This window comes from Camelus bactrianus, chromosome 10 (genome assembly GCF_048773025.1).
Source record: "Camelus bactrianus isolate YW-2024 breed Bactrian camel chromosome 10, ASM4877302v1, whole genome shotgun sequence".
Lineage (NCBI taxonomy): Eukaryota > Metazoa > Chordata > Mammalia > Artiodactyla > Camelidae > Camelus > Camelus bactrianus.
The window spans coordinates 45088665-45159193 of record NC_133548.1 but is presented as its reverse complement, the minus strand read 5'-3'; the positions used below and the strand labels follow the sequence as shown (position 1 = coordinate 45159193).

General features: G+C 41.3%; 5 protein-coding genes across 20 annotated transcripts in view; all 5 read left to right on the top strand.

The window, feature by feature from the left end:
* LOC105061858 (olfactory receptor 52B4-like) overlaps positions 1-393 on the top strand; it is a 936-nt gene extending 543 nt beyond the window's left edge. Inside the window, 3 exon segments of the mRNA XM_010945993.1 lie at positions 1-11; positions 13-46; positions 49-393. The exon segment at positions 1-11 is cut by the window's left edge and continues 543 nt beyond it. Coding sequence (XP_010944295.1) covers positions 1-11; positions 13-46; positions 49-393 — 390 coding nt within the window.
* A 5667-nt stretch (positions 394-6060) lies between these two features.
* Positions 6061-13696, top strand: TRIM34 (tripartite motif containing 34). 8 transcript variants are annotated; one of them, XM_010945975.3, is made up of 9 exons: positions 6062-6256; positions 6604-6790; positions 7067-7549; positions 8137-8232; positions 8894-9124; positions 10522-10544; positions 11720-11820; positions 12118-12144; positions 12415-13696. In XM_010945975.3, the coding sequence occupies exons 3-9, from the start codon at positions 7130-7132 to the stop codon at positions 12978-12980; spliced, it is 1464 nt and encodes a 487-aa protein (XP_010944277.3). In that variant the 5' UTR covers positions 6062-6256; positions 6604-6790; positions 7067-7129; the 3' UTR covers positions 12981-13696. The 8 variants fall into 8 exon arrangements, 5 of the variants coding, with proteins under 5 accessions (XP_010944277.3, XP_045365821.2, XP_045365819.2 ...); XM_045509865.2 differs by having other exon boundaries at positions 6062-6337; XR_006721673.2 differs by lacking the exon at positions 6604-6790 and having other exon boundaries at positions 6061-6256; positions 10522-10567; positions 12415-12526.
* A 4296-nt stretch (positions 13697-17992) lies between these two features.
* LOC105064149 (tripartite motif-containing protein 5-like) lies at positions 17993-38365 on the top strand. Of its 5 annotated transcripts, none has more exons than XM_074372501.1 (8): positions 17993-18044; positions 29707-30190; positions 30772-30867; positions 31475-31705; positions 35187-35209; positions 36426-36526; positions 36808-36834; positions 37058-38365. In XM_074372501.1, the coding sequence occupies exons 2-8, from the start codon at positions 29768-29770 to the stop codon at positions 37642-37644; spliced, it is 1488 nt and encodes a 495-aa protein (XP_074228602.1). In that variant the 5' UTR covers positions 17993-18044; positions 29707-29767; the 3' UTR covers positions 37645-38365. The 5 variants fall into 5 exon arrangements, with proteins under 5 accessions (XP_074228602.1, XP_074228605.1, XP_074228603.1 ...); XM_074372504.1 differs by lacking the exon at positions 17993-18044 and adding an exon at positions 21823-22132 and having other exon boundaries at positions 30017-30190; XM_074372502.1 differs by lacking the exon at positions 17993-18044 and adding an exon at positions 22423-23116.
* Positions 38366-43947: 5582 nt separating this feature from the next.
* LOC105063554 (tripartite motif-containing protein 5) lies at positions 43948-57303 on the top strand. 5 transcript variants are annotated; one of them, XM_074372497.1, is made up of 9 exons: positions 43949-44195; positions 48207-48690; positions 49272-49367; positions 49972-50202; positions 53667-53689; positions 54904-55004; positions 55286-55312; positions 55536-55747; positions 56921-57303. In XM_074372497.1, the coding sequence occupies exons 2-9, from the start codon at positions 48268-48270 to the stop codon at positions 56990-56992; spliced, it is 1185 nt and encodes a 394-aa protein (XP_074228598.1). In that variant the 5' UTR covers positions 43949-44195; positions 48207-48267; the 3' UTR covers positions 56993-57303. The 5 variants fall into 5 exon arrangements, with proteins under 5 accessions (XP_074228600.1, XP_074228598.1, XP_074228596.1 ...); XM_074372499.1 differs by lacking the exon at positions 56921-57303 and having other exon boundaries at positions 43948-44195; positions 55286-55380; positions 55536-55674; XM_074372495.1 differs by having other exon boundaries at positions 43950-44195; positions 55536-57303.
* Positions 57304-67689: 10386 nt separating this feature from the next.
* On the top strand, positions 67690-69292 carry LOC105076716 (olfactory receptor 52H1-like). Its single transcript, XM_010964978.3, has one exon. The coding sequence runs from the start codon at positions 67886-67888 to the stop codon at positions 68825-68827; it is 942 nt and encodes a 313-aa protein (XP_010963280.2). The 5' UTR covers positions 67690-67885; the 3' UTR covers positions 68828-69292.
* The last annotated feature ends 1237 nt before the right edge of the window (positions 69293-70529 follow it).

Genomic DNA, 70529 nt, shown 5'->3' with positions numbered 1-70529 from the left:
GAGCATATTGGCCAAATGTAATGACATTCGAGTGAACATCTGGTATTTGTGTTTTCTATCCTAATGTTCACAGTGGTTTTAGATGTTACGCTAATTTTTGTTTCCTACGTGCTGATTCTCCATGCTGTCTTTCACATCCCATCCCAAGATGCGCGTCAGAAGGCTCTCAACACTTGTGGCTCCCACGTCTGCATCATTATCCTGTTTTATGGGCCTGCAATCTTCACAACCTTTACTCAGAGGTTTGGACGCCATGTTCCACCTCATATCCACATCTTGTTGGCTAATGTCTGCATTCTGGCTCCACCTATGCTGAATCCCATCATTTACGGGATCAAGACCAAAGAAATCCGAGAGCAGGTGGCTCACATGCTGTTTATAAAGCAGAAATAACTGTAGTATGAAATGTGAGTATTCAAAATCTCTAGCTATCTGTGAAGAGATCTTGCAGAAGTGGTGGGTGGGAAGGGTCACAGCTGAAACACTGGGAAATAGCTCAGTGTGTTCTTTCTCTGGAGCAAGTTCACTAGAGAAGTCACAGGACTTACTTTTCCATTGTCAAAGCCACCTGAGAGAGCAGTGCCATATTCAAGTGAGCAAGCTACCTCCTGCAAAGACGCTGGAACACTGTGGGTTGATTTTTAGAAGTTGTAAATGACACTAGCATGACCTTTAGAATTAGATGAAGTAAGAGCAGTGCTCTGGCCTGGAATTTTGTTTTAGTCCTATAATTGATTCATTGGTGGTGAAAATCCAGCTTGGTACCCACTGGAATTTTAATTTTGAATTCTGATTGCTTTTCTGGTCTTTTCCTGAAAACAGAAAAAAATTAGAAGCAACTCACAGGCTTCATAATCTTGTCAGCAGAGGGCGCCATTTCTAGCCTCAAGAAGCTCTTTTTAAGACCACGAAACTTTTTTGGTTTTTTTATGTTATGTAATTTTCAAAGGTTATTATCCATTTACAGTTATGGAAAATACTGGCTATATTCCCCATTTGTACCATACATACTTGAGGCTATTTTACACCCGATAGTTTGTGCCTCCCACTCCTCCTTCCCTATACTGCTCACCTCCCAGGCTGTGCCATCCATGCTCTGCGTGCACTTCTGCCCTGTCTTGAGATAACCTCCATCAACTTGTGGAAAACTCTTATTTCCCTTTTCATAACAATTCTCATCTCGTCTCCTTTGTGATAATTTCTCTAACCACAACTCTTTCTTTTTTAATACTTATTTGATTAAAAATCTGTATTTCTTTGAGGAAACATTAGAAAAAAAGACAACATGAAATGGAACTCATGAACCCATAAACTTACAGACCTCAGCAGTTTTATCATTAAAAATGTATTTTCTAGAGCTGTACATTTATATCTATGTGCTTGCATATCTACGTCCACTTACATCTGTATTGCTGTATCTACCTGGAAACTATTATCATATGATACATATATAAGCATGAACCATACCACATGTATAACACTACATATATGGCGTGTAACTAACTTTTTCTCACAGTACATTCTTGACGTTGTTTGTTTCCAATATATAAATTTATATAATCAATTACCATGTCTATACAGTATTTCATTGCAAGGTTCCTTTCCATCATCTCTAAAAGGCAATGATGCCATCTTGTATTCCTGGGGGCTTAGGACTGTGCTGGGTCATAATTAGGGATGTGATATCCATAGTGGAAAGTTTGGGTGGGCTCAGGGGAATCTCAAGGCATCCTGTGGTGCTCAGAAGTCTCTCAACTCTGGGAAGCTGAGACTTTCATTGAAATAGACATAGGATTTGCACTCATTTGTAAAAGATTTTTGTGATCTGTTCGGCCTAAGGACAATGTTTGGCAGTCACTTGACCCTGACTCCGATCCCAGATCCGGTTTTCGTTGTTCGTTTGTTTTTCGCATTTCAGCACCCCCCACTGTCCCACCTCCACAGTGCCTCTCCCAAGCTATGCACCTTTCCAGTTTAGGTGATTCTCATCTTTTCTCCCTCAAGTGAGAAGAGAGGAACAGTTTTTTTTGAATGGATTGCTTTTCAACTGAGATCCTACAGGTAAGATACTATATCCTAAATAGTTTGTTACTCTTGAAAATATTGGAGACCTAATAACAGAGCTCATATTGTCCTCAAATTGGGAGGGGGGGCACCTCATAGTACATTAATGAACATTAATTATCTTTCTACCAGATATTCTTTCATGCCACTTAGTAATCTTTAACAAACTCATACAAGTTTAGAGTATTTACATTTATTGTGGGATATGACTGTATCTTTGCTGTTGAATGTTTTATAAACAATCTAAAAATACAGTTGGCATCCGTGGCCCTCACTCATTTCGGAGATCTCAGATTTTCCTCTTTAGGTAAGTGTGCCATTTGGACCTCCAGAGTACAAAGTGTTCAAAGGGTCTCCTTCACTGACTGGTGGGCTGGAGTTCTGAAAGTCTACACCGTGCTGCGCTGGCTATATAAGCGAGCAGGACCCTATTACTACTGGTGACCATATGGCATTTGTAACTGCTTAATTGTACAATAGTTTGAATGGCTTTTCTCATGATCTTGCTGACCAGGGTTAGACTGAAGAGGAGAAGGGCTTGGGTAGTCTGCCCAACCCACTGGTGGTGTTGCATGTGGAGATCATGGGCAGTGCCTGCGTTTTGCTCCCTACACCTCAGAAAAGGCAGGTGGGTGTTTTGTGCATCTTGTTGTTCATAAACTTGCCCTAACATGTCTGCAGCTATTTTTAGCCCCTTGTGCTTTCTCTGTATTCTGTTGCTGGAAGTGTAGGTTCCAGCCTGCAGCAAGAAGTCTCAGGCCTAAAATGCTGGAAGTGTTTATCAACCTGACTTTCAACTGCACAAGTTTTTCTCTAGAGCACTTTTCCACAGACCTTCTTCCTATGTATCCTTTGCCCTAAGTACAAGAATATTAAGAGAGTCCCTGGAGGTGAATTTCACACCCAGCAGAGGGAAGGGGACCACTACATCTACAAAAATGAGAACAACCTTTGCAACAATTTATTACCCTGTATACAATCCTTACGGAAACTAGCTCTGCCCCTTGAACTCTTGAACTTTTACTATAAAACCCCCTGCTTTATCTTCCCGGCAGGCTCACAGTCTTGGAGGCATTAGCTCACTGTGACCTCCTTTGTCTGCCTTTTCTACTTCATCCAAAACTCTGTCCTCGAATCTCAATTCAGTAAGAGGGCTAAGGAGGTCGAGTTCTGGCAAAAGTTGGCCCTACCAACAGTATCCTCCGGCCCCTTCCCGTCTGAGTTATTCGCTCCCAAACTACCACTCCATGGTGTCACAGGTGGAGGCCACTGCAGCCCCATGTGGTCCTCCTTTAAGCTGGGGCCACAATCTCAGTTTGGGGAGCTATCCCAGCCTCTTACTGTCTCCAAACTGCGGTCCTCTCTCCTATGGGTGGATTGGCTCTTAGAAAGAATACGATAGCATATAGAAACATAAAAATAAACTTCAGTAGAAGGTGTGATGATTTTACACACACCAAAAAACAAGGCAAATGTTGCACAAACAGTGAGTGAAACTGTGAAGGAAAAGTAGTTCATTAAAGATAATTAAAATATTTTTAAAATATTACACATTATATAATTAGTTATACACATATAATTACACAATATACATTAGTTCTATGCTAATAAGTTTTAGAATCTCTGTGAAGTAATTCTGTGAAAAATAAAAAAGTCTAACATTCAAAAAACAACCAGAGAGCTTCCTAATAAGATAAACATTTAAAAATGTACACAGTTATCTTCCATGTGCATAGAGCCTCATGCATGGTGATACTTGTGGAGGTCCAGGCTTCTGAGTCATTTGTGAAGTAGAGGCTCATAGACAACACAGCCTTGCTGGACCCTGCTCTCGGAGAGTGTGGACACTGTCGGGAAATGACGGGAGTAAAGCCAGAGGAATCTGGGAAAGCTGACATTGAACTCCTGCACTGGTGTCTCCTGGTGCTTGTCATCATCCTCCAGGTAATTCCTCTCTGCCTGAGTCTGGACATCGTGATATTTGCCCACCTCTTGTGACCTCTCATCTGTTTACCTAGAGCTCCAAGTAAAATCCCATGGAATTATATGCAGCTTCTGGATGCAAGATAAACATTTAAAAATGTACACAGTTATCTTCCATGTGCATAGAGCCTCATGCATGGTGATACTTGTGGAGGTCCAGGCTTCTGAGTCATTTGTGAAGTAGAGGCTCATAGACAACACAGCCTTGCTGGACCCTGCTCTCGGAGAGTGTGGACACTGTCGGGAAATGACGGGAGTAAAGCCAGAGGAATCTGGGAAAGCTGACATTGAACTCCTGCACTGGTGTCTCCTGGTGCTTGTCATCATCCTCCAGGTAATTCCTCTCTGCCTGAGTCTGGACATCGTGATATTTGCCCACCTCTTGTGACCTCTCATCTGTTTACCTAGAGCTCCAAGTAAAATCCCATGGAATTATATGCAGCTTCTGGATGCACCAAACTCATTTAATCTTCCATCCAGGCCATTTCTATCTCCCCAAAGCACAGCTCAGCTTAGAGTGGTGCACCAGAGGAAATCCTGATACCTGAAGATTAGTTTCCAAAAGTGGCATTTTTTTCTCCTTTTAACATCTTATATGTTAGTAGATGGTTGCTAAGAAAATAACAGAAATGTGGCAAAGTCATAGCAGAGTTGCAACCCCATAAAGAAATGAGATAAAAGAAAATAGAAGGGGGAATAAAACATGGAAACAAAATTAGTGATAAAAAAATTGGATGTCACACATACAGAACTGACAGACAAGACTAAGATAATATGCACACACAAAGTAATGATTAACAAATCTATCTAATGGTTTACTATCTGGAAGGCAGCTATGCTCACCACTAAACCACCAACGCCTTTAATGGTTTACTATCTGAGTGACATAAATTACCAATATTGAACTAAAGAGGAAAAACCTAAATAGAAAAGTGACAACTGACTCCTTAGAAGTGGCCACAGGAAATGTCCAAATATAATTGGTACAGATATTTTTATGAGAAAGTTGTTAAAACTTTAATCATTTTTAAAATTGTTTTTCTGCTTGAGACTTGTCCTTGGTCCCCAAGCATGAGTCAGATGATGGAAGAGGGCAGATGGGATAACTGAACCTTGAAAAATGGTTTCCAAAAGTGGCACCCTTTCTTATGTAACTAACATGTTCTACAGGAGCATAGGAGACCAGGACTTCCCTGATGAATATAGCACAGAAAATTAATCCATCAATTTATTTTCCTCATGAAAACAGAGCATACTCTCCATGGAGACACACAGTGCTGGAATTATCCTGGGCCCAAAAACGGTGGTGACATCTGACAGGTTCACGGTTATTCCCCATCCGGTGTGGTTTCAAGGTTACCCCAGTTTCAAAGCAGCCCTTCCTCTCCAGAGCCCAAAGGGTCCAATTCACCCCTTAAAGTCAGTGGTCCTCAACCTCAGCTTCACATAAGAATCATCTGGAGAACCTCTAATTTTCTTTGATAATTAATTTTATTGAGGTACATGTTACAGGCAATAACATGCACCCTTTTAGAGTGTAAAGTATGATGAGTTTTGACCAAGTTTTACACCCGTGTAACTACTCCATAATCAAGATTTAGAAAACTTCAGACACTCCAAAAAGTCCCCCAGGTCCTTTGTAGTCAGCTCTTCTCAGTACCGTCCATCCCTCCTCCACTCAACTCCCATCTCATGGTGGTGGCGGCGCAGGGTTTGGTGGGGGCAAGTGGGAAATTGGACAGGAAGGGATGATTCCAGCTGGTAGACTGACTGAGGGCCTGTGCACCACCGTGAAAGTGGTAGGAGATGCTCGATGCCTACCTGGCTGGCCTAGGAAACAGAGAGGGTCAAAACAGAGCCTCTCAGCCTCAGCACTACGGGCATCTTGGACAGGATACTTTGTTGTGGGAGCGGCCCTGCACCTTGTAGAAGCGTTAGCAGTAGCTCTGATCTCTGCCCACTAGATGGCAGTAGCATCCCCCGCAACTAAATTTTTCTCAGCCCACCTCCCCCACTCCCGCCCCGCCCTTGAGAACCACGGGGTTAAAGTATTACTTTCTTCTCTCCAGTGGCCCTAGGGGACTGCAGCCCATGTGGCCCAGTTCTCCTTCCCCTGTCCTCTTCCCGCCAGCCCCAAGAATTTTACTTTCACTTCTTATCCAGCTCCTCCCCGGGGAGGAACTGCTTCGTGTAGACTGAGCCCCGTTTGGTGAGTACATTCTGAGCTTGCCGGGCACTGGCCTTTCTTCACCACTTGAACCAGGAGTCAAGACTTCTCTGTGGCCTGAAGGTGTGTGAGGAGGCTCATGGGGGCGCACAGGGTGGGACACTCTGGAACGACAGGACTAGGTGGAGTTAGGTGGGTGTCTTTTGTGGCCCAGACTTGCTCTGAAGGGCAGACAAGTCAGCTTTGCAGACTTCCGGCTCCGAGTGCAGACAGATGACAGCCCCGAGTTTGGATGAGGGCGCCCTGAGTTTTTCACTCCTTGAAAGAAGGGAGTGTGGAAGAGGCAGAGGGCCTTGTTTCCCTTCCTGAAGAAGCCTTTATTTCTCCAGGCTGACTCTCAAGTCCGCCCCCATCTCCTCCCTGCTCTGTGGCCTTGATTGTCGACGTTGCTGAGAGAAACTGGAACCAGTGGCACCCACCCTCCGCCTCTCTTTCTCTCTCCTTTCTCTCTCTCAAAGAGATGAACAGAACGTTCCTTCTCTTCTTCCCACCTCCACGTCATCAGAAGAAAAGCAGGTGAAAGAAGCCCCTGTTTTCCAAATGTGTTAAAGCCCCAGGTCCTAGTCCGGAGAGCAGGACCGAATGGCGACTTGGGGGCGTGATCAGGGGCGTGTTGAAGCGGGTTCGTCCCATCCATTTCTGTTTTTTTTCTGTCTTCTTTTTTTGTTCTTCAATATTTCAGTCTTAACCAGTCTTTAATGTCTACACAGTTAAAACTTTTTTTTTTTTTTTTTTTTTTTTTTTATCTGTGCCATTCTTATACATCTCTTTTCAATCTGCCCATCCATCCAGGAATCTTTAAGCAAGAAGAATCTCAGGAATTCTGACGGGAAGAAGCCAGAGAGAGCAGCTGCTATGGCTTTAAAAATGCTGGTGAATTTACAGGAGGAGGTGACCTGTCCCATCTGCCTGGAGCTTTTTACAGAACCCCTAAGTCTAGGCTGTGGCCACACCTTCTGCCAAACCTGCATCACTGACAACAAGGAGGCAGACACCAGCCCTGGAGGGGAAAGCAGCTGTCCTGTGTGTGGTATCAGGTACTCCCCTGGAAACCTCTGGCTTAATCAGCATGTGGCCAAGATTGTGGGGAGACTCAGAGAGGTCAAGTTGAGCCCAGAGGAGGGGCAGAAGAAAGATCTCTGTGTGCAACATGAGGAGGAACTCCTACTCTTCTGTAAGGAGGATAAGAAGGTCATTTGTCGGCTTTGTGAACAGTCTCAGAAGCACCATGGTCACCACATATTCCTCACAGAGGAGGCAGTCAAGGAATGTCAGGTAGGGCGCAGGATGGAAGCTAGTACTTGTTGGAAAATCTCATCTTTCCATTTACTCACCTTGGCACCATAGTACTGAGCCCTGTAATCTTCTGCATATTTCTTACCTTATGCTCATCTTCCAGTTCCATAAAAGAGAAGCCTAGAGTCAAGATTCTTGGCTAGGAGTGAGAGATTTCTTTCCCTTTTTCCCCTTTTCTTGTACGGATGGGAAATTCCTTCACCAGGTTGGCCCTAATTGCTCCTTCCAGCAGAAAGGATGCTGCTGAACATTGTGGACTGGACATGAAAAGTGTCAATAAAAGAAAAGGACTTTCCTTGCTGCAGCAGAGTCAATACTTCCCATAAGGAAAGAGCAACTCGTGATAATACGCTTAGTGAGGGGGTAGTGACTTCCAACACTCAGCAATAAAGAATACATTTACCTCCTCAGATTTTCCCCCATGTCATAGATTCTAACCATCAGATTGGAATCAGTTTCTGTAAACTGATCTCTTCTGAGATCAGTGTGGTTTCTTTCCTGTTTATTCTCTGTCCAGTTGCTGAGAAAGCCCATAGCTTGATGCTGGTGTGATTCCTCTCCCATAGGAGATGCTCCAGGCAGCTCTGAAGAGGCTGAGGAAGGAGCAGCAGGAAGCTGAGAAGTTGGAAGCTGACATCAGAGAAGAGAGAACTTCCTGGAAGGTGGGAAAAGACTCTTTCTAAGGGATTTCTGAGATAGGAATCTTGACATGACCTTCTGTCTGAATCACGAGGAAGCCCCTTCCTCTTGTTGCCTGGCACTGAATGAGTCCAGAGGCCATTTTATTAGGTCTCTCCTTTGTCCTGTCCCTGTTGGGAGTCGGGGCTGGAGACCTGATATGTTACAAGTACACACACAGATATTTGGAATTGAGCATAAAGACAGACTCTATGGTGAAGAAATCTGGACAGTTCTGTCTTCCATTCCTCTTTTCCAATGAGGCTCTGACACCTCCAGGAGAGGGCAATGAACAAAGGACCGAGATTCTTCTCAAGGTTCAACCTTGGGAATATGGTAACACAGGGAGGCATGAGTGTCCAGGACAGCTGTCTACAACCTAAACCTCACTCAGGTTTTACAATTTTTGTCCCAGAGTTGGCCTAGATAAGTGATTTTGGGTTTGTACTAAAGGGAAAAATATAGGGAAAACAAACAAGCAAAAAAACAACAACGGCTTTCCCAAAGATTGCTCACCTGCTTTCACTCCCCTCCTGGTTAGAAGTCTCTGAAGAAATACTTATTTTTCTGGCTCCTACTCTGTTGCATAGTGTAGGCTCTCAGGCTGGCAGATTCATCACTGCTCTGTCTTGTCCAACCTTGCAGCATCAGACACAGACTGAGAGACAAAGGATACGAACAGAATTTAATCGACTTAGAAGCATCCTGGACGGTGAGGAGCAGAGAGAACTGCAAAAACTGGAGGAAGAGGGACAGAAGACACTGGATAAGTTGGCTGCGGCTGAGGCTGAGCTGGCCCAGCAGAGCCGGCTGCTGAAGGAGCTCGTCTCGGACCTGGAGCGTCGCAGCGAGTGGTCAGCAGTGGAGCTGCTGCAGGTCAGGAGGGTCGCCCACCCGAAATTCTTAAAACACAGTGAAAGTTACCTTCTCCTCTGTGTCCTTGGGCTCTAATCCTGTTGCTGACACTAAGAGGTTTCTTTGGCCTCGTAGAGAGCCTCCTTTGCCGTCCGTTCTCAAGCTCATGGGATGACTGAATGTAAGCATTCCAGGGAAGTGTCTCATTCTTATTCTTTCATGAAGCAACGGAATACATTTGACCTTAAAGAGAAGAGTCATGGTGGCCAGTAATGTTCTTTAGATCCCTATTATCTTTTCCCTAGTGTTGGAAATTTGTCCAGTTTAACTTCTTCTTTTTCAGTATAGATGGTTTTTATTTTTTTCTTTGCCTAATTCCTTTGACTAGAACCTCTAGCACCATGTTGAATAGAAGTAGTGAGAGCAGACATTTTTGTCTTGCTCCTCATCTTAGAGAAAATGCACTCAGCTTTTTACCACTAAGTATGATGTTAACTGAGATTTTCACAGATGCCTTTATCAGACTAAGAAAGCTCCCTTCTATTCCTAGTTTGTTATTTTTATTCTTGTTTTGTTTAGGGTGCTGTATTTGTTAAATACTTTTTTCTGTGTCTATTGAAATCATCATGTGGCTTTTTGTCTTTTGTTTTATTAATATGATGCATTCAATTGATTGCTTTTCTCATATTAAACCAACCTGGCATTTCTGGGATAAATCTGACTTGACCATGGTATATAATCTTTTATGTTTTCCTGGATTAAATTTTCTAGTGTTTTGTTGAAAAAGTTTGTGTCTATATTCATAAGGATTATTGGCCTGTAGTTTACTTTTCTTGTGATATCTTTGTCTGGTTTTAACATCAAAATAATTTTGGCCTCATGGAATGAGTTGGGAAGTGTTTCCTCCTCTTTCAATTTCTGGAAGAATTTGTGAAGTATTTGTGTTATTTTTTCTTTAAACTCTTAGCAGAATTCACCAGTGGAGCCATCTTGGCCTGGCCTGGACTTTTCTTGGAGGAAGTTTTTGATTTCCAGTCCAAACTCTACATGCTTTAGATCTATTCAGATTTTTTCTATTTCTTCTTCCTGAATCAGTATTCATGGTTTCTGTGTTTCTGGGAATTTGTCCATTTAATCTAGGTTATTTAATTTGTTGGTGTACAATCATTCATAGCTTTTATAACCTTTTAATTTCTGTTGAGTCAGTAGTAATATCTCTTCTTTCACTCCTTATTTTAGTAATCTGTCTTCTCTTTTTTCTTGGAATATCTAGCTAAAGGATTGCCAATTGTGTTGATATCTTCAAATAATTTACTTTTGACTTCCCTGATTTTTTCTAATGTTTCTCTATTCTTGCTTTCATTAATCCTTCTGTACTATTCATTCTCCTTGACTCAGATTTTCTCTCTCCTTCCTAGGACATGAGTGGAATCATGAAATGGTGCGTATGGGTGACCGGAAGTGGTGAGTGGCGCTTTTATGGTATGAAGAAAGTTTTGAAGCCATGACAGTTATCTGGTGGTCAATCACAATGAAAAATTTCCCCAAACAAGGAGGTTTTGATGTAGTATTATGTTAAATTGCTAGTCATAGACGAGGATTCAAGTATTCCCTGTTTAGTGAGAATGTGGACCAGATTCTGTATTAGTAAATCTGGTGGTTGGAATTTACAGGTTTAGGGCTGTAAGGATTAGGGGATAAAGGATTTCACTATCAGACTCCTGTGGCTTCACTCATTCAATTCGCCCTCTGTCCTTGCTCTGATTTCTGTATTTCACAGATACTTGTCTTATCACACTATGTCATGGGAGCATCTTTTTAAATATTTATTTTGCATAAATGGGAATAGAGAAGGACAAGGTCATTCTACAAGTTTCTCTTTAGATTTCTAAAAGCAGACCTGAGCCTTGGGGTTAGTGGTTTTGACCTTGATGCCAATAATTAATCTCTTCCTATTCACACTTGAGAAGTTTATTTGGGAAAGTGTAATCCTTGTATCTAAAGTTTGCCAGTCCACCTAGCAGCACCAAATTCTTTACAAACACATGAAATTCTAACCATTTTAGTTTGGTAATGATAACATCTCCTTTGCCAGAAGTTTTTAACTTTTTCCCAGAACACCTGAAAACTTAAATGTTGTTTATGGGCCACAGCTCTGGAATTAAGGCTTTCCACTAGGGCACAGGTACATAGGCTCTCCAAAAATAGACTCCCTACTGATCTCCCTGGGAACCCAGATCTATGGTCCCTTCCTGGGAGACCCATTGTGATCTGATGATTTTCCACATATTACATACCTTTTGTAGAGGTTGCAAAGTCATTTCCTGTGTATTATTTCATCGAATTTCATACTACTTCCATGAGGTATCAAGGGAAGGGTTAATTATTCCATTTCTAGAAGAAGACACTGTTTCTTTGAGGTGAAGATCTTCCTAAGTGGGCAGGTGGACATGAGCACATTTCTTCTGTCTTGTGTCAGAGCCCTCACTTCTCCCCTCCTCAGTCTTCTCAGGGAAGAAGGTTTAAGTGCATCAGCGGTAGGGAAGGAGAGGAAGGCAGTGGTATTGAAAGGAGGCAAGTTAAGAGATGTAAGGTCAACATTTTTGTCATCCCTAGGAGTGAGATCTGGACACTGAAGAAGCCAAAAACTGTTTCCAAGAAACTGAAGAGGACATTCCGTGCTCCAGATCTGAGTGAAATGCTTCACGTGTTTAGAGGTGAGGAAGTCAGGGCAGGAGTGTGCATGTGGGATTCTTGTGGTGCCAGGGACTAAATTTGGGACCTGGAATATTTCCAAGTGAGTACAAAGAAGGAGGGTGTTCAGAGAAGGGATTTTGCTGAAGAAGATGTGGTTATAGCTGAGGAAGAATGGCTAGATACCTGGTTTATCCACTCATTCACCAGTTCTTAGTTTCACAATAGTCCCCTCCCCTGTGCCTGCTCTAGAGAAGAAACCGTTATCAGTGCTTAATCACTTGTGTCAAATAACATCATTGAATCTTTTATCATTTCAGAGCTAACACATGTCCAGTGCTACTGGGGTAAGAAGATTTACTGGGTCTTCAAATCACTGTATTCTGATTCCCTTTTAGAAGTTTGTGGTTTCAATTAGATCTTATGATCATAGCCCAGTGTGCTCACTTCTCCGGATGATATATTTGTGCAGTACATCACTCCAATGTTTTAACTCCTTTCCCCAATCTATCAACACAAGTTCTGCCTAGTCACTTCCCAAGTTCCCTTTTCACAATGTTACTGGATAAATTTCCTCTATATTTGTGGCATGCTTTCATATTTTTTTTTCTCTGCAGTGGACATCACACTGAATCCATTCAACCTAAATCTGAATCTTGTCCTTTCAGAAGATCAGAGACAAGTGATAGCTATGCCCATATGGCCGGTGAAGTATTACAATTGTGGTATCTTGGGCTCACAGTATTTCTCCTCAGGGAAACACTACTGGGAAATAGATGTATCCAAGAAGGCTGCCTGGATCCTGGGGGTATACTGTAGAACACGTTCCCGTAGTGTAAAGTTTGCTGCTGGACGAGGCACAGATCATCAAAATGTTTACTCCATATACAGACCTCAATTTGGCTACTGGGTTATAGGGTTGAAGGATAAATTTAAGTACAAAGCCTTTGAGGACTCTTCCACCTCTGATCTCAAAGTCTTGACTCTTTCCGTGGCGGTTCCTCCCCGTCGTGTTGGGGTTTTCCTAGACTATGAAGCAGGCACTGTCTCATTTTTCAATGTCACAAACCATGGGTCACTCATCTACAAGTTCTATAAATGTGGCTTTTCTCAGAATGCTTATCCATATTTCAACCCTTGGAACTGTCCTGCTCCCATGACCCTGTGTCCACCAAGTCCCTGAAACTTCTCCTTCCCTCATCCACTTCTTACAACGACCCTTGTCTTGGGGTTCGTCTCCTGCGAGGAGCTCACCTGCACCGCTCGTGCCGTCTCTCCCTGTCTCCCTTTCTGTGCTCTAGAACCTGTGCTCATCCTTGGGGTGTAGAGTGTATCTGATTTGAGTTAGAAGAGATGCTTATTTACCCACTGACCCTGTTTCATATCCTCAAAGAAAGACATCTAATTCCTCCCAAAGACAGACCATTATTGGTATAACATCTTTGCCCTCCGAATTCTCCATATATTCCTTTATCACTGACCTAAAGAGATGTGGCAAAACCGGTCTGCCACCGTCTGTGACATCCAGGACAGTCTACAATCACTCCCTACTCACCACCACCAACTAAGAAGTATTTGAGTGAATGTCTGTTTGCTGCCCAGGATACACGAGGTTCATCATAGGGTCGTGGAAAGGAAACCACAAGCAGTATAATGTACTCAGAGTTAAGACTTTATGTTCATAGTGTTTGAGTTCTAATCTTGTCTCTTCTTTTCCAAGGTGTGTAATGATGAATAAATTCTGGGTTTCTTTTTCCTTAAATATAATTTAGGGTTTAAAACTGTGCCTAACTCTTAAGAGCAATGTGTAAAACTAAATGTCACACTATGTAAAGCAACTGTTTAAGTGTCTTGCACAATGTAATAAATATTTGCTTTTACACTTACTGAAAATTATAAGCTGTGTCAGTGCCATGTGCAACAGATTTGTGCTTGTCAGTGGGACAGTCATTGACCTACGTGAGTCTCGTTTTCCAGGTTCCCAGACTTGGCTGTCGAGACCACTCCAGTCCCAGCTTTGTTTTGTTAGAACTTTTCATACAGAGGCTGTTCTGTATGGGACTGTATTTAAGGCACTTTACTGGAAATGGATCAGAAAAGTGCAAAAGTACGACTTTCTAAAGTCTGTCTAGCAGAGAGAGTCATGTTTAGGAACAGCTGTTCTTATTAAGGACAGCCTTTTGGTTTTCAGGCCTTTCCCTGGTGGTAAAACACTTGAGGAGTCCCCTGTATATGCCATTCCATGCACTTTTCTGTTCTGTTCTTTTTCTTGGTAAGCAGTTTCAAATTCAGGGTGAAGAATAGACTTACCTGGGATAGCAAAGCAACAAACTTTTGTTAGAGAAGTGCACAGTATAAATTAAGGCAGACTGCTCTACAGTTCACATCAAATCATGGAATGTCCCAGTGGAATGAAAAAGAAAGTGCGTGGCCTGGATATGCTATATACATACCTAAGCACACACACATGTATGCACACATATAATTGTATGTGTAAGTGTACATACATAGAGTATCTTTATCCCAGTACATCTTCAAAAATATCACATAAAGAACAAATTCCTATCAGGTCATTAAAAGAATGCGTAAACCTGTGAGGTATACCTAACATTTTATAGCTAACGGTGTAGGAGGCAAGATTAGAACTGGGACTGTGTTTGTTCAGCACAGGTGCCCATTCAGCAGCGCACTCCCCACGAAAAGGTAGGAGCCAGATTCCCTGGGGTGTGCAGTAGGAGGGAGAACCCAGGAGGTACTTAACTGCCAGAGCTGGGAGCAAAGGGGACAAGCTTAGTTTGCCCAGATACGTCCCCATTTGCTGGGCTGCTGGTTCACACTAGGACCTGCCGTGACAGGAAGGGGCAGGAGTTCTGTCTTGGGCTCCCTCAGCCATGGTGTAGGTCGGTGTTTCCTGTTCCTGGTCAGCCCCGCCCTTTCCAGCGAGCTGAAAGGCTGCAGTGATTCTCAGAAAGGAAGTCACACCTGTTCCCCTCGTCTAGTGAGACTGCAGGGCAAACGCGGCTACAGAGAGGGTCCTTGCAGCACACGGTGGGCTCCCTGTCTCTTTTGGCATTTTCCCTTCCCACTCTTTCCCAACCTACTTATGAGATGAGAGAAAAAGACAAAATGGGCTACTTGGCCAAACAGTGTATTTCTGGTCTCTGTTTTCAGGGGTAAATGAGATGCTTTGAGGGGGATAATAGGGAAGTCAGAGAGTTCTTTGACAGTTAATAATTTAACACCTGCCACTGTAATCGTGTATTTCTGCATGGCTCTCCGGGTGAATCTCTCCCATCCGGGTCTCCTTTTTTATTTATTTTTATTTACTTAATTTGTTATGGTTTGGGAACATTAATAGTGTGACAGTTGCCCTGCTCTGCAGCTTCTTTTGTGTTTACTAGTCCTCCAAGATTTCCAAGTTTAAACTCTAGGGTCTACTGCAGTTCCCCTCAAATCACTAACTGTTCATCCATCTCCCTGGGCCGTACCTGCCTCCCAGACACAGAGCTCAGTGGAGAGCTCAGGAACGAGACGGGCACGTAGCAAGAATTTCCAGAAGGGGCATCGTTGTACTTTCAGTGAAGCAAAATGAGAGGCCTGATTGGTTTGAACCGTGTGAAATGCTGTCAGAAGTGGCATGATAGTGATGTCCTGAGACCCATGAGAAGAGGAAGTTAAAATAGAAGTGACTCGTAGAATAGATAAACAGGATTATACTGTGTAGCACAGGGAAGTATATACAGGATCTTGTGGTAGCTCACAGCGAAAAAAAATGTGACAATGAATATATGTAAGTTCATGTATAACTGAAAAATTGTGCTCTACACTGGAATTTGACACAACATTGTAAAATGACTATAGCTCAATAAAAAATGTTAAAAATAAATAAATAAATAAAATAAAATAAAATAAAATAAAATAAAATAAAATAAAATAAAATAAAATAAAAGTGACTCTTTAATCACAACTTTTGTATGAGGCGCAGATGCACCGAGACTGACTCGCTGGGGTGATAAATCCCAGTCAAAGCGTTTTTTCTTTCTTTTTCTTTTCTCCTACTCCCCTGTTCCTGAACAGATCTTACTGGATTAAGATTGACATGCTGAGCATTGCCACCTCTACAACATCCTCCTTATACCCTTTACTGTGGCAAGTCGCTGTTTGGCACACGTCTTTTTAAACGGCACGGTTTAGTCATGTCATTATCATTACCGTGGTTCACCGGTGCCACCTAACACAGACTGGGAGGACTGTTTTACTTCTGTAGTCGTGTTCGCCAGAGAAACAGAGAAGTGGAACCAATCTGAGATGTATATATATCTCATATTGCATATATATACACATAACATATGTACATACATATATATACATACATACATATTTATGTATGTATACAGGAGATTTATCAAGATAAATTGGCCCACATAATTATAGAAGCTGAGATGTTCCAGATCTGCCCTCTGTAAGCTGGAGGCCCAAGTAACTCAGTGTAAATCTAGAAGCTTGAAAATCAGGGTAGCCATGGCGCAAGTCCGAGTCTAAGGACAGAAGAAGACCTGTATCCCAGCTCGAGCACATACGTGAGCAAATTTTTCCTTCTTCCACATTTTTGGTCTTTTCAGGTCCTCAACAAATTAGGTGATGCCCACCCACATCGGAGAAAGCAAACTGCTTTACTGAGTCCACAGATTCAACTCTAATGTCATCTGGAAACAAGACCCTCAGGGACACACCCAGAAAGACTGTATAATCTGGGAACCCAATGACCAGTCTAGTTGACACATAAAATTAATCATCACATTAATTTCCCTGCTTTATTTTTATTATGATCATAGGGATCATATATTAAATAGTATTAGATGACATTGCCCAACAAATGATACTTCCTAAAGTCTCACCCTTTTTAGCCTATTTAGGACAAGTCTCATTTTGGCCACACTGAATCCAACTTTGGAAAGCTAGCATCAGTGTTCTAGCACTCTGTGATAGCCCCTCTATATGGTCAGCTGAGTAATTTCAGATTTAGAAAGCCATTTCCTGTAACATGACCTAACAGGACACAGACTGATCAGATTTACTTATTTCAGCTGGTGGACACAGGACAAGGGAGAGCATTCTGACACAGGAAAATGGGGCACAAGAGGATGGCCATGTTCTAGGTCCCAGGCAAGTCCCTGGAAGTGCCCCATCAGGTGAGGGTCCTCGGCTTTGCGCAAGAAAGAATTCAAGAGGAATAGTAGAGTGAAGAGCCATAGGAGAGTGAAGGTAGATTTATTCAGAGAGATGCACACTCCATAGACTGAGTGCAGGCTATTTCAGGACAGAGAGGCCATGAGGCATGAGGGTATTTAGCTTAAGTTAAAGCAGATACACACTCCACAGACAGAGTGTGGGCCATCTCAGAAGGCAAGAGAGAGTAACCAAGCAGCTTAGGATACACACATTCCAAAGGTAGAATGCTGGCCATCTACAGAGGGGAGAGGGGGAGGGGAGAGTGGCAGCCTCAGAGCATGGGGGCGTCTAGGAGAGTGAGAGCAGCTGTGAGGTATGGGGGTTGTTGGTTTTTATGGGCTCTGCACCTTCATATGCTAACAAGTGGGAAGATTATTCCAACTACTTTGGGGAAGGGGCTGGGATTCCCAGGAACTGGGCCACAACCCACTTTTTGGCATCTTACAGTGGGCCTTGGAACTGTCATGGTGCCTGTGGGAGTGCCATTTCCCATGCTGATGTATTACAATGAGTGTATGAGGATCAAGTTGTCCTGGGAGTTGAATCTTCTGCCATCTTGGTGCTAACGGCTGTGTCATTCCTTGAATGGCTGTGCCCTGCCCCCTTCCCTCCTGTCTCAATGCCAGTATTGCTGCCTCAGGTGGGCCCTCAGTGTGTCTTCATTGTGGTAAAGGAGAACTTCCTCTCTCTTCCTGACAGCTCCTTTGTAAGGAAACTGGGCAAGATGGATTGTGTGAAATGACATTACTTAGGTTATTCTTCAAAAGTTCTTCAAAGGATAGATTCATTTGAAAAGCCCTGAGAACAGCTGAGACAGGAATAAAAATGCAGTCCCTGGCCCACCAGGCTCAGGCACAAAAGCCTTGTCATTTCGTGGGGCCCTGTGTGGAGGCCTCTCGTTGGTCCATAGTTTCTCTCCTCCTTTTCTGCCTGTACTCCACCCCCAAGACTTAACTTTCAGTTTTACTCAGCTCATCTGGGAAATCCTTTTTGTGGCGCTCAGGCCCCTTGTTTGGTGAGTGAATCCTGAACACATCTGCCCAGGGTCTGCCTTTAATCTTCTCCAAGGAATCACAACTTCTCCATTGGTCCATGGAGATAGTTGAGTGGTTTGTGGAGAGCAGAGTTTGCAGACTCAGATGAAACACTGAATCTGCCTGGGTGAGTTTGATTTGTTGTCAGGAAGCTATTCTAATGGGGGGAAAAGGTCTAGCTTGCAGGCTTCCTGCTAAGAGTCCTGACTGAAGATCAGTCAGGAGAGGGGAGGTCTTACTAGAAGGGGGATAAGAAGCAAAGAAAGGCTTTGTTTCTTGGAGTGACTGTTTATTTCTCCAGGGTGAATCTGCCCACATCTCCTTCCATTTCTATAATTTTGAATTGCACCTTGCTAAGGACAGCCAGAATCCTTGATTTTTCAGACCTAGAAAGTTCCTTTGGTCAACAACAGGAACAAAAAACAGAGCAGTCTTTGAGTGCTAGTGTTTTCCTTTCTATCAGAGTGACAATGCAGTGTTTCTGCCTGACTCTAGATCAGTCCGCATCACCTCGGCCTGTCTGTGCTCAGGAGCCTGGTGCTGTCACAGCTGGCAGGCTCTGAGCCTCTCTGTGTTCTCTCCTCCAGACCCAGGGAACCACTGCCATTCCTTAAATCACTAACCTGATTATCCTTCTCCCTGAGACTTATCTGCCACCCAGAAACAGCTCAGCGGAGAGGTCAGCAGCAAGAGAAGCACGTAGGAAGAATTTCTAGAAGGGACATCTGGAAGCATCTAAATTCTAATAAAAATTACCACTTACTTAAACATTTTTTTAATTGAAGTATAGTGAGATTACAATGTTGTGTGAATTTCTGGTGTACAGCATAATAATTCAATCATATATGCATATATATATTCATTTTCATAGTCTTTTTCATTACAGGTTACTACAAGATTTTGAATATAGTTCCCTGTGCTATACAGTAGAAACTTGCTGTTTATCTATTTTATACGCATAATAGTTAGTAGTTAGTATCTGCAAATCTTGGACTCCCAGTTTATTCCTTCCCACCATCTTTCTTCCCTGGTAACCGTAAGTTTGTTTTCTATGTCTGTGCGTCTGTTTCTGTTTTGCAAATAAGTTCATTTGTCTTTTTTTTAAGATTCCACATATAAGTGATATCATATGGTATTTTTCTTTCTCTTTCTGGCTTACTTCACTTAGAATGACAATCTCCAGGTCCACCCACATTGCTGCAAATGGCAATATTTTATTCTTTTTTATGGCTGAGTAGTATTCTATTGTATAAATATACCACATCTTCTTTATCCAGTCATCTGTCGATGGACCTTTAGGTTGTTTCCATGTCTTGGCTATTGTAAATAATGCTGCTATGAACATTGGGGTGCATGTATCTTTTCAAATTAAATTCCCTCTGGATATATGCCCAAGAGTGGGACAGAAGACACAGTATTAGACATGGCAGCATCAGGTGAGCTCTCAGAGATGGCCCTTACAATGGTACAGAATGTACATTATCCCCATCATCTCAGCCTTTTAAGGAACCAGATCAGATGGGGGTAAATGAAACTACGACAGATTAGATAAGCCTAGTGCTGCAAAGGATTGATTACCTTGTAACAGACCATGAGCAGCAACTTCCAGGGACCTGAAAGAGACACATTTGGACATAAGAGTCACAATCCCTGTGAAAAATGAGGTCTGTGTTTACCAGGTGGTATTAGAGTTCTGTATAAATTCTTCCTACCCAAATGCACTTTATGTATCAGGCTAGTTTTACTATCAATAATGTGATCTTGAAAGGTTGCTGACCTCCACTATGTTGTAACCCAATGGATTTCCCAGAAAAAACAACACACAAACACACACACACTAGGAGAAGAGTAAGCCACCCCAGGCCTGATGTTAGTCCTTTGTTCCCACATGTCTAAGCCAATCCCCAATCCTGCACATTTCCCTCCTCCTGCGCTCACTCTCATCTGCTGCCTCCATTGTCTTCAGCACCCGGCCCCTCATCATCTCTCCCCGGAGCCCCTGTGCAGGCATCCCACCTGAGCCTCCCAGGTCCACGCTGGGTCCATCTGACACCTCACAGCTCCAGTGCGCAGCTCGCTGTGCCCCCACTCTTCTCTGACGGGGAAACATGGGTCATTGTCCTTCCTCTTGGAAATGGGTCCCTAAATGTTATGTAATTTAGGAAGTGTCACATTTATGTCACTGTAGCTCTTGTGAGACCAAAGGCCAGCACTTTTCTGCTCACCAGCCACACGGACACTTGCAACCTCAGAATAGATGCTCTGTACTCCAGGAACAGCCCATTTCCTCTCCCTAATGCATTTTTCCTCTCTCTCATGCCATGTTTCCTTCCTCTGCTTGAGCCTTCAGTTCAACCTTTGTGTTTACAATTTGGAATTCTTGAACAATCCCTTATTTTCCCCCATTATTTGATTTCTGAACATGTACAAATTTCTAGCAGTATTTGTCACATCTGCTCTTTTGTATATATACGGGTGATTTTTTATTTACTATTACTTTTCAGGTAAATATCAAGTCCATAGTGGCTTAAAACATCTGTTTAGAGTCACTTTTCTGATTATGAATATTAGTCCAGTTGATAGATAAGTCATTGTCAAGGATAACTAACTGAATGATCTTGCCTGATATTTTGAGCTCTTTTTCCCTCATGACTGACATTCATTTCATGTGTGTTTCTATGTTTTTAGGTGTCTGACTCATGTGACCCTATGAGCATACTTATACCATCTTCCTCCCCATCATGCTCATGCACAAACATCTTTAGTCTCCTATCAATGTCTGACATATTTCCAGGCTAAGGTGAAATCACCTTTCACACATTCAAGACTTCCCAGAACCTCCCACCTAGTCTGGATCTCTTCATCTCCACACATCCCATTGATCTGGGTGTTAATTGGGTAAATGAAGTCACCTCTGTTTGCTTTTCATTGACTCAGTGGGGTAGGAGAAAGGCCTCTGAAGAAAAACCTCAAATATATTTAATTCATTCCCATTCTGTGTAGTGAAGGTACTTGATTTTTGTAAGTCACTGTCTCTATTTACACATTTGATTAAAGGTTTGCTCTTACCGTAAATGCAAACACATTTTCATATATTATGTCATGATAATAAGGAAAATCATTCTAAATGTACAGCAAATGTTGGCAATGGTCACCGTGTAAATTAGTCATCAGAGCAGGTCTTTGGGATAAAAGAACAAGTAATGAGAGAGTTTACTGAAGTGTAAGAAAGCATCACACTGATCTGTGGGGCATCATTCCTGCTGAGAGAAGAGTAGGTTTGAAAGCCCAAACACGTAAGTGGTTTCAGCCTTATATATTGATGATCTTTCTTTCTTTCTTTCTTTCTTTCTTTCTTTCTTTCTTTCTTTCTTTCTTTCTTTCTTTCTTTCTTTATTTTTCTTTATTTTTTTTGCACAGGAAACAAAAGCAGGATAGAAGCTGAGTCACACATGGATCTTGGTAAAAAATGAATCAGGTCATTCTTTGTTTAGCAAATATAAATATTAAGAATAATTGCACAGATAAGGGTGGATGGAATTTGCCATGTGATATAAACCATGAACCAAGAGTAAAGTTTTAAAAGTATCATGAAATGTCCTTTTTAACACATCAGCAAGCTTCTTCCCTTTTTCTTCATGTTTTCTTTTACGTCCTTCAATAATTTGGCCTTGCCCCACCCTTGATTTCTACACAGCTGTTATCAGTTTATTGCCACCTTTCTCACTCTGTCCCCTTTTAATATTCCCAAATCACGCAGGGATCTGTGAGTACAAGAACCCTTAGAAATCAGGATGTGTGAAACAGGGGAGTGGCTGGCATGGCGTCAGGAATCCTGGTGAACATACAGGAGAAGGTAACCTGCCCCATTTGCCTAGAGCTTCTGACAGAACCCAGGAGCCTTGACTGTGGCCACACGTTCTCCCAAGCCTGCATCACTGCGAACAATAAGGAGTCCAAGACTGGCCAAGAAGGAGAGAGCAGCTGCCCTCTGTGCCGAGTCAGTTATGAGCCTAAGAACCTACGGCCTAATCGGCACGTGGCCAACATAGTGGAGAGGCTCAGGGAGGTCAGGCTGAGCCTGGAGGTGGAGCAGAAGGAAAATCTCTGTACACACCACAAAGAGAAACTCCAGCTCTCCTGCGAGGAGGATGGGAAGGCCATTTGCTGGCTTTGCGAAGAGTCTCAACAGCGCCATGATCTAACCAGAGAGGACTCAAAGAGATACAGCAAAACTCACTCAGGCAGTCTACAGAGCTCAGGAATAAAATTCAAGTTCTGAAGGAAAACCTTCCCAACAAGGATGAAACTCTAAAACAGAATCGAACAAATTCTGGAGCTGAAGAACACCGAAAGTGGGAAGAAAACGTTAGAAAGCATTGAAAGTAGAGCAGACCAGATGGAGAGGGAATTCATGAGCTCGCACGTTGAAATCTAGAAATGATATGAGTAGAAGAGGAGAGAGAAATAAGACATAAAAATGAGTTAATTTCCCAGGACTATCGGACTCTTTTAGGAAGGGCACCATTAGGGTAACGGGTATCCCAGAAGGAGCAAAGGGACAAAAGGGAGCAGAGAGATTTTAAAGAAATAATAGCTGTGAACTCCCCAAACCTGGGGAAGGAACTGGATATACACGCCCATGCACCTGAGAGAACACTTAATGACCGCATTGCAAAAAGGCCTTTTCCAGGACACAAGATACTAAACTTGTCAAAACTCGATGTCAAAAAGTGAATTTTAACTGCAGCGAGTGTAAACAGGATGATCATGTACAAAGGAACCTCGGTAAGACCATCAGCAGATTTTTCAGCAGAAGCCCAACAGGCCAGGAAGGAGTGGAATGACATTCTCAAAATAGTGAAAGGCAAAACTGTCACCCAAGAATACGCTATCCAGCAAAGTATCATTCAGATAGGAAGGAAAAATAAAGACTTTCCCAATCAAAAGCCAAGGGAGTGGATGAACCCTAGACCCCCTCTTACAAGAAATTTGAGAGAATATTCCTACCAGAAACAAAATGGCAAAAATACACAAAACTTAGAGAAAAGTGGTAAGTAGACAGAACCAGAATATCACAATATCCATTATCATTCTGTCATTGACTTACTCCTCTTGTCTCTCCCGTTTCTTCTTTTTAACTATGATGTTAATGTTTTGTTTGTTCTAAATCTCTGCACCATCACTATCCTTCCTCTGCCTGCCTTTCTTTTCCTCTGCTCTATGCACATGGAATGTTTCACTACCCACCATCACCTCAGGCATTCCTCCACAAACTTAAGAAAAAAATATGTCTAGCGAAAGAGTTACTTGAATAAATAATGTAGGTTAAAACCCTTTTATTTTTAGAACTGTAGAAATCGAACCTATCCATACAAAGTCAACTTTCTCAGTGTACCATATTATATCATATTCTAGAGTAAGGTCAACCAAGTAGGCTACTAAACCCATATCCAGAAAATGTTGGTTTATAGCATTCCCATGCTAAAAATCACATAGTTTTAGTATCATTCTACTAACCATCATCTCAGGAACCATAATTGTAATGATACGCTCACACTGATTAAGATTTTGAATTGGCTTCAGAATAAACATAGTATCTATTATCTCTTTCCTAATAAAAATACTTACTCCATGAACCATAGAAACATCCAGCAAATTATTTTAACACAAGCTACCATGTCAACATTCCTATAATTGCTATCAGTATTCATTTAGTATATTCAAATCAATGAACAATTTCCCAAAACATTTAATACAACAGTAACCACCATCAAAATGGTAGCCGTTATCATAAAGTTAGCACTTTCCTCATTCCACTTGCGAGTGACCAAAGTTAAACATAATCCACCAAGAGCAGGCCTAATCCTATGAACAGGACAAACACTTTCAGCAATATCAGTTTATTTCAAATCTCACTATTCGTCAACATAAGCATGATACTAACCATAGTCATATTATCCATCCTAATCAGAGCTTGAGATGGACTTAACCAAGCCCAGCTAGGAAAAATCATAACCTATTCATCAGTTGACAATATAGGATAAATGGCAGCTGTTATAATATGGCATTTAACCACAATAATTCTAAACATTGATTTCCAGTATAATAACACTCGCTCTCTTTATGTTATTCATGTGCAATTCCTCTACCATAATAATATCACTAGTGCGGAAGAAAATACACTGTTTGGCACAGAGCTTTAGAAATTGTATGGTTCAGCTGAGTCATTGGATTATTCTCATAGTTCAGCTATGTCACTTAACAGAATTTTAGAAATTTTTCATTACTGTATTACTCAGGGTTCTTCAGAGAAATAGAATCTCTTTCTATTAGCTAGCTAGCTAGCTATCCACCCTCATCATATACATTGGAAGGTGCCCTATTATAAGGAGGAGGCTCATATAATCATAAGAGGCTGAGAAGTTCCAGACCTGCCAACAGCAAGGTGCAGACCCAGTAACTCAGTCCAAGTCGGGAAGCTTCAGACCGGGAATATCTATGACATAAGTTTCCGTCTCAGGACGGGAGAAGACCCGCGGAAGCAGAAGCAGGCAGGCAGGAACAAAAAGAACAAATTCTTCCTTCTTGCACATTTGTGTTCTTTTCAGGCCTCAACAAATTGGATGATACCCATCCACGCCACGGAAAGCCAGCTGCGATACTGAGTCCACAGATCCCATTCTAATCTTGGCTGGAAAGAACACTTTCACAGACACACGCAGAAAGAATGTCTAAACTGGGCACCCAGTGACCAGTCTAGTTGACGTATAGTAATAACCGTCACACGAATTCCCTGGATTCATTTTTCTCATGTTGATCATAGGCGTTACGTGTAAAATAGTCAGATGACATTGCCCAACAAATGATGCTTCCGAGGGTTTCATCTCTGGCTGCTTATTTAGGAAACTTGCCATTTTGGGCATAGTGAATCCACGTTCTGAAAGTCAGCATCAGTATTCTAGCACTCTGTGATAGCCCCTGTGACTGGCTGCCGGAGAAATGTCAGAGTTGGAGAAACTTTTTTCTCTAACGTGTCTTAACAGTGCACACTGGATGGATTCATTTACTTTAGCTGGAGGACACTGGACAGGAGAGCGCTTCCAGTAGGTGAGCCCTCAGTGGGGCGTCTTCACTGTGATAAAGGAGAACTTCCTCTCTCCTCCTGACGGGTCATTTGTAAGCAAACTAGACAAGGTGGATGTGTGTGATATGACATGGCTTAGGCTAGCCGAGTTCTTCAAAGGATGGATTAATTTGAAGAGCCATGAGAACACAGGAGACAGGAATAAAAATACATTCCTTGGTCCACTAAGTTCAGGTGCAAAACCCTTGTCATTTCCCAGGAACCTTATGTGGAGGCCTCCCACTGGTCTAGCTTCACTTCTCATTTCCTGCTTGTACTCCACCCACAAGACTGAACTTTCATCTTCCCTCTCTTCTACTGGGAATCATCTTGGTGAAGATCAGTTCCCTGGTTAGTGAGTGAATGCTGAACACATATGCCCAGGCCCTGTCTTCACCCTTCCCTAAGGAATCACAACTTCTGCACCGGAGAGTGAAGACACTCGAGGGTTTTGTGAGGGGCAGATTTTGACAGACACAGAAAGAACAACTGAGTCTGCTTTGGTGAGTTTTACTTCCTTTCTGGAAGCTGTAGTAAAGAGGGAAAAGGCTGGGCCTGCAGGCTTCCTGCTGAGAGTGAAGATGAGACTGGGGCAGGGGGAGTCTTAGAAGAAGCAGGGTTGGAAGCAGTAAAAGGCTTTGCTTGTTCCTTAGAGGGACTGTTTGTTCCTCCACGGTGAATCTACACACGCTTCCACCCCATTTTATAATTTTGAAAGCATCTTGCTGAGGACACAAGATTACTTGATTTTTCAGAGCTAGAATGTCCTTTCCCTCAACAAGGACAATTGCAGAGGGGTCTTTGAGTCCTAATAGTTTAGCGCTTATCAGAGCAGCAGTGTAGTGTTTCTGCCTGACTCCGGAGAAATTCTCACGACCTCGGCCTGTCTGTGCTCAGGAGCCTGGTGCTGTCACAGCTGGCAGGCTCTGAGCCTCTCTGTGTCCTCTCCTCCAGACCCAGGGAACCACTGCACTTCCTTAAGTCGCTAACCTGCTCACCCCTCTGCCTGAGCCATATCTGTCACCCGGAAACAGAGCTCAGCTGAGAGATCGGGAGCAAGAGAGGCATGTAGGAGGAACGTCCAGAAGGGACATCTGTTCTAACTTTTAATAAACCAAAGGAGTTACTTGACTGGGGTTGATGATATAAAAAGATGTCAGAAGAAACAGAATTATAACAACATCATGAGACTCAAAAGGGAAAGATGTGAGAGGAGCCTCTGTGTTTCCTCCCCCTCCTCCGTCCTATGGGCAGTACAGCTGCGCCCACCTAACTCGGCCAAATCTCTCTTCTCACCACGCCTTCCCCTGATCTGACCAAATCTTCCTTCATCAAGGTTCACTCTGGAGATGATCCCTCGGCTGTGTATTCCTAGACCCCTTCTCAGCATGAGTTGTTATAGACACTTGTCTTCTGAACTCGCACAGTGCACTTTCGTCAGGCCAATTATTACAGGACTTTAGAACTGATTTATTACTTTACTGTTTTAGGTTTCAGTTCACTAGTGTTGTCAGGAGTTTATATGAAACAAAATTAGATGACTGCCTAGGAGGTAACACATTGCACGACTTCCCTTTCTGATTCTATTTGGGAAAAGTAACGTTTTCCATTATACCATCCATGAGTTGTGGCTTTATCATGATTAGACAACCTGTTTTACTGCAGTGACCAGAGAAGAAAGTTCTTTCTATGAACTTAACTTCTGGACTTTTACATAATAATTGTCTTTTTATGTCCTTTAAGCTTGTCTTTAGGTGTTGCCGCTGGGATGTATTGAGTTTGCAATCTCATGAGCTCAGATGTCAGAAGACCGACTTGTAAGGTGCAGTCAGCTGACACCATGGCAGCCACATGACCTGATGTTTCATCAGGCAGATGCCACTCTCTTTCCCACGTCCACCTCCCTGACTGCTGGGGAGCCCTTGGGTCACTGCTTAGGTAGTGGGGGGGTCATCCTTCATGTGTGAGGACCTGTTCCTTCTGTGTGTGTTGTGCTGCAGCTGCTTTGACAGTAGCTCCTTGGAGCCCTGCAGGGAAAATAAATTCTGCAACCCCATGGCAGAATCCAGACTCTGCTCTCCCTCCTCTGTAGGTTCTTGACTCATCTCAGCATTGGTTGGATCCTGAAAGGTATGAGAAATAGACAGAGGCCCCACCACAATATTTGGACAACAGCATGAGTCATGAACTGATACAACGTCACCTCTCATCTTGTTACTCATTAGCTAGATCTTTGCCACCTTTGGCAAACTGCAGACGGCCTCTAGGCTATTTTCAGCGTCTGTACCTTCATCTGCATTGCATTTACAGTTCACCTGCAGCCTCCTTCTGTATCAAGTGTTCTTCATGCGTGAGGAACATGGCGTAAGTGTGGAGTTTCAGCAGGTGTACATTTATCTCTGGGCAGCTTTGTAGCTTCTCCCTCCCTTTTGCTGAGTAAAGGGAAACTTATTGTTTGTTTCATACTGGCGGTCTTTCTTTTCCCATCAAACGTTGACAACCATCAAGACACGTTTATTGCTTCACGGCCCCATTTGCCTAGAGTAGCTACAGAACTCCCGAGCCTGGACTACGAGCACCGGGCCATGCTGAGTCCAGGTTGAAGAAGGAGCATCACTCTGCTACCACTCTGCGATGCTCCCTCTGACTGACCACCAGGAGTGGCTTCCAGACTGGACCACCCATGCCACGCACACAGCCTCATAGGACATAAACTACCAGGTTCACTTAGCTTAGCTGGGAGTTTCAGGACAGGGGACACAGCACTGGATGGCTGGCTCAGGTGCGCTCTTGGAGGTGGCCCTTACAGTGGTCCAGGAGGTACATTATCCCCATTATCTCGGCTGTTTAAGGAACCAGACTAGGTGAATATGTGTGTGAAACTACCCCAGGGGACATAACCCTGTGGCTTATCTGCTTACCTTGTAAAGGTTATGAGCAGCAGCTTCCAAGGAACTAAAAGAGACATATCTGAACATACCAGTCACAGCCCCCTGTGAATACGGTACCTATGCTTACCCTTGGCATTTCAGCTCTGTATAAAGCCTTCCTAACCAAACGCACTTTATGTCAGGATAGTTTTCCTGTCAATAATGTGACCTTGAAAGCCTGCCAACCTCCACTTTGTTGTAACCCAGGAGGTTTCCCAGGAAAACATCACACACACATACACATACACACACATGCACACGCGCGCACACACACACACACACTAGGAGAAGAGTAAGCCAACATTGTCTGTAAAGCAACAAAGACCCCAGGCCTCATGTTAGTCCTTTGTTCCCACGTGTCTAAGCCAGTCCCCAATCCTGCACGTTCCCTCCTCCTGCGCTCACTCCCATCTGCTGCCTCCATTGTCTTCAGCACCCGGCCCCTCATCATCTCTCCCCGGAGCCCTTGTGCAGGCATCCCACCTGAACCTCCCAGGTCCACGCTGGGTCCATCTGACAGCTCACAGCTCCAGTGTGCAGCTCGCTGTGCCCCCACTCTTCTCTGACGGGGAAACATGGGTCATTGTCCTTCCTCTTGGAAATGGGTCCCTAAATGTTATGTAATTTAGGAAGTGTCATATTTATGTCACTGTAGCTCTTGTGAGACCAAAGGCCAGCATTTTTCTGCTCACCAGCCACACGGACATTTGCAACCTTATGATAGATACTCTGTATTCCAGGAACAGCTCATTTCCTCTCCCTAATGCATTTTTCCTCTCTCTCATGCCACGTTTCCTTCATCTGCTTGAGGTTTCAGTTCAACCCTTGTGTTTACAATTTGGAATTCTTGGACAATCCCTTATTGTCCCCCATTATTTGGTTTCTGAACAACATGCATCTCTAGTATTTTTCTCATCTGCTTTTTCACATCGACATATATGGATATGTGGCTGAATTTTAATTTGCCATTACCTTCCAAGTGAATTTCCAGTTCACAGTGACTAAAATCCTCTGTTTAGACTCATCTTTCTGATTATGGCTGTTAGGCCAGTTGCTAGCGTGTAAGTCACCATCAAGGAAAATTAGCTGAAGGATTTTGCCTAGTACTTTGTGGATTTTTCTCAGGGCTGACATTCATTTCATGTGTGTTTCTATGTTTTTAGGTATCTGACTTCTGTGATCCTATGAGTATACCTGTACCATCTCCATCCCATCCTTCCTTATACATATATACACACACGAACACACACACACACACACACACACACACAGGCTTAGTCTCCTGTCAATATCCTTGACAGAATTCCAGGCTTATACACGGATCTTGGTAGAAAAGTATCACATCATCCTTTTGTTAAGTATAATTAAATAATAAGAATTATGAACAGAGAGTAAAGTGTTTAAAATTATTATGAAATGTCCTTTTAACAGGTCACCCAGCTCATTCCTTTTTTCTGTTTCTTTTTTGTATGTTTGTTTGTTTTGGCCTTCAATAATTTGGTCTTTGCGCATCTTTGATTTCTACACAATTAATATCGCTTTCTTTGTACCTTTCTCTGATGCCTTTTAATATTCCCAATCATGCAGGGATCTGTGAGTACGAGAAGCCTTAGAAATCAGGACGGGTGGAAACAGGGGAGTGGCTGGCATGGCGTCAGGAATCCTGGTGAACATACAGGAGGAGGTGACCTGCCCCATTTGCCTGGAGCTTCTGACAGAACCCTGGAGCCTTCACTGTGGCCACACGTTCTGCCAAGCCTGCATCACTGCGAACAACAAGGAGTCCAGGACTGGCCAAGAAGGGGAGAGCAGCTGCCCTGTGTGCCGAGTCAGTTACCAGCCTGAGAACCTGCGGCGTAACCAGCTTGTGTCCAACATAGTGGAGAGGCTCAGGGAGGTCAGGCTGAGCCCAGAGGTGGAGCAGAAGGAAAATCTCTGTGCGCGCCACAGAGAGAAACTCCTGCTCTTCTGTAAGGAGGATGGGAAGGTCATTTGCTGGCTTTGCGAGCGGTCCCAGGAGCACCGTGGTCACCGCACGTGCCTCTTGGAGGAGGTTGCCCAGGAGTACCAGGTAACAGACCAGAATGGAGGGAAGACAGGGCAGAAAACGGTACTTGAGGGGAAACGTCCACTTGGCAATGGGCTTTATTTACCTGGTCACCAAAGACCCAAAGCCTGTGGCCTCTTCTCTTCCAGTGTGTACCTTCTGGTGTCAATGGACATGTCTGTGTATTCCACCCAATTACAAAATAATAACCCTGCACACAGCCTTTCAGGTAGAAGTAGATACTTACGCACTTTGTGCTGGATGGTGGGGACCTGGTGCCAGAGAGAAGCTCTCATTATCACTCCGAATAAGAGGCTAACTAGGACACTGGGTGAGCTAAGGTGGAAGTCGTTCCCTTGCTATAGGATCCGGGTTCTTCTAGGACAAAGAGAATCAGTCCTCTGTCGGTGAGATGTTGGGTCTTCTATCTCTTGAGTCTTAAGAACACATTCACTACTTCATGGTTTTTCCCAAGTCATAGATTCTAATTGCTCATTTCTATGGATTCCATTGTCTGGAAACCCGACCATTTCTCCCCCGTTTATCCTCTGCAGTGATGCTGAGCAAGCCCAGAGCTTGACTCTGGTGTGCTTCTTTTCTCACAGGGGAAACTCCAGGCAATTCTGAAGAGGCTGAGGGAGGAGCAGCGGGAAGCTGAGAACTTTGAGATGGAAGTTAGAGAAGAGATCACTACCTGGAAGGTAGGTGGAGACACTTCCTGAGGGAGTTAGACAGGTATCTGGGCAGGACTTTGATGTTAGTCTCAAGGAGATAGCTTCCTCTATGTTCCCTGACAGTCAAGTCCTTTCATTGGTCCGTTTGTTCATCCTTCCCCTGATAGGGCTGAGGGCTGAGAAGTGCACGTACCCCCAGTGAACACAGCTGCTCCCAGGGAGGTATTCATGTGCAGGGGCTCTCTGCTGAGGATGACATGTGAATTTCACGTTCCCTTCCTGTCAAATGGCAATGGCGGATGGTTCTCTCCTCAGTGTTCCACTTTTGGCAGAGGATTGTGGGTGGGGGTCGGGAGTAATACAGGGAGGCACGAGCATCCTGGACACGTGTGTGGAAGCCTAGCACACACAGGGATTCCATTTTGGTTCAGCGGGGCCTAAATAATGCAGACTTGGGGCCATTAATTTGGAATGTGATGGTGAAAAAGCGATGGCCAAAAGTCAGCTTCCCCAAGAACTCTTCCTCCTTCTATCTCACCTCCCTGTGGGAACTTCCTGAGTACGTAGGTCTTTTTCTGGTTCCCAGTGTCAGCCTGAGAGTTCTAATTCCTCTCTCTCTCTTTCATTCCTGAAGCATCAAATGGAAAATGAGAGACAATGTGTCCAGGCAGAGTTTAAAGAACTGAGAGCTGTTCTGAGGGATGAGAAGCAGAAGAAACTGCAAAAGCTGAAGGATGAGGAAGAAGGTATTCTGCGTAACCTGGCAGACTCTGAGAATGAGGTGGTCCAGCAGAGCCAGTTGGTGAGAGACCTCATCTCAGATCTGGAACAATGTTTGCAACGGTCAACGGTGGAGATGCTGCAGGTATGACTGGGGAATTAGCCCCAGCATGTGAGAGCTGAGACAAATGAAGCCTAGGTTTCCATCTCTTCTGTATTGTTGTGTTCTTTCTGGTGTTGTCACCAAGGTTGCTTTGGCCCTGCTGTGCCCCTTCCCTGCATCTCATCTGGGGGGTATAAGAATAAGTGAATGCGTGAATTGAATTCAGGAATAACAAGAGGAATTTTTATTTTTTAATGTACCATGTTCAGTGCAAAAATGTGACTGTGGAGAGAAGATTCACTGTCTTCAGTGATTTGCTAGAGGCCCCTGTTATCTGTGATCCAGTGTTAAGCATTTGTCAGATAGCTCTTCATGACGCAGCTTAGTCACGAACAAATGCACTTCTGATTGCAAGATGTTTTTTCTTTCCCTTAATGTGTTGATATTTTCTTTCTCTTTCTCTATTTCTGAAGATAATTTTTGAAGGACTGTTATTTATTCTTTAAATATTAATGGAATTCATTATTGAAGCCATCTCACTCTGGCTTTTTCTTATAGGAAAAGTTTAAACTATTTTACCTGTATTAGGATTATTTCTATTTTTCACAGTCATTGAGTCAGTTTTTGTATGTTTTTGTAGGAAATTGTCTATTTTCAGTTTTCTTATTTGTAGGCATAAAGTTCATTATAATAATCCTTTATTATCCCATTAATTTCTGTATTATTCACAGTAGTGTCCCCTCTTTTATTCCTGAGTTTGGTGATTTTCTGTTTCACTTCTTTCGTGGTCAGTTTATTTATGTTTTGTCAATTTATTGATTGTTTTCAAAACCAAAGTAATGTCTTATTTATTTTGTCTATTTTAACCTTTTCTTATTCATTACTTTCTGTTCTCACATTTGTTGCTTTCTGTATGTGTGTGTATACTTGTGTGTGTGTTTGTGTGTGTGTGTGTGTGTGTATGTGTGTGTGTGTGTGTGTGTGTGCTGCTTTAATATGCAGTTCCTTAGTTTCCTGAGGTGGGAACTTAGATCGCTGATCTGAGACCATCTCTTGTGATACAATGTTTAATGATGTAAGTGCATGTCCTTAGTTGTATTCCTCACATTTTGATTGTTTAGTTTTAATTTTCATTGAATTTCAACTTCTTCTCAGATTTCCTTTGCAGTTTTTTGTTTTGTTTTGTTTTGTTAAACTTTGGATATTTTAAAGTGTGTTGTTAATTAGAAAATACTCGGTGACTTATGAGTTTTACTTCTGCTGTTGATTTCAAATTTAATTCTGCTGTAATCAGAGAACATATATATTTTATTACTTTAAAACTTTTAGGTTCATTGACACTTGTTTATGGCTTAAGAACTTTATGTTCAGGAAAATTTTCTATATAAATTTGAAAAGATTGTGTATTCACAATTATTGGGTAAAATGGTCTATAGCTGTTAGTTTGGTCAGGATGGTTGATAGTATCGTCCATGTCGTCTATAAATTTGATGGTTTCCGTATAAGCTAGTCTCTCATTGTTAAGAGTGAGATTTTGAAATGTGTAACTATTATTGAATCATCTATTTCCCCTTTTAATTTTACTTTATGTACTTTGAAGCTCTGCTGTTAGGTGCATATACGCTTGTAATCATTATAACTTTTTGATATACTGAACCTTTTGCCATAATAAAATTTCTCTTTCACTCTCGCATAATACTTATTGTCTTAAAGTCTATTTTGTCTACTATTTATATAAACACTTGACCTATCTCCTGATTATTGTTTGCATGTTTTTCTGTCTTTTTACTTTTGCCCTTTTTGTGTTGTTGAATCTAAAATAGGTCCCTTATAGATAGCAATAGTTGAACTTTGCTTTTTATCCAGCCCTACCATCTCTGCCTTTCACTTGTGGTACTAATGCATGACATTTAATGCAAGTATTGATATGGCTGTGTTTAACATGACCATTTTGTATTTGCATTCATTATGGCTACTCTAGTTTTCATTCTTCTCTTTCTCCTTAACTAGCTACTTCTGTGTTAAATGAATTTTTCAAGTATACAAATCTCAGTTGTCCTATTTTCTCACTGTATTTTTATAAGCTTTTTTCCTAGTGGTTGCTCGAGTGATTACAATATGTCTCCTACCCTATCATCGGCTACTTCCAACTACACTAAGCTATTTCTAGTAAAAATGGAAACTTCCTTCAGCACTATTTCATTTCCTTTTGAAAACAACTGAGGGATGTTTTTAAATGGGCTGCTCATCCTGTGTAGGCTCCTGCCTGCAGGCGTGCAGATTTTTTTGTTGTAACTGGGAGGAGAAGCTCTTTTTTCTTCTAGAGTTTATATGAGGAGATTCATGTTTCCTTTATGAGCTGAGAATAAAGCTAATATAAGTGGAATAAACAGAACTGGAGAAAGATAGAGACCTGATTCTGATGACAAAGTTTGAGCTTCATAATTAAAGTTTGAGTAAAGTTGTAGCTCTCCCCCAGAATCATTTATCATTTCTCTACTTATTCTATATTTATTTGAGTTTTGTCTTGTACAACAAAGGAGCCCTAATACAGAAAGAATTTTTTTCCTAAACCCAGCTATGGTCCTACTTTTTGGTGACATGAATGAAGTAAGTCTTCAGTAAAAGAGATCAAATATAGTGGTACATATATGTTCAAACAAACAAAACAATATCTGTCATGATTAAGAAGGTTAGATGGCTAAAAACTCTAAAGGATCTGGACTAAACTGACTCAGTAGAGACCAAAATGCAGATAAATTCTGCAGTTTTTAGGGCAGTGAGTGGATATTGAGAACATGATGAAAATGGGGTACAAGGGAGGAAACAATTTGGTCAGTGAATGATAACTAACATATTAGACATTCTACGTCACTGATTCCTGTGGCTGTTTCACGACTGAATATAATAATATGCATTTAAGAGACAAAATTGAATAAAAATAAAGAGTTGGAAATGAACTGCACATATGTGCATGCTGAATTAAAGACAGTGGAAGGGGTCATTAACAGTGCATAAATTGAGAAGAGAGAGACCTCAAAAATACCTGCATTAATACATTTGCTTACTTGTACCCTCAACAAAAGCCTTATAAATAGTTTGGGGGAGATTAGGATTATGTATTCAACTTTGATACTCCAAAGCTTCGATAAATAACAGTCCATCATTTCACAGTTTTAGTGAATAAATGACAGCATTTAAATCATCTCATGAAGTATTCAAATCAACTCATGGGCCATCAAATTTACAGGCCTCTCATTTTTCCCATAAACATGTCTCATCTCCTGATATGGAAGTTTCATGCTCTTTTTTCGTAATGGCCAAAGCATTTTTCACCTTTTTGGGAACCTGACAACATCACATGAGTCTCTGGCATGACTGACCTCACTCTCATCTTTACTTTCCGGCTCTCACATTGAGTCAATCTCTATTCCCATAATCAGGGGCTGGTGGGGACGTGAAGAAGCTTTGTAAGTAGGGGAACTGCTTGGTTCTTGACTCGTGTTTTCTCTTTTCTCACTAGGATGTGCATGGCATCATAAAAAGGTATGTGTGGGAGACCAGACGTGGTCCTTTTGGGCTGTGAAATAATAGAAAGCCATTGGAGTTATCTGGTGGCCAATTCGAGTAAAATAATGTTCAGGGAAGAAAAAATGGGATGCACATTTATCTTAAATTTCTGTTCACAAATCATAGCTAGATTGTTCTATAAATACTGAGAGTGGACTAGATTCCATAGTAGACAGTTTTGGTCATGGGAATTTGCAGAGTTTGGGTCTGTAGTAGTATTAGGGATAACACTTTCGAATGTCAGACACCTGTGACCTCAAATATTTAATTCACACTGTGTGTCATTATCTAACTCGGATTCTCATATTTAACAGGTGTTTGACTTGTCATGGGAAGGTCAGATCTTCTTTATCTGTCAAGCATCGAGAACTAGAGAAAACTCCTTTATATTTGAACTTCTGCCCTGGGTATAGAAGAGACCAGCTTCTTATATATATTTCCATTTAAATTTCCAAAAATAGACTTAAATCTCCAGGAATATTTTGGCCCTGATGCAAACAATTGATCCATCTTGGTCACATACTCTAGAAGCCAGAATGAAAAGGTAGCAACTTTGTGTCTGAATTTGCACCCCTACTTGGCAGCATCAAACTCTTTACAAACACGTGAAATTCAGACCACTGTTGGTTTAGTGTTCATGATGTCTTATTTCCGAAGGGTTTTTACTTGTTCCCAGAGAACCTGAAATCTCAAGTTATTCTGAGGGTCTCCTGTTGGGGAGCAGCCTTTGAAATTTTGGGGACACTCTGGACAATATTCTCATACATGATACATCTCAAACTCCCAGGAGGCAGGTTCACAAGCTCATTTTCTGACATCTTCCTGGAAACCCATATCCATGCGGTGACTTTTCCACCAATTAAACTTTTTAAGGTACCAAAATTTTGTTCTGTTGAGTCCATTATTACCTATGATTTCTAGGAGGGAGAGGGGGAAAGGTTAATTATTTCAGTTTGAAAGGGACAAACTGTGCTTCTGAGAGATCAAGACCTTCTCAGGTCACACAGAGGAATTGGGAAAGTGAACATGAGCACATTTGTTCTGGCTCCAAGATCAGGCATCCATTGCCTCCTTTCTCAGGGTCTCTAGGAACGACCCTACAAGTGCATCTATGGGGTGAAAATATAGAAAGTCACTGGTTTTCAAGGGATAAAATATCCGAGGTGTGGTGGTCAATTTTTATCATCCCTAGGAGTGAGATCCTGACTCTGAAGAAGCCAAAAACCTTTCCCAAGGGACAAAGGAGAGTGTTTCGAGCTCCTGAGCTGAGACAGATTTTGAGAGCATTGGATGGTGAGGAGTGCTTCCCAACGTGGGTGTCTGTGGGATTGTTGTGATGGCTGCAGAAAATGGGCAGCAGCTCCAATTTTCCAGGGGTGGATAGAGGCATTGGAGGCCAGATGCTATGTGCTGACGATATGGTGGTATTTAATGGGGAGTGACCAGCTGTCTGGTTCATTCTCTCTTTTGCCAGTTTTCTACTTCACAACAGTCCTTCCCCTAAACTGGGAGAAAATATATTTCAGTCCTAATTCCTTTGATTACATTTAATATTATGATTTTTATCATTTCAGAGCTGAGAGACGTGCAACGCTACTGGGGTAAGGAGAAATCACACTGTCATCAAGCCACCCTCTTTTCATCAACTTTTAGAGTCTTTCATTTTCTAGTAGGTCTCCTGTTTTAAGACCCATGTCTCCCCTCCCAGCATACACAAACACAAACATATTTTCTTTCCCTTAAAGTTCTTCTAAAGATCCCTTCCACGACATCACAAATAAAACTACATCGTATCACTCACTCAGTGCTGTTATTTTTCAACAGTTCCCGTGACCCTGATTCCTCCAAAGCGTAAATCAAATGTTGTCATTTCTGCGGATGGAAGACGAATGAGTTATGTGCATACTTTTGGACAATCCAATGCATATCTGAATGGTGATTATCAAGACCCTGGTGTCCTAGGCTCCCCATTTATTACAAGAGGAAAACATTACTGGGAGGTAGATGTGTCACAGAAACGTGCCTGGATCCTTGGGGTATGTGATGAAAACCAACAGAGAAATTGTATGAGACTTTTATCCCAAGAACATGAAAATTATCAACCTGTTTGCTTGCAATATCAACCTAAATGTGGCTACTGTGTTATAGGGTTACAGAATTATCAATATTATGCTTTTGCCCAGTCTCCCTCCTCTGATCCCTTAAAGATACCCCTCTCCCTGAGTGTTCCTCCCAGGCGTATTGGGGTTTTCCTAGACTATGATGCTCTCACTGTCTCATTTTTCAATGTCACAAACAACGGGTCTCTCATCTATAAATTCTCTTCGTGTTCCTTTCCACAGAAACTGTATCCATATTTCAATCTTATGAAATGTGAGGCCCCCATGACTCTGTGCTCGATAGGCTCCTGAACCTTCTTACACTCACACCCACTTCTTTCTCCTGCCTCTTCTTATGGGTGCATCTAACCCGCCTGAGCTCATCTGCACCATCCCTTCATTTTCCTTTGTTCTATCTTTTTTTTTCCATTTGAATGTTTTTCATTCATCAGTTAGGCTATTCAACTGGCCCTGTGTTTTATTTTTTTGTCTAATATCATGTCTAGATTAGGAGAAAATCTTAATTCATCATTTTCTACACCCCAAGAAAAAGTGATTAATGCCGTACAAAGGAGCAGTCCTGATGGAACACCTCTGCAAATTTTTACAGCCTCATTTCCTTTGGCACTGACCAAGAAGAGGAAGGGATGCTTCTTAAAAACTTCATATATTATCAAAGCCCTTGTGTTTACTTTTCATTTACTGAAGTGTGATCCTGAGTGGTGTCTCAGTTTACCTATATTGTCCCTTACTCCTCAAGGAATTAAGGAGAAAATATCATAAATAACATGTACTAAGATTGGAAATTTTGTGTCCAGAGTATGTGACTTCAAGCCCTGTCTCTCCGCATATGAGCAGTGAAACCTTGAAAAACATACTAGAACACTCTGTTTATTTTCTTAAAATGATCCTGGTATAAAAACTGCACCATATATAAGATCATTGTGAGTAGATAAATGTTATTTATTATAAAGCATTTAAGCTTCTCAACTTCACAATAAATATTAGATTTGTTCATTACTGAGAAATATAACCCGTGTCAGTGTCTCATTAACAGGTTTGTGCCTTCAGGGGCACAAGGGTTGTTTCTACTGTCGTCTCATTTTCCAGATTCTAGATGCCTCTGTGCTGCTGACAAGACTACTCCAACTCTCCCTGCCATGGAAAACTGTGTGTGTATGAGTGTGCATGTGCACACTCTTTGATTAGTAGTCATCCATGGAAACTGAAGGAAATCAACCTAAATTTTCCCTTTGACCTCTGTCTTCTTGTCACCCCATTGCTACAGTGATTGAGGTTCTGTCTCACTGAGAAAACTCTATACCCTTGAATTATTGACAAATGACTTTCTAGGGACAATGATGGCTTTTCATTTGCTTGCATGCCCAGTTCTCTAGTTGAGGATGAAACACCCACATATAAGAATTGGAAGCCCTGAGTTTTCGTATACAACAGAGAAACATCTGCACATCGAGGGGCATTCACTTTATAACAGAGAATCTTGGCCCCAGAAATGAAGCCCTCCACTGAAAAGAATAAGGTATCTCTAAGTTGCTCCCAGTTCCAGATCCTCTCCTCAGTAAAATGCCAAAGGTATCCTGGAATCTCTTCAATACTTGGCGCTGGGATAACTGGACAGCTACATGCAAGAGAATGACAACTGAACATTTCCTCACACTATGTAGAAAAGTAAACTCAAAAGGGATTAAAGACCTAAATGTAAGCCCTGAAACCATGAAATTCCAAGAAGTGACCATAAGTAGGACACTCCTCGGTATAGACCTTGGCAATATATTTTTCGATCTGTCTCCTAAAACAAAAGAAAGAAAAGCAAAAAGAAGCAAAACCCAAAACAAATGGTCCGTAATTAAACGTAAAAGATTTTAAGAAGCACAAATCATGGACACAATTAAAAGATACTCTACTGAATGGGAGAAAATATTTCCAAGTGCTATGATCATTAAGGGGTTAATATCTAAAGCTTATGAACAGCTCAAACAACTCAATATTTTAAAAAACCAAAGAATTCAATAAAAAATGGGCAGGAGACCTGAATACACTTTTTTCCAAAGAAGGTACACAGATGTTCAAAAGGCACAGGAAGAAATGGTCAACATTGCTAATCATTAGAAAACTGCAAATCAAAGCCACATTGAGCTATTATCTCATGCCTGTCTAAATGGTTATCATCAAAAACAAAATGGTTATCAACAAATAACAAACATTGGTGAGGATGCTGGCAAAAGGGAACCTGAGAGCAATGTTGATAGGACATTAAATTGGTGCAGCCACAATACAAACAGTACAGAGGATCTTCAAAAAATTAAAAGTGAAATACTGTATGATCCAGCAATCCCACTCCTGAGCTTATATAGCTAAGAAAAGCATAACACTAACTTGAAAAGACACATATACCCCAATGTTCACAGCAGTATTATTTACAACTGCCAAGAGATGGAAGCAACCTAAGTTTCCGACCAGATGAATGGGTGTAGAAGTTGTGGAATATACACAATGGAATATTACTTACCTTCAAAAGGAATGAAGTTTTGCCATTTGCAACAACATCAGTTATCTGAAGTACATTATGCTTAGTGAAATAAGTCAGACAGTAAACAACAAATATTCTTTGTTATCACTTACAAGTGGAGTCTAAAAATGAAATCAAAGTTACAGGACGAAACAGAAGCAGACTGACACATACAGGGAACAACTGGTGGCAAAACTGAGGAGCAGGAAGGAGGGAGGGAGAAGATGTGTGTATGGGACCAAGAGACACCAACTGCTATGTGTAAAGTGAATAGGGTACAAGGATATACTGTACAGCACAGGCAAGTATGGCTGTTGTTCTGCAGTAACTCTAAATGGAGTATCATCTCTTAAAATCTTGAATATGTGAAACTTGAATACTGAGACAGCCTTCTTGACCTAGCTCCTCCCAGCTGTGCCCCTGTCCCATGTGGAACCTGTATCTCTAAGGGATCTCAGATGGATGCCAGGAAAGAGCCCACCATCCCGGTGATGACAGTGGCTCTGGCAGAAACAAGGCAGCAACCACCGTGGTGGCACATGAAGCTGCAGTGAAAGCATGGAGGCACCTCTTACAGAACCGGTGCAGGCTGGAAAGTGCGAACTCAACCACAGCCAGAGGAAGCGCAGGCAAGAGACATCCAAACTTCTGTGATATCTCCACCTACTGGAACACCAACCAAAGGAGCCTCACTCCTAACCTGTCATTTTATTTCACATGCACAGACAGAGAAAAATTCATTCACTGAATCACCATGCTGTTCACCAGAAACCAGCACAACATTGGAAATCAACTATACTTCAATCAGAAAGCAACATGAAGAACCAGAATTACACTACTTGACAAAAGGAAAATGCCAATTTTCCAGAAATCAAACTGAAAGTCATGGAATATTGTGATCTAACCGATAGAGGACTCAAAGAGATACAGCAAAACTCACTCAGGCAGTCTACAGAGCTCAGGAATAAAATTCAAGTTCTGAAGGAAAACCTTCCCAACAAGGATGAAACTCTAAAACAGAATCGAACAAATTCTGGAGCTGAAGAACACCGAAAGTGGGAAGAAGAACACGTTAGAAAGCATTGAAAGTAGAGCAGACCAGATGGAGAGGGAATTCATGAGCTCGCACGTTGAAATCTAGAAATGATATGAGTAGAAGAGGAGAGAGAAATAAGACATAAAAATGAGTTAATTTCCCAGGACTATCGGACTCTTTTAGGAAGGGCACCATTAGGGTAACGGGTATCCCAGAAGGAGCAAAGGGACAAAAGGGAGCAGAGAGATTTTAAAGAAATAATAGCTGTGAACTCCCCAAACCTGGGGAAGGAACTGGATATACACGCCCATGCACCTGAGAGAACACTTAATGACCGCATTGCAAAAAGGCCTTTTCCAGGACACAAGATACTAAACTTGTCAAAACTCGATGTCAAAAAGTGAATTTTAACTGCAGCGAGTGTAAACAGGATGATCATGTACAAAGGAACCTCGGTAAGACCATCAGCAGATTTTTCAGCAGAAGCCCAACAGGCCAGGAAGGAGTGGAATGACATTCTCAAAATAGTGAAAGGCAAAACTGTCACCCAAGAATACGCTATCCAGCAAAGTATCATTCAGATAGGAAGGAAAAATAAAGACTTTCCCAATCAAAAGCCAAGGGAGTGGATGAACCCTAGACCCCCTCTTACAAGAAATTTGAGAGAATATTCCTACCAGAAACAAAATGGCAAAAATACACAAAACTTAGAGAAAAGTGGTAAGTAGACAGAACCAGAATATCACAATATCCATTATCATTCTGTCATTGACTTACTCCTCTTGTCTCTCCCGTTTCTTCTTTTTAACTATGATGTTAATGTTTTGTTTGTTCTAAATCTCTGCACCATCACTATCCTTCCTCTGCCTGCCTTTCTTTTCCTCTGCTCTATGCACATGGAATGTTTCACTACCCACCATCACCTCAGGCATTCCTCCACAAACTTAAGAAAAAAATATGTCTAGCGAAAGAGTTACTTGAATAAATAATGTAGGTTAAAACCCTTTTATTTTTAGAACTGTAGAAATCGAACCTATCCATACAAAGTCAACTTTCTCAGTGTACCATATTATATCATATTCTAGAGTAAGGTCAACCAAGTAGGCTACTAAACCCATATCCAGAAAATGTTGGTTTATAGCATTCCCATGCTAAAAATCACATAGTTTTAGTATCATTCTACTAACCATCATCTCAGGAACCATAATTGTAATGATACGCTCACACTGATTAAGATTTTGAATTGGCTTCAGAATAAACATAGTATCTATTATCTCTTTCCTAATAAAAATACTTACTCCATGAACCATAGAAACATCCAGCAAATTATTTTAACACAAGCTACCATGTCAACATTCCTATAATTGCTATCAGTATTCATTTAGTATATTCAAATCAATGAACAATTTCCCAAAACATTTAATACAACAGTAACCACCATCAAAATGGTAGCCGTTATCATAAAGTTAGCACTTTCCTCATTCCACTTGCGAGTGACCAAAGTTAAACATAATCCACCAAGAGCAGGCCTAATCCTATGAACAGGACAAACACTTTCAGCAATATCAGTTTATTTCAAATCTCACTATTCGTCAACATAAGCATGATACTAACCATAGTCATATTATCCATCCTAATCAGAGCTTGAGATGGACTTAACCAAGCCCAGCTAGGAAAAATCATAACCTATTCATCAGTTGACAATATAGGATAAATGGCAGCTGTTATAATATGGCATTTAACCACAATAATTCTAAACATTGATTTCCAGTATAATAACACTCGCTCTCTTTATGTTATTCATGTGCAATTCCTCTACCATAATAATATCACTAGTGCGGAAGAAAATACACTGTTTGGCACAGAGCTTTAGAAATTGTATGGTTCAGCTGAGTCATTGGATTATTCTCATAGTTCAGCTATGTCACTTAACAGAATTTTAGAAATTTTTCATTACTGTATTACTCAGGGTTCTTCAGAGAAATAGAATCTCTTTCTATTAGCTAGCTAGCTAGCTATCCACCCTCATCATATACATTGGAAGGTGCCCTATTATAAGGAGGAGGCTCATATAATCATAAGAGGCTGAGAAGTTCCAGACCTGCCAACAGCAAGGTGCAGACCCAGTAACTCAGTCCAAGTCGGGAAGCTTCAGACCGGGAATATCTATGACATAAGTTTCCGTCTCAGGACGGGAGAAGACCCGCGGAAGCAGAAGCAGGCAGGCAGGAACAAAAAGAACAAATTCTTCCTTCTTGCACATTTGTGTTCTTTTCAGGCCTCAACAAATTGGATGATACCCATCCACGCCACGGAAAGCCAGCTGCGATACTGAGTCCACAGATCCCATTCTAATCTTGGCTGGAAAGAACACTTTCACAGACACACGCAGAAAGAATGTCTAAACTGGGCACCCAGTGACCAGTCTAGTTGACGTATAGTAATAACCGTCACACGAATTCCCTGGATTCATTTTTCTCATGTTGATCATAGGCGTTACGTGTAAAATAGTCAGATGACATTGCCCAACAAATGATGCTTCCGAGGGTTTCATCTCTGGCTGCTTATTTAGGAAACTTGCCATTTTGGGCATAGTGAATCCACGTTCTGAAAGTCAGCATCAATGTTCTAGCGCTCTGTGATAGCCCCTGTGACTGGCTGCCGGAGAAATGTCAGAGTTGGAGAAACTTTTTTCTCTAACGTGTCTTAACAGTGCACGCTGGACGGATTCTTTTAGTTTAGCTGGAGGACACTGGACAGGAGAGCGCTTCCAGTAGGTGAGCCCTCAGTGGGGCGTCTTCACTGTGATAAAGGAGAACTTCCTCTCTCCTCCTGACGGGTCATTTGTAAGCAAACTAGACAAGGAGGATGCGTGTGATATGACATGGCTTAGGCTAGCCGAGTTCTTCAAAGGATGGATTAGTGTGAAGAGCCATGAGAACACAGGAGACAGGAATAAAAATACATTCCCTGGCCCAGCAGGCTGAGGCACAAAAGCCTTGTCATTTCCTGGGGGCCCTGTGGGGAGGCCTCCAACTGGTCTAGCTTCACTTCTCATTTCCTGCTTGTACTCCACCCACAAGACTGAACTTTCATCTTCCTGCTTCTTCTAAGGGGAATCTTCTTGGTGAATATCAGGCCCCTGGTTTGGTGAGTGAATGCAGGACACATGTGCCCAGGCCCTGTCTTCACCCTTCCCTAAGGAATCACAACTTCTCCACTGCAGAGTGAAGATACTCGAGGTTTTGTGAAGGGCTGGTTTCGAAAGACATAGAAGGAGAAACTGAAAGTGTTTGGGTGAGTTTTACTTGCTTTATGGAAGCTGTTCTAAAGAGGGAAAAGGCTGGGCCTGCAGGCTTCCTGCTGAGAGTGAAGATGAGACTGGGGCAGGGGGAGTCTTAGAAGAAGCAGGGTTGGAAGAAGTAAAAGGCTTTGCTTGTTCCTTAGAGGGACTGTTTGTTCCTCCACGGTGAATCTACACACGCTTCCACCCCATTTTATAATTTTGAAAGCATCTTGCTGAGGACACAAGATTACTTGATTTTTCAGAGCTAGAATGTCCTTTCCCTCAACAAGGACAATTGCAGAGGGGTCTTTGAGTCCTAATAGTTTAGCGCTTATCAGAGCAGCAGTGTAGTGTTTCTGCCTGACTCCGGAGAAATTCTCACGACTTCGGCCTGTCTGTGCTCAGGAGCCTGGTGCTGTCACAGCTGGCAGGCTCTGAGCCTCTCTGTGTCCTCTCCTCCAGACCCAGGGAACCACTGCACTTCCTTAAGTCGCTAACCTGCTCACCCCTCTGCCTGAGCCATATCTGTCACCCGGAAACACAGCTCAGCTGAGAGGTCTGGAGCAAGAGAGGCGTGTAGGAGGAACATCCAGAAGGGACGTCTGTTCTAACTTTTAATAAAACAAAGGAGTTACTTGACTGGGGTTGATGATATAAAAAGATGTCAGAAGAAACAGAATTTAACATCATGAGACTCAAAAGGGAAGGATGTGAGAGGAGCCTCTGTGTTTCCTCCCCCTCCTCCGTCCTATGGGCAGTACAGCTGCGCCCACCTAACTCGGCCAAATCTCTCTTCTCACCACGCCTTCCCCTGATCTGACCAAATCTTCCTTCATCAAGGTTCACTCTGGACATGATCCCTCGGCTGTGAATTCCTTGACCCCTTCTCAGCATAAGTCGGTGTTAGACACTTGTCTGCTGAACTCGCACATGCACTTTCGTCAGGCCAATCACTGCAGGTCTTACAGCTGCTTTGTTACTTCACTGCTTCACGTTCATCTCACTAGTGTTGTCAGGAGTTTATATGCAACACCGTTACATGACTGCCTAGGAGGTAACACATTGCACGACTTCCCTTTCTGATTCTATCTGGGAACAGTGACGCTTTCCCTTATACCATCCATGACTTGTGGCTTTATCATGATTAGACAACCTGTTTTACTGCAGTGACCAGAGAAGAAAGTTCTTTCTATGAACTTAACTTCTGGACTTTTACATAACAATTGTCTTTTTATGTCCTTTAAGCTTGTCTTTAGGTGTTGCCGCTGGGATGTATTGAGTTTGCAATCTCATGAGCTCAGATGTCAGAAGACCGACTTGTAAGGTGCAGTCAGCTGACACCATGGCAGCCACATGACCTGATGTTTCATCAGGCAGATGCCACTCTCTTTCCCACGTCCACCTCCCTGACTGCTGGGGAGCCCTTGGGTCACTGCTTAGGTAGTGGGGGGGTCATCCTTCATGTGTGAGGACCTGTTCCTTCTGTGTGTGTTGTGCTGCAGCTGCTTTGACAGTAGCTCCTTGGAGCCCTGCAGGGAAAATAAATTCTGCAACCCCATGGCAGAATCCAGACTCTGCTCTCCCTCCTCTGTAGGTTCTTGACTCATCTCAGCATTGGTTGGATCCTGAAAGGTATGAGAAATAGACAGAGGCCCCACCACAATATTTGGACAACAGCATGAGTCATGAACTGATACAACGTCACCTCTCATCTTGTTACTCATTAGCTAGATCTTTGCCACCTTTGGCAAACTGCAGACGGCCTCTAGGCTATTTTCAGCGTCTGTACCTTCATCTGCATTGCATTTACAGTTCACCTGCAGCCTCCTTCTGTATCAAGTGTTCTTCATGCGTGAGGAACATGGCGTAAGTGTGGAGTTTCAGCAGGTGTACATTTATCTCTGGGCAGCTTTGTAGCTTCTCCCTCCCTTTTGCTGAGTAAAGGGAAACTTATTGTTTGTTTCATACTGGCGGTCTTTCTTTTCCCATCAAACGTTGACAACCATCAAGACACGTTTATTGCTTCACGGCCCCATTTGCCTAGAGTAGCTACAGAACTCCCGAGCCTGGACTACGAGCACCGGGCCATGCTGAGTCCAGGTTGAAGAAGGAGCATCACTCTGCTACCACTCTGCGATGCTCCCTCTGACTGACCACCAGGAGTGGCTTCCAGACTGGACCACCCATGCCACGCACACAGCCTCATAGGACATAAACTACCAGGTTCACTTAGCTTAGCTGGGAGTTTCAGGACAGGGGACACAGCACTGGATGGCTGGCTCAGGTGCGCTCTTGGAGGTGGCCCTTACAGTGGTCCAGGAGGTACATTATCCCCATTATCTCGGCTGTTTAAGGAACCAGACTAGGTGAATATGTGTGTGAAACTACCCCAGGGGACATAACCCTGTGGCTTATCTGCTTACCTTGTAAAGGTTATGAGCAGCAGCTTCCAAGGAACTAAAAGAGACATATCTGAACATACCAGTCACAGCCCCCTGTGAATACGGTACCTATGCTTACCCTTGGCATTTCAGCTCTGTATAAAGCCTTCCTAACCAAACGCATTTTATATGTCAGGATAGTTTTCCTGTCAATAATGTGACCTTGAAAGCCTGCCAACCTCCACTTTGTTGTAACCCAGGAGGTTTCCCAGAAAAACCACACGCAGACACACACACACACACACACACACACACACACACACACACACACACACACACACATTAGGAGAAGAGTAAGCCAACATTGTCTGTAAAGCAACAAAGACCCCAGGCCTCATGTTAGTCCTTTGTTCCACATGTCTAAGCCAGTCCCCAATCCTGCATGTTCCCTCCTCCTGCGCTCACTCCCATCTGCTGCCTCCATTGTCTTCAGCACCCGGCCCCTCATCATCTCTCCCCGGAGCCCCTATGCAGGCATCCCACCTGAACCTCCCAGGTCCACGCTGGGTCCATGTGACAGCTCACAGCTCCAGGCACCTCTTCTCTGATGGGGAAACATGGGTCATTGTCCTTCCTCTTGGAAATGGGTCCCTAAATGTTATGTAATTTAGGAAGTGTCATATTTATGTCATTGTAGCTCTTGTGAGACCAAAGGCCAGCACTTTTCTGCTCACCAGCCACACGGACATTTGCAACCTCAGAAAAGATGCTCTGTGTTCCAGGAACAGCTCATTTCCTCTCCCTAATGCATTTTTCCTCTCTCTCATGCCATGTTTCCTTCATCTGCTTGAGGTTTCAGTTTAACCCTTGTGTTTACAACTTGGAATTCTTGGACAATCCCTTATTGTCCCCCATTATTTGATTTCTGAACAACATGCATCTCTAGTAGTTTTCACGTCTGCTTTTTCACATCTACATATATGGATATGTGGCTGAATTTTAATTTGCCATTACCTTCCAAGTGAATTTCCAGTTCATAGTGACTAAAATCCTCTGTTTAGACTCATCTTTCTGATTATGGCTGTTAGGCCAGTTGCTAGCGTGTAAGTCACCATCAAGGAAAATTAGCTGAAGGATTTTGCCTAGTACTTTGTGGATTTTTCTCAGGGCTGACATTCATTTCATGTGTGTTTCTATGTTTTTAGGTATCTGACTTCTGTGATCCTATGAGTATACCTGTACCATCTCCATCCCATCCATCCTTATACTTATATACACACACGAACACACACACACACACACACACACACACACATACACACAGGCTTAGTCTCCTATCAATCTTCTTGACAGAATTCCAGGCTCATACGTGGATCTTGGTAGAAAAATTTCAGATCATACTTTTGTTTGGTAAAATTAAATAATAAGAATCATGAACTGAGAGCAAAGTGTTTAAAATTATTATGAAATGTCCTTTTTAACAGGTCAGCCAGCTCCTTTCTTTTTTCTCTCTGTTTCTTTGTTTGTTTGTTTGTTTTGGCCTTCAATAATTTGGTCTTCAAGCATCTTTGATTTCTACACAATTAGTATCACTTTCTTTGTACCTTTCTCTGTTGCCTTTCAATATTGCCAATCACGCAGGGATCTGTGAGTACGAGAAGCCTTAGAAATCAGGACGGGTGGAAACAGGGGAGTGGCTGGCATGGCGTCAGGAATCCTGGTGAACATACAGGAGGAGGTGACCTGCCCCATTTGCCTGGAGCTTCTGACAGAACCCTGGAGCCTTCACTGTGGCCACACGTTCTGCCAAGCCTGCATCACTGCGAACAACAAGGAGTCCAAGACTGGCCAAGAAGGAGAGAGCAGCTGCCCTGTGTGCCGAGTCAGTTACCAGCCTGAGAACCTGCGGCGTAACCAGCTTGTGTCCAACATAGTGGAGAGGCTCAGGGAGGTCAGGCTGAGCCCAGAGGTGGAGCAGAAGGAAAATCTCTGTGCGCGCCACAGAGAGAAACTCCTGCTCTTCTGTAAGGAGGATGGGAAGGTCATTTGCTGGCTTTGCGAGCGGTCCCAGGAGCACCGTGGTCACCGCACGTGCCTCTTGGAGGAGGTTGCCCAGGAGTACCAGGTAACAGACCAGAATGGAGGGAAGACAGGGCAGAAAACGGTACTTGAGGGGAAACGTCCACTTGGCAATGGGCTTTATTTACCTGGTCACCAAAGACCCAAAGCCTGTGGCCTCTTCTCTTCCAGTGTGTACCTTCTGGTGTCAATGGACATGTCTGTGTATTCCACCCAATTACAAAATAATAACCCTGCACACAGCCTTTCAGGTAGAAGTAGATACTTACGCACTTTGTGCTGGATGGTGGGGACCTGGTGCCAGAGAGAAGCTCTCATTATCACTCCGAATAAGAGGCTAACTAGGACACTGGGTGAGCTAAGGTGGAAGTCGTTCCCTTGCTATAGGATCCGGGTTCTTCTAGGACAAAGAGAATCAGTCCTCTGTCGGTGAGATGTTGGGTCTTCTATCTCTTGAGTCTTAAGAACACATTCACTACTTCATGGTTTTTCCCAAGTCATAGATTCTAATTGCTCATTTCTATGGATTCCATTGTCTGGAAACCCGACCATTTCTCCCCCGTTTATCCTCTGCAGTGATGCTGAGCAAGCCCAGAGCTTGACTCTGGTGTGCTTCTTTTCTCACAGGGGAAACTCCAGGCAATTCTGAAGAGGCTGAGGGAGGAGCAGCGGGAAGCTGAGAACTTTGAGATGGAAGTTAGAGAAGAGATCACTGCCTGGAAGGTAGGTGGAGACACTTCCTGAGGGAGTTAGACAGGTATCTGGGCAGGACCTTGATGTTAGTCTCAAGGAGATAGCTTCCTCTTTGTTCCCTGACAGTCAAGTCCTTTCATTGGTCCGTTTGTTCATCCTTCCCCTGATAGGGCTGAGGGCTGAGAAACGCACGTACCCCCAGTGAACACCGCCACCCCAAGGGAGGTATTCGTGTGCAGGGCTCTCTGCTGAGGATGACGCGTGAATTTCATGTTCCGTTCATGTCAAATGGCAATGGCGGAATATTCTGTCCTCAGTATTCCACTTTTGGCAGAGGATTGTGGGAGGGATCGGGAGTAATTCAGGGAGGCACGAGCATCCTGGACACATGTGAAGCCTAGCACCCACAGGGATCCTATTTTGGCTCAGCGGGGCCTAAGTAATGCAGACTTGGGGCCATTAATTTGGAATGTGATGGTGAAAAAGTGATGGACAATAACCAGCTTCCCCAGGAACTTTTTTCCTCCTTCTATCTCACCTCCCTGTGGGAACTTCCTGAGTATGTAGGTCTTTTTCTGGTTCCCAGTGTCAGCCTGAGAGTTCTAATTCCTCTCTCTCTCTTTCATTCCTGAAGCATCAAATGGAAAATGAGAGACAAAATGTCCAGGCAGAGTTTAAAGAACTGAGAGCTATCCTGAACAATGAGGAGCAGAAGGAACTTCAAAAGCTGAAGGATGATGTAGGAGGTATTCTGCGTAACCTGGCAGACTCTGAGAATGAGGTGGTCCAGCAGAGCCAGTTGGTGAGAGACCTCATCTCAGATCTGGAACAATGTTTGCAACGGTCAATGGTGGAGATGCTGCAGGTAAGCCTGGGGAAGTAGCCTCAGCATGTGAGAGCTGAGACAAATGAAGCCTAGGTTTCCATCTCTTCTGTATTGTTGTGTTCTTTCTGGTGTTGTCACCAAGGTTACTTTGGCCCTGCTGTGCCCCTTCCCTGCATCTCGTCTGGAGGATATAAGAATATCTGAATGAATGAATTGAATTCAGGAATAACAAGAGGAATTTTTATTTTTTAATGTACCATGTTCAGTGCAAAAATGTGACTGTGGAGAGAAGATTCACTGTCTTCAGTGATTTGCTAGAGGCCCCTGTTATCTGTGATCCAGTGTTAAGCATTTGTCAGATAGCTCTTCATGACGCAGCTTAGTCACGAACAAATGCACTTCTGATTGCAAGATGTTTTTTCTTTCCCTTAATGTGTTGATATTTTCTTTCTCTTTCTCTATTTCTGAAGATAATTTTTGAAGGACTGTTATTTATTCTTTAAATATTAATGGAATTCATTAGTGAAGCCATCTCACTCTGGCTTTTTCTTATAGGAAAGCTTTAAACTATTTTACCTGTATTAGGATTATTTCTATTTTTCATAGTCATTGAGTCAGTTTTTGTACGTCTTTGTAGGCAATTGTCTATTTTCAGTTTTCTTATTTGTAGGCATAAAGTTCATTATAATAATCCTTTATTATCCCGTTAATTTATATATTATTCACAGTAGTGTCCTCTCTTTTATTCCTGAGTTTGGTGATTTTCTGTTTCACTTCTTTCGTGGTCAGTTTATTTATGTTTTGTCAATTCATTGATTGTTTTCAAAAACAAACTTGTTTTATTTACTTTGTTTTAATGTTTTCTTATTCATTAATATCTGCTGTCAGATTTGTTTTCTTTATGTGTGTATATACTTTGTGTGTGTGTGTGTGTGTTTGTGTGTGTGTGCTGGTTTAATATGCAGTTCCTTAGTTTCCTGAGGTGGGAACTTAGATCGCTGATGGCTTAGATGGCTTCATCTCTTGTGATACAGTGTTTAATGATATAAGTGCATGACCTTACTTGTATTCCTCACATTTTGATTGTTTAGTTTTAATTTTCATTGAATTTCACCTTCTCAGATTTCCTTTGCAGTTTTCTGTTTTGTTTTGTTTTGCTTTGTTAAACCTTGGATATTTTAAAGTGTGTTGTTAATTAGAAAATACTTGGTGACTTATGAGTTTTACTTCTGCTGTGGATTTCAAATTTAATTCTGCTGTAATCAGAGAGCATATATATTTTTGTACTTTAAAACTTTTAGGTTCATTGATACTTGTTTATGGCTTAAGAACTTTATGTTCAGGAAAATTTTCTATATAGATTTGAAAAGATTGTGCATTCACAATTATTGGGTAAAATGGTCTATAGCTGTTAGTTTGGTCAGGATGGTTGATAGTATCGTCCATGTCGTCTATAAATTTGATGGTTTCCGTATAAGCTAGTCTCTCATTGTTAAGAGTGAGATTTTGAAATGTGTAACTATTGTTGAATCATCTATTTCCCCTTTTAATTTTACTTTGTGTTCTTTGAAGCTCTGCTGTTAGGTGCATATACGCTTATAATCATTATAACTTTTTGATATACTGAACCTTTTGCCATTATAAAATTTCTCTCTCACTCTCACATAATACTTATTGTCTTAAAGTCTATTTTGTCTACTATTTATATAAGCACTTGACCTATCTCCTGATTATTGCTTGCATGATGTATATTTTTCTGTCTTTTTACTTTTGCCCTTTTTGTGTCTTTGAATCTAAAATAGGTCCCTTATAGATAGCAATAGTTGAACTTTGCTTTTTATCCAGCCCTACCATCTCTGCCTTTCACTTGTGGTACTAATGCATGACATTTAATGCAGTTACTGACATGGCTGTGATTAAACTGACCATTTTGCTATTTGCATTCTATACGGCTACTCCAGTGTTCATTCTTCTCCTTCTCCTTAACTAGCTTCTTCTGTGTTAAACAAATTTTTCAAGTATACATTTTAAGTTGTCCTATTTCCTCACTGTATTTTTTTAAGCTTTTTTCCTAGTGGTTGCTTGAGTGATTACAATATGTCTCCTACCCTATCACGGGCTACTTCTGACCACACTAAGCTATTTCCAGTAAAAATGGAAACTTCCTTCAGCACTACTTCATTTCCTTTCGAAAACAATGCAGGGATGTTTTTCACATGGGCTGCTCACCCTGTGTAGGCTGGTGCCTGCAGGTGTGCAGATTTTTTTGTTGTAACTGGGAGGAGAAGCTCTTTTTTCTTCTAGAGTTTATATGAGGAGATTCATGTATCCTTCACGAGCTGAGAATAAAGCTAATATAAGTGGAATAAACAAAACTGGAGAAAGATAGAGACCTGATTCTGATGACAAAGTTTGAGCTTCATAATTAAAGTTTGAGTAAAGTTGTAGCTCTCCCCCAGAATCATTTATCATTTCTCTACTTATTCTATATTTATTTGAGTTTTGTCTTGTACAACAAAGGAGCCCTAATACAGAAAGAATTTTTTTCCTAAACCCAGCTATGGTCCTACTTTTTGGTGACATGAATGAAGTAAGTCTTCAGTAAAAGAGATCAAATATAGTGGTACATATATGTTCAGACAAACAAAACAATATCTGTCATGATTAAGAAGGTTAGATGGCTAAAAACTCTAAAGGATCTGGACTAAACTGACTCAGTAGAGGCCAAAATGCAGATAAATTCTGCAGTTTTTAGGGCAGTGAGTGGATATTGAGAACATGATGAAAATGGGGTACAAGAGAGGAAACAATTTGTTCAGTGAATGATAACTAACATATTAGACATTCTACATCACTGATTCCTGTGGCTGTTTCACTACTGAATATAATAATATGCATTTAAGAGACAAAATTGAATAAAAATAAAGAGTTGGAAATGAACTGCACATATGTGCATGCTGAATTTAAGAGAGAGGAAGGGGTCATTAACAATGCATAAATTGAGAAGAGAGAGACCTCAAAAATACCTGCATGAATACATTTGTTTACTTGTACCCTCAACAAAAGCCTTATAAATAGTTCAGGAGAGATTAGGATTATGTATTCATCTTTGATACTCCAAAGCTTTGATAAATAACAGTCCATCATTTCACAGTTTTAGTGAATAAATGACAGCATTTAAATCATCTCATGAAGTATTCAAATCAACTCCTGGGTCATCAAATTTACAGGCCTCTTGTTTTTCTCATAAACATGTCTCATCTCCTGATATGGAAGTTTCATGCTCTTGTTTCGTTATGGACAAAGCATTTTTCACCTTTTTGGGAACCTGACAACATCACATGAGTCTCTGGCATGACTGACCTCACTCTCATCTTTACTTTCCGGCTCTCACATTGAGTCAATCTCTATTCCCATAATCAGGGGCTGGTGGGGACGTGAAGAAGCTTTGTAAGTAGGGGAACTGCTTGGTTCTTGACTCGTGTTTTCTCTTTTCTCACTAGGATGTGCATGGCATCATAAAAAGGTATGTGTGGGAGACCAGACGTGGTCCTTTTGGGCTGTGAAATAATAGAAAGCCATTGGAGTTATCTGGTGGCCAATTCGAGTAAAATAATGTTCAGGGAAGAAAAAATGGGATGCACATTTATCTTAAATTTCTGTTCACAAATCATAGCTAGATTGTTCTATAAATACTGAGAGTGGACTAGATTCCATAGTAGATAGTTTTGGTCATGGGAATTTGCAGAGTTTGGGTCTGTAGTAGTATTAGGGATAACACTTTTGAATATCAGACACCTGTGACTTCAAATGTTTAATTCACACTGTGTGTCATTATCTAACTCGGATTCTCATATTTAACAGGTGTTTGACTTGTCATGGGAAGGTCAGATCTTCTTTATCTGTCAAGCATCCAGAACTAGAGAAAACTCCTTTATATTTGAATTTCTGCCCTGGGTGTAGTAGAGACCAACTTCTTACATATTATTCTGTTTAAATTCCCCAAAATAGACTTAAATCTCCAGGAATATTTTGGCCCTGACACAAACATTTGATCCAATTTGGTCACATACTCTAGAAGCCAGAATGAAAAGGTGGCATCTTTATGTCTGAATTTGCACCCCTACATGGCAGCATGAAACTCTTTACAAACACATGAAATTCAGACCTCTGTTGGTTTAGTATTCATGATGTCTTATTTCCCTAGGGTTTTTAGTTGTTCCCAGAGAACCTGAAATCTCAAGTTATTCTGAGGGTCTCCTGTTGGGGAGCAGCCTTTGAAATTTTGGGGACACTCTGGACAATATTCTCATACATGATACATCTCAAACTCCCAGGAGGCAGGTTCACAAGCTCACTTTATGTCTTCCAGGGAACCCATATCCATGCAGTGACTTTTCCACAAAGCAATTTTTTATGGTACCAAAGTTTTGTTTTCTTAATGTAATATTTCCTATGATTTCTAGGAGGTAGTGAGGGAGAGGTTAATGATTTCATTTTGAAAGGAAGAAACAATGCTTATGAGAGGTCAAAACTTTCTCAGGTCACACAGAGAGTAACTGGGAAAGCTGACATGAGCACATTTGTTCTGGCTCCAAGGTCAGGCATCCACTCTTTACTTTCCCAGGGTCTCCAGGGAAAACAGTTCAAGGTGAATCAATGGGTGGAAAATTTTTCAAGTTAGTGTTTTTCGAGGAGTGAAGTGTCCGAGGTGTGGGGGTCAATTTTTGTCTTCCCTAGGAGTGAGACCTTGACTCTGAAGAAGCCAAAAACCTTTTCCAAGGAACAAAGGAGAGTGTTTCGAGCTCCTGATCTGAGACTGATTTTCAGAGTGTTTGATGGTGAGGAGTTTTTCCCGATGTGGGTGTCTGTGGGATTGTTGTGATGGCTGCGGAAAATGAGGAAGCGGCTCCAATTTCTAAGGGTGGATAGAGGCATTGGAGGCCAGATGCTATGTGCTGACGATATGGTGGTATTTAATGGGGAGTGACCAGCTGTCTGGTTCATTCTCTCTTTTGCCAGTTTTCTACTTCACAACAGTCCTTCCCCTAAACTGGGAGAAAATATATTTCAGTCCTAATTCCTTTGATTACATTTAATATTATGATTTTTATCATTTCAGAGCTGAGAGACGTGCAACGCTACTGGGGTAAGGAGAAATCACACTGTCATCAAGCCACCCTCTTTTCATCAACTTTTAGAGTCTTTCATTTTCTAGTAGGTCTCCTGTTTTAAGACCCATGTCTCCCCTCCCAGCATACACAAACACAAACATATTTTCTTTCCCTTAAAGTTCTTCTAAAGATCCCTTCCACGACATCACAAATAAAACTACATCGTATCACTCACTCAGTGCTGTTATTTTTCAACAGTTCCCGTGACCCTGATTCCTCCAAAGCGTAAATCAAATGTTGTCATTTCTGCGGATGGAAGACGAATGAGTTATGTGCATACTTTTGGACAATCCAATGCATATCTGAATGGTGATTATCAAGACCCTGGTGTCCTAGGCTCCCCATTTATTACAAGAGGAAAACATTACTGGGAGGTAGATGTGTCACAGAAACGTGCCTGGATCCTTGGGGTATGTGATGAAAACCAACAGAGAAATTGTATGAGACTTTTATCCCAAGAACATGAAAATTATCAACCTGTTTGCTTGCAATATCAACCTAAATGTGGCTACTGTGTTATAGGGTTACAGAATTATCAATATTATGCTTTTGCCCAGTCTCCCTCCTCTGATCCCTTAAAGATACCCCTCTCCCTGAGTGTTCCTCCCAGGCGTATTGGGGTTTTCCTAGACTATGATGCTCGCACTGTCTCATTTTTCAATGTCACAAACAACGGGTCTCTCATCTATAAATTCTCTTCGTGTTCCTTTCCACAGAAACTGTATCCATATTTCAATCTTATGAAATGTGAGGCCCCCATGACTCTGTGCTCAATAGGCTCCTGAACCTTCTTACACTCACACCCACTTCTTTCTCCTGCCTCTTCTTATGGGTGCATCTAACCCGCCTGAGCTCATCTGCACCATCCCTCCATTTTCCTTTGTTCTATCTTTTTTTTTCCATTTGAATGTTTTTCATTCATCAGTTAGGCTATTCAACTGGCCCTGTGTTTTATTTTTTTGTCTAATATCATGTCTAGATTAGGAGAAAATCTTAATTCATCATTTTCTACACCCCAAGAAAAAGTGATTAATGCCGTACAAAGGAGCAGTCCTGATGGAACACCTCTGCAAATTTTTACAGCCTCATTTCCTTTGGCACTGACCAAGAAGAGGAAGGGATGCTTCTTAAAAACTTCATATATTATCAAAGCCTTTGTATTTACTTGTCATTTCCTAAAGTGTGATCCTGAGTGGTGTCTCAGTTTACCTATATTGTCCCTTACTCCCCAAGGAATTAAGGAGAAAATATCACAAATAACATGTACTAAGAGTGGGAATTTTGTATCCAGAGTATGTGACTTCAAGCCCTGTCTCTCCACATATGAGCAGTGAAACCTTGAAAAACATACTAGAACACTCTGTTTATTTTCTTAAAATGATCTTGGTATGAAAACTGCACCATATATAAGATCATTGTGAGTAGATAAATGTTATTAAGTATAAAGCATCTATTCTTCTCAACTTAACAATAAATATTAGATTTGTTCATTACTGAGAAATATAACCCGTGTCAGTGTCTCATTAACAGGTTTGTGCCTTCAGGGGCACAAGGGTTGTTTTTACTGTCGTCTCATTTTGCAGATTCTAGATGCCTCTGTGCTGCTGACAAGACTACTCCAGCTCTCCCTGCCATGGAAAACTGTGTGTGTGTGACCACAAGTAGAATTTTATTATAATTCTGGTGTTGCTACACACTGGTTCTTTACAAGTAAACTAAATTCTATGGAATTGTTTCTCATTTGTAAAAAAATTACCTGATCAATATTGTGAATATTAAACAATACACTGTTTGCAATAGCGTCTGTAATTTCTAGGATATAAGTGGTGGTCCAATATGATATGTATTTATTTTTTGTCTCCTTCTTCCTATGACCAAGATAAATCATTTTTAGAATATATGCTAGTTTGTATTCAACATTATTACCGTTGCTATGTTTTAAGAACTGAATAAATTGATCAATGAATTACTATTTTTTTTATTTCAAACTTTTCTGCAATTTGCCTTATCTTACATTTTAAATAATGGTCTGCTTATAATCAATTTTATTGAAATTGAATTTTAGTCTGGGCTCTATTTGCCCAGCTAATAAGCTATTATTCACAGTGATACATTAATAGTCAGAAGTGTAATTGTGGGATATGTTAACTGATGTAGGTAACTGTTTTGTGTGCCCTAGTCACACTAACTTTTGCAATGACATAAAAGTTCTTAGGAAGGAAGAGAAGAAGAAAAACCTGTTATCTTCCCTCAGTGAGTTAAGAGAGGAATTATTTCTGCAATATATGTTCATCTAGAGCTTTGTGGGATCCCTCTGTCTTTTGGAATTTTTTCTCCAACATTTTCTCCAACCAAATTAGAATTCAAAAAAAAGAAAAAGAAAAAAGTGAATTGTTTGTTCAAGTAGAATCTACTCTCATTCCTGCTTTTTCCCAAGAATTCTCAGCTTCCTCATCTTTGGATGACCTTTGAGGTTATGAGGGTTTGCGAGGACAATTTTTCCAGTTTCTGTGTCTGTGTGTGTATGTACACATCCATATCTGACCATTCATCCATAGAAACTGAAGGGAGTTGATCGTCTAAATTTTCCCTTTGATCTCTGCCTTCCTGTCACCCCATTGCTACGATGACTGACGTTCTGACTCATTAGCAAAATCTGTACCCTTGATTATTGACAAATGACTCTCCAGGGACAATGATGGCTTTTCATTTACTAGAATGCCCAATCCTCCAGTTAAGAATGAAACAACCAGATATAAGAATTGAAAGCCCTGAGTTTCCGTATACAACAGAGAAACATCTGCACATCCAGGGGCATTCACTTTATAACAGAGAATCTTGGCCCCAGAAATGAAGCCATCCGCTGAAAAGAATAAGGTATCTCTAAGTTGCTCCCAGTTCCAGATCCTCTCCTCAGTAAAATGCCAAAGGTGTCCTGGAATCTCTTCAATACTTGGTGCTGGGATAACTGGACAGCTACATGCAAGAGAATGACAACTGAACATTTCCTCACACCATGTAGAAAAGTAAACTCAAAAGAAATTCAAGACCTAAATGTAAGTCCTGAAACAATAAAATTCCTAAAAGAGAGCATAGTTAGGACACTTCTTGATATAACTCATGGCAATAGATTTTTGGATCTGTCTCCTAAGGCAAAAGAAAGAAAAACAAAACTAAACAAATGGGACCTAATTAAACTTAAAAGCACTTGCCCTACAAAGAAAACTATCAACAAACTGAGAAACCAAACTACTGAATGGGAGAAAACATTTGCTAATGATATGACCAATAGTGTTTATATCAAAATTTAAAAACAGCTCATACATCTCATTATCAATAAAACAAAGAATCCAAATAAAAAAAGGACAGAAGATTCAATAGACATTTTTCCAAAGAAGGTACACAGATGTCCAAAGGGCTCATGAAAAAGTGCTCAACATTGCTAATCGTCAGCGACATGCAAGTCAAAGCCACAATGAGCTATCACCTCACACCGATTACAATGGTTATCAAAAGGACAGCAAATAACAACTATTTGTGAGTATGTGGAGAAATGAGAATGCAAGTACAGTGTTGGTGGGCTATTAAATTGGTGCAGCCACAATGGAAACTGTATGGAGTTTCCTTTAAAAAACTAAAAGTAGAAATACCATATGATCCAGCAATTCCATTCCTGGGTACATAACTGAAAAAAAAAAAAAAAAAAGAAAACACTAAAAAAGATACATGCACCACAACGTTCACAGAAGCATTATTTAAAATAGCCAAGGTATGGATGCAAACTAGGTATCTATACAGGTGAGTGAATAAATAAATTGTGATAATTATACACAATGTAATATTACTCAGTTATTTAAAAAGAATGAAATTCTGCCATTTGCAACAACACATATGGATTTAAAGTGCATTATGTTTAGTGAAATAAGTCAAACTGAGAAATACAACTATAGTATGATTTATCCATTCATCTGTCAGTGACTTAGGTTCCTTCCATACCTTGGCTATTGTAAATAATGATGCTATGAATATTGGGTTGATAGTCAGTTACAATGCATCAGTTTCTGGTGTACAGCATAATGTCCCAGTCAAGTATATATATATATATACACACACACCCACACACACACACCCACATATATTTGTTTCCATATTCTTTCTCATTAAAGGTTATTGAATGTAATAAAAGTTAAAGATATTGAATGTAATTCTCTGTGCTATACAGAAGAAATTTGTATTTTTATCTATTTTTATATATAGTGATTAACATTTGCAAATCTCAAACTCCAAAATTTATCCCTTCCCACCCCCTTTCCCCTGGCAACCATAATTCTTTACTATGTCTGCAAGTCTGTTTCTGTTTTGCAGATGAGTTCATTAGTGACCTCTTTTTTTTTCTTTCTTTCTTTCTTTTTTTTTTAAATTCCACATGAGTAATATCATATGATATTTTTCTTTCTCTTTCTGGCTTACTTCACTTAAAATAACGATATCCATGTCCATCCATGTTGCTGCAAATGGCATTATTTTATTATTTTTTATCACTGAGTAGTATTCCATTATATAACTGTATCACAACTTCTTTATCCAATCATCTGTCAATGGACATTTAGGTTGCTCCCATGTCTTGGCTATTGTATACAGTGCTGTTATGAACATTGGGGTGCATGTTCCCTCTAGATATATGCCCAGGAGTGGGAATGTTGGATCATATGGTAAGTCTATTCTTAATTTTTTAAGGAATCTCCATACTATTTTCCATAATGGCTGCACCAAACTACATTCCCACCAACAGTGTAGGAGTGTTCCCTTTTCACCACACCCTCTCCAGCATTTATCATTTGAAGATATTTTATTGATGGCCATACTGACTGGTGTGAGGTGATACTTCGTTGTAGTTTTGATTTGCATTTCTCTGATAATTAGTGATGCATGGAGAACTCCAAAACATTGATTAAGGAAATTAATGATGACTTTTAAAAAATGGAAGGATACCCCATGATCTTGGATTAGAAGAATCAATATTGTTAAAATGGCCATACTGCCCAAGGCAGTCTACAGATTTAATGTGATCCCTATCAAATTATCCAGGACATTTTTCACAGAACTAGAACAAATAATCCTAAAATTTATATAGAATCACAAAAGACTCAGAATTGTCAAAGCAATACTGAAGAAAAAGAATGAAGCTGTAGAAACAATTCTCCGAGAGTTCAGACAACACTACAGAGGTACAGTAATCAAAACAGCATGTTATTGGCATAAAAACAGACATACGGATCCATGGAACAGAACAGAGAACCCAGAAATTAACCCACAGACTATGGTGAATTAATCTTCAACAAAGGAGGCAAGAATATACAATGGAGAAAAAAGTCTCTTCAGCAAGTGGTGTTGGGAAAACTGGACACCTGCATGTAAATCAATGAAGTTAGAGCACTCCCTCACACCATACACAAAAATAATCTCAAACTGGCTGATAAGACACAATAAACCTCCTAGAAAATAACATAGGCAAAACATTTTCTGACATAAATCTGAGCAATGTTCTCCTAGGGCCATCTACCCAGGCAATAGAAATACAAGGAAAAATAAACAAATAGGACCTAATTAAACTCATAAGCTTTTGCACCTTTTTGAATTACTGTTTTGTTTTCTTTGGATATTCTCACTGACTGTGTACCTTTTCTCTACATCCTCACCACCATATGTTACTTGTGGTATTTTTGATGATAGTCATTCTGATGAGTGTGAGGTGATATCTCATTGTGGTTTTGATTTGCATTTCCCTGATGATTAGCAATGTTGAGCATCTTTTCACCTGCTTATTGGCCACCTGTTTGTGTTCTTTTGAAAATGTCCATTGAGGTTTTTTGCCCATTTTTAAATCAAGTTTTTGGGTTTTTTTATATTGATTGTATGAGTTCTTTATATATTTTGGATACTAACCTCTTATCAGACGTCATTTACAAATATCTTCTCCCATTCACTAGGATATCTTTTCCTTTTGTTGATGATTTCCTTTGCGACAAAAGGTTTTAAGTTTAGTTAGGTCCCACTTGTTTATTTTTGCCTTTGTTTTCTTTGCCTTAGGAGACAGATCCAAAACAATATTGTTAAGATTTATGTCAAAAAGTGTTCTGCCTATGATCTCTTCTAGGAATTTTATGGTTTCGGGGCTTATACTCACACCTTTAATCCCTTTTGAGTTTATTTTGTATATGATGTGGGAAAATGTTCTAATTTTGCTCTTTTACATGTAAACTGAACAGTTTCTCCAGCACCACTTGTTGATAAGATTGTCTTTTCTCCATTGTATATCCTTGCCTGCTTTGTCATAGATTAACTGACTGTAAGTGTGTGGGTTTTCAGCTCTTTTCTGTTCCATTGATCTACATATGTCTGTTTTTGTGCCAGTACCATGCTGTTTTGATTACTGTAGCTTTGTTTAGTAGTCTGAAGTCAGAGAGTGTGATACCTCCAGCTCTGTTATTCTTTTTCAAGGTAGCTTTGGCTATAGCAGTCTGTTCTGTTTCCATACACAATTTATTTGCTCTAATTCTGTGGGGAAAATGCCATTTGTAATTTGATGGGGGTTATTTTGAATATACAGATTGCCTTGAGTAGTTTGATCGTTTTAAGAGTATAAATTCTTCCAGTTCATGAACATGATATATCTTTCCATCTGTGTGTGTTGTCTTCAGTTTCTTTCATCACTGTCTTATCTTTTGCCAAGTCTTTTACATCCTTAGTTAGATTTATTCTTAGGTATTTATTCTTTTTGATGTGATGGTAAATGGATTGTTTTCTTAATTTATCTTTCTGATAGTTTATTGTTACTGTATAGAAATGCAACAGATTTCTGTGTGTTAATTTTGTATCCTGCAACTTTACTGAATTCATTGATGGGATCCAGTAATTCAAGCTTAAAAGAACATTCATTTATTATGTCACAGTTTCTTTGGCTCAGGAATCTGAGCACAGCTTGGCTAGGTTCTCTCCTTTAGGTTCTCACTGGAATATACACGAGGCCCCAGCTAGGATGCACGTTAGAGTAGGGAATGATCTGGGTCCAAGCTAACTTAGCTTGTTGACAGAACTCAGTTTCTTGCATTTATAGGACCAAGACCCTCAGCTGCTACAGACTGTCCAAAGTTCTTTGCTATGTGTGTCTTTCCATAGGAAGCTTACAATATGACTGTTACTTCTTCCAGGGTAGCAGGAAAAGACAACTACTCTAGGAAGACAGTCTCAAATACTGTAACATAACTATACTGTTGACATTCCATTACCTTTGCCACATTCCGTTGCTTACAAGGAATTCACAAATTCTGCTCACTCGCAAGGGGAAGGAATTGCACAACATCATGAACATCAGGACGCGGGAATCACTGGGGGTCTGTTTACCTCAGAGGGGTTTGGAGAAAGCTAGAGAAGCTCTTCCCCAGCCTTTTCATAGGGCCCTCTGCCAATGGGAATGGCCAGTGGGCTTCTGTGAGCTGAGTGACTATTTGGGTCTCTGGCCCTGATAACACCCTGCAGTGCATCCAGTTGTTGAAACTTCACGGGAAAAAAAAAGAATGTAGAGTCCTTTAGGCTCCATTTGCCCAGCAGCCTTATGAAGATTGTGTAAAGTCTTAATTAGATCCCCTCTGGAGGTAGATTAACTTGCCGAAGTCAGTAAATGAGAACGGCACAGTGTAGGGACCTTTCTGCAAACCTCCTCTTTCAGAAGGCATTTGCTGCCCTCGTGGCGGCTGCTTCTAGGCTAAGAGAACCTGGACAGCAGCAGCAGCAGCACAGCCACGTCCCCCTGGGACTGCCCGGAAGGCCAAGGGGAAGTCTGAGCTCAGCTCAGACAGGTCTGCCCTGCACTGCCCCACTTGACTCTTCAATCCCTCCCTTCACCTGAGAAAACTTACGTCCAAATTTTGAGGGGCAGCCCCTGTGACTTCTCCAAGAACTGCTCCTTCTTCCCCTTCATGGGCCTAGAGGTGGATGGGAAGGTCCTGCCACTTCTGCCCAGACATCTCAGCTTTTAGGATTTAAGAAAATGGACAACCTGTTGATTTTTACCCCTAATCTCTCCAAGTTGTCCAATCCCAACTCTTTTTTACTCTCATTGTCTTCAGCCCCTACCCTTCCCATGCTTCCTTGAGTGATGCACTCTCCCAACTAGACTCTCATCTAGTCTCCCTGAGGTGGAAAGTATGGTATTATTTTTCTCCTGAGTGTTGCTTCACCTCTGAGACCCTACAGGTGCACTCCTACATCCTGCAGATCAGAAAAGAAAGTATAAAACAAGGATTATGAGCCAGAAGGAACACAGACCCATAGATAGTCTGGGTTCCAGATCTAGAAAAAGAAAGTGGTAGCTTCTGCAAGTTTGTAAAAATTCTTTTATGTAGAAAACCTAAACTGAGGTTACTACTTGAAACCAAGAATGAGAGATGGGGTTCCTTAATAAAATGTAGACTAAGCACATCGAAATGTAAATGTATCTACATACAGACACACACACACACACACACACACACACACACACACACACACACACACACACACACACATACCCCCAAACCTGGTATCAAACTACTTTCCAGACTTAAAGTTTTTAGAAAGTGGTTTGCTTAGAAAAGTAAGAGAGTATGGGCAATTCTGCTCTCAGGAATCAAACTTATCTTCCTTCTGACTAAGAAACTAGATCTATGATATTCATAAAATCATCACCGGATCAGGATCAGAAACTACCGCATTAAACTCTGGTTCAGGACAGAGTGCCTAGGAGAAGAGGATGGGGTAACTGGGAGGATGAGCTCAAGAAGGAAGTAACAAAGGAAAAGTTAGAGGGTGTCTCCCACTCAGAATGATGCTGCAAACCATGAGGATATGTGAAAATAGGCAACTTATGTGAATGTAAAAATAGTTTCAATATGTAAAATATTAACTAAGAAGCAAGAAGAGATTAACAGTGAAATGAGGCATTAAATATATCTATTATTATTAACATACCTAGCAAATTAAAATTAATCAAGATTAGAGAGATTGATTAACTTAATTTGCAAACTGAAACCTGGTGTGGTAGGCAGAATAATGGCCACCTAAATGATGCCCTCATCCTAAACCCTTGTGATAACGTTAGGTGACATAGCAAAGGGGAATTGAGTTTCAGATGAATATCATGAAATCATTCAGTAGAGCTAAAAATAGGGAGAGTTTCTTCGATTATCTAAGTGACCCAAATGTAATCACAGAGCTTCTTAGAAGGGAAGAAGACAGAAGAGGAGAATCAGAGGGAAATGTGAGTATGGAAGAGGGGTAGAAGTAACATTGCTGGCTTTGAAGATGGAGAAAGGGGGCTCCTAGATGCTGGGAAAGGCAGGGGAACAGATTACTTTCTAGAACTTCCAGAAAGAAACACTGCTTTCTCAACACCTTGATTTTAGCTCAGTGAGACATGCTGGAATTCTGAACTGCAAAACTGTAAGATAATAAATTTATGTTGTTTTAAGGCATGAAGTCTGTGATAATTTGATATAGCAGTTATAGAAAACAAATATTCTACATTCAACAAAAAAGGGTATTGGTATTTTTTAAGAACATATCTACATCTTAACCCATTTTTGAGGAAATTTAAAGATTACATTAATGGAGTCATATATCATGTTTCTATTTTTATAATACAAATGTATACAGTATTACAAACATACAAAGTATTCACATATTGATATATAGATTCCATGCAATCAAAATTAAAACTCTAAATGTGTGTATGTGTGTGTTTGTAAGTTGTGAAGCTGCTTATAAAACTTTTATGGCAATGCAAAGTACTGAGAATGGCTAAAATTCTTTAGAAGAAAAAGTTGGAGCACTTACCTTCCAATATCAAGACTAGAAAACTTTAATTGAAAATGTACAGTATTAGTGAGATTATACAAACAGACTAATTAAAGAAAACCACATGTACAAGGCCACTGAGAATTCTGTCTCATCAGACTGGGTCTGAATTGTCTAGGCTGAATCTCCTAGGGATCCAATAAAAAGCACACTAAACCCACCAAGCTACATTCCATCTCAAGGGAAGAGTTAAAATGGTTGATTCAGTTCCTTGTCTGGGAACAGGAAATGGACAGGTCCACGTAGCCTGAGGTCTATCTTTTGGGAATGTAAGGAAATGCATAAATGTTTTCTTTCCTCTCTTCTGGAATCTCTTCCAGCCTAAAATTTTACTTTCTTCCTTCATATTGCTACCTCCTACTACTCCTGTGAAGCAAGAGACAGAAGGCAGAGTTCGGTGAGTTGAAAACTATAGTTAATCAGGGAGAAGAAATATCCAAAAATCCACTGACCCTGCGATTTTAATCAAATAATGTAGCCTCAGGTTTCTTTAGTGTCCAAATTGGGGCTGTGCCCTGGAGGATGTGACTTTGGGGGGAAGACAGTCTCACACCAATGACTCCATGGTAATTGGACCCTGAAAGGAAAGGAAACTATTGATTTCTTATTTATTTATTTATTTATTTATTTATTTATTTTATTTATTTATTTTGACGTGTAGTCAGTTTACAATCTTGTGTCAGTTTCTGGTGTACAGCACAATGCTTCAGTGCAGACCAGCTACTGTGACAGGTCACAGTGCGGACTTCATTAGGAAAGAAGAGCTTTTTGGGTAAAAGACTGAGGTCTGAATAGGTTTTGACTAGAGCAGGAGACCTTGATTTGGATGTTTCTTTTTGATCCCCCTTTGTAGTTTTAATGATTAGAGGTTTTATTTTTCTCCTTTTATGTTTTTACCCCAGTGACCCCGAGGAAATGCATTTCTTGCCAGGAGGCAGTGAGTCTATGCGCCAAAGAACTGACTTGCCTAAATTACAGAGACATTTTAGAGCTTTCTCAGTCTACCTGGTCTTCATGCCACAAAAGATGATGCAGCTAACCTTTTAAGGGAGGTTTTTGCGAAGACTGTTGCTTTCTTTATTCTAATAAGCTCAGTGCCTGGAAGAGTTCCATCTGCAACAGATCTGGAGATGCCACTTAGAACATACATTCTTAAGGGGCAGGGAGCTACCTTTGGACAGTGGGAACTAGTTACATACCTCCTTGGTAGATGCTTTGTTCACTTTGGTTAATTAAGGACGCTGGCAATGACAAAACCATCCCCTGAGAGAAAGAAGTTCACTATGTAAAATTTGACTGGGGTTCTGGTAGAGATGTCACAAAATCCTACATGGCTCAATCCACTCTTCCCTCCTTGTGCACAAAACCACAGATACCCACCAGATGCAATAATATAGAGCTCTTATAACCTGTCCACAAAATCTACTTCCTTCCCCTAAAGTTTTTGAATGACTCTGTAAATTTTGAGGGGAGGATAAGAACTAAGCCTCTTCAAAACTGGTCTAAAGATGGGTCAGGTTATTCTGGGATTCTCCAGTATAAGGTCAAAAGTACTTCATAAAATAGATCACATGACAGAGGTAAAACTCAAAGGCTATTTCCAGTGCAAAAGTCACCTCCAAAGGCAGGCTCTATTTAGTGCAAAACTGAAAATTCCCAAAGATGGAGTCCAACATGGGCAGATCAGAAATAAAAACATGGGGGCAAAACTTTATTATTCTTCCTTCCATCTCTAGGAGGTGAAAATCTGCTCTGCTTGACTTTGCCTAGGCTAAATCACACTGGCTGATATCTATTATAGAGGCATTTCTAGGCTCACTGATGTGTAGAGCTGTCTTCCCAATTTATGTTAGGAAACAGGTCTTCCAAAGCTTTGGCATTGTCCCTGAGGTCATCCTCTGAGCTCACTGCTCTCTGCCTGAGTCAGGGGAATGTTGCTCGCTTATCCTTTGCATTTACTGGTAGATGCTTTCTCATATATTCACAGCCCAGTAAGCACACATCTTAATCTGTACCGTATTTCAATCTCTGTGTAACAAAAGCTCCCATACCACCTACAGCCCTGGAATCTGTTCTTTCTTTTTCCTTTCCCTTTCTTTATCTGCTACTTTATTGAAACTCTTCAGTTTATTTTATCAAACCCATTGTCTGAGACAATATTTACTGTGTACAAATCAATTACTCCCCTTTCTTCATCCCATTTAACAGTTTTAATGTTCTTTCTTCTCTCTCTCTTCTCCTCCCTTTCTTCCCTCACACACTCCTCCCTCCTCCTCATGCATACATTTTTTTTTCCTTTTGAACCTGGACCTATCCTGAATATTCTGTATTGAGAAAGGGCCAGTTATTTATGTTTAATCACATGAAATTTGTGACCTATAAAAATAACCATCTCATATGGTTTATTAATAAATGTATAAAGAAATGATATGGGGCCACTGGCAAACTAAAGGGGCAACAACTTTAGACCTATGGGTGCCAACTCATCCTGGGGACAGCAGGTGCTTCTCCTTCTCATGCAGGCACCCTGAATGTGACCCTTGCAGTCCTCAACGAGTTCAGCACCAGAGCGGGATTGTTGTCTTTCACAGCCCATTCTGATACTGATTTGTTCTCAGGGCTCAGAATCCAGTGGATCCCAGACTGAAAAGACCATGTATAACTTGAGCTGTTACAACCCTGGTTCCTTTATCCTTGTTGGAATACCTGGCCTGGAGAAGTTCCACATCTGGATTGGGATTCCCTTTTGTGTCATCTACGTTCTGGCTATCACGGGCAATGGCACCCTCCTCTACCTCATTGCAGTTGAGGACAGCCTCCACGAGCCCATGTTTTTCTTCCTCTCTATGCTGGCCACCACGGACCTCATCTTGTCTATTGCCACAGTCCCCAAACTGCTCAGTAACCTCTGGTTTGGCTCCCAGGAAATAACCTTCACTGGTTGTCTCACCCAGATGTTCTTCCTCCACTTCAGCTTTGTAGTGGATTCAGCCATCCTGCTGGCCATGGCATTGGATCGCTATGTGGCCATCTGCTTCCCCTTGAGATACACCACAATCCTGACTCCTCAGGTGATTATCAAGCTCGTGGTGAGCGTCGTTGTGAGGAGCTTCTCTGTCATCCTGCCAGATGTTTTTCTGCTGAAACAGCTGCCCTTCTGCGGGACACGTATCATCCCACACACATACTGTGAGCACATAGGTGTCGCTCGGCTTTCCTCTGCCGACATCTCCATCAACATCTGGTATGGATTTTCTGTGCCTCTCATGACTGTCATCTCAGATGTGATCTTTATTGCTGTCTCTTATGTCTTCATCCTTCATGCTGTCTTTCAACTCTCATCCCTGGGTGCCCGCCAAAAGGCTCTCGGCACCTGTGGCTCCCACATCTGTGTGATCCTCATGTTTTACACTCCTGCCTTCTTCTCCATCCTTGCGCATCGCTTTGGGCACGGTGTGCCTCGAAACGTGCTCATCCTATTTGCCAACCTCTATGTGGCCATCCCTCCTGCTCTAAATCCTGTAGTTTATGGTGTGAAGACCAAGCAGATCCAGGACAAATTCGTTCTCCTCTTCACTTTGAAGAAGACACAATGAGTGGGGAGGACCCCTGAAGGAGATATTTAGGTAAAATCAGTTAGATGAATTTTTGTATAATGCAGGAAGACATAAGCATATAGTTGTAACTACTTTTAACTTGAAATTTTATAGCTCTACTCATGTACAAAGAATAAGCAGGAGGGAGAGGGGAGAAAGAAAGTCTTTGGGACTTCTAGGAAATCAAGAATTTTCTTGGTTTAGTTTTTTCATAACTTGTATGAAGAAGCTGATGATGGGTACAGAAGAGCGTTAAGATTAAGGTTTATGTATTTCCTATTTCTCATTTTGAGATATTTGAAGGTTAGATATTTTCTAACATGCAACTCACCCCTGTGTTTCTCAGTTTCTGAATCAAAGACAAAGCCTCCTTCCCTTTTAAGTAGCTATCAATTCTTTCTGTTACGACTACCAAACTTACAGCTCACACTTCAGTCCTGATTCTGTATGTTATTAATCCCTCCTCCTCTGTCCTTCACTTGCTTTACTTTTTTTCCCCTACCCACCTCAAATTTCATAGAGCTGATTATCTTTTGCACCTGTTTTCTTCAATCGCATGCTTCAAAACTTTTTCACTACCCTTGGCCCATATTTTACAAGTTTAACTTAATTTGAAATGATTACATTTAATTTAAAATGTATTTTAAAATTATATTTAATTTAAAAATTTTTAAATTTGGTCTAATTTTAAAAATTAAAAATTTGATTTAATTTTTAAAATTTAAAATTTGATTTAATTTAAAAAGAATTATGAAAAGGTAACACTAGGTAATTTATTTCACAAATGAGGAAATAAAACAGAGACTTACAAAGACTACAGAAAGACAAATAGATATTTAAGATCCAAACCCAGATCTGTCTAAATTTGAGTTCTTTATCCAATTTCTCCCTAGATATCTACTCACTTGAATGGTTCCTAAACTTTTCAAACTTAATTTCTCCAAAACTGACCTAGAAATTCACTAACTTCCTCCCTAAAAAATACTCTTCCTTTTCTATTTTCCTTTATAGTAAATAGCACCACCACAAACCTGAAGTCTAACACCAGGAGCCTGTGGCTTCCCCCTTATCTCCCCTAAGTCACCCTCCAACAAAATGAACTCAGTATTTGAGTTGAATATTTGAATCTGAAGTGCTCACAAGTCATTACAGGAGATATACACATCATATTCTCACCTTTGTCATGGTCTTTCAGCCTATCTGGGCCCTTATCTATTACCTGTCTCTTTTGAGAGCATTTCAAAATTATCCTTTTCAAGGAGTTACATTCTTGCTCCATCCAATCCACTCTCTCTATAAAAGCCAGAGCAATCATTTTACTATCCACATATGATTGTGTCTCTTTGCATCTTGAAACTCTTCAACAGTTCAGTTGTTCTCAAGATCATGCATAAGTATTGTCTTTAGGATCATTGCAGGGAATGGAAGACTTTAATAAAAAGAGCAACCTTCCATGAAAATCAGAGCCTTGCACTTGATTTACATTTATTCACACTTGGTGTATGTTTATTTCTAATTAATTTGCTCTTCCCTGACTCTTTGAGCAAGTAATTTCAAGAGTGATGTTCTTCTTTTGTGTTATCATAGCCAGTGTTTTGTTATTGTACAAAAAACAAAAACAGAAACAAAAGAACCACAAACTTGGTGTGGATACGGTGTGTGTTGGGTGGAGTTGAGCAGAAGCCATACATGCTCCTCTTAA

What these genes read in the sequence shown, in the direction of transcription:
- LOC105064149 (XM_074372501.1), top strand. Translation starts at nt 29,768, where the DNA reads ATGGCGTCAGGAATCCTGGTGAACATACAGGAGGAGGTGACCTGCCCC. An exon ending in CAACGGTGGAGATGCTGCAG is followed by an intron (nt 31,706 to 35,186) that starts GTATGACTGGGG and finishes TTTTCTCACTAG; the next exon opens with GATGTGCATGGCATCATAAA. An exon ending in AGACGTGCAACGCTACTGGG is followed by an intron (nt 36,835 to 37,057) that starts GTAAGGAGAAAT and finishes ATTTTTCAACAG; the next exon opens with TTCCCGTGACCCTGATTCCT.
- TRIM34 (XM_045509863.2), top strand. Translation starts at nt 7,130, where the DNA reads ATGGCTTTAAAAATGCTGGTGAATTTACAGGAGGAGGTGACCTGTCCC. An exon ending in ATGAGTGGAATCATGAAATG is followed by an intron (nt 10,545 to 11,719) that starts GTGCGTATGGGT and finishes TGTCATCCCTAG; the next exon opens with GAGTGAGATCTGGACACTGA. An exon ending in AATGCTTCACGTGTTTAGAG is followed by an intron (nt 11,821 to 12,117) that starts GTGAGGAAGTCA and finishes TTATCATTTCAG; the next exon opens with AGCTAACACATGTCCAGTGC.
- LOC105076716 (XM_010964978.3), top strand. Translation starts at nt 67,886, where the DNA reads ATGTATAACTTGAGCTGTTACAACCCTGGTTCCTTTATCCTTGTTGGA.
- LOC105063554 (XM_074372495.1), top strand. Translation starts at nt 48,268, where the DNA reads ATGGCGTCAGGAATCCTGGTGAACATACAGGAGGAGGTGACCTGCCCC. An exon ending in AGGTTGCCCAGGAGTACCAG is followed by an intron (nt 48,691 to 49,271) that starts GTAACAGACCAG and finishes CTTTTCTCACAG; the next exon opens with GGGAAACTCCAGGCAATTCT. An exon ending in AAGAGATCACTGCCTGGAAG is followed by an intron (nt 49,368 to 49,971) that starts GTAGGTGGAGAC and finishes TCATTCCTGAAG; the next exon opens with CATCAAATGGAAAATGAGAG.